The 68123-nt window shown below is 48.5% G+C and overlaps 1 protein-coding gene across 1 annotated transcript; it reads left to right on the top strand.

Annotated features, from left to right (window-relative positions):
- The first annotated feature begins 7819 nt into the window (after positions 1–7819).
- Positions 7820–47600, top strand: LOC132210073 (utrophin-like). The gene is made up of 4 exons (XM_059649386.1): positions 7820–7923; positions 34393–34531; positions 43013–43281; positions 47396–47600. The coding sequence occupies exons 2-4, from the start codon at positions 34459–34461 to the stop codon at positions 47540–47542; spliced, it is 489 nt and encodes a 162-aa protein (XP_059505369.1). The 5' UTR covers positions 7820–7923; positions 34393–34458; the 3' UTR covers positions 47543–47600.
- Positions 47601–68123: the final 20523 nt, after the last annotated feature.

The raw sequence follows: 68123 nt of genomic DNA, 5'->3' as shown, positions 1-68123 counted from the left end.
AGAAAACAAGATAGGTATTGAGGAGAGTATCGGTGAGGTCGGGTGAGGATAGGTCAGTCCAGGGAAGATGGATAGGTCAAGGAGGCAGGATGAGGTAGAGGTAGGAAATGGAGGTGTGGCTTGAGGTGGGACAGAGGAAAGGGTGAGAGGAAGAAGAGGTTTGGGATGCAGTGGGGGGAGGGGACGAGCTGAGCTGGTTTTGGGATGCAGTGGGGGGAGGGGACGAGGTGAGCTGGTTTTGGGATGCAGTGGGGTAAGGGGAGATTTTGAAGCTTGTTTTCTCTCATCTTCGGTCCGCCTCCCCCCTCTCCCTATTTATTCCAGTTCCCCCACCCCATCCCCGTCTGTGATAGAGGGTCTGGGCCCGAAACGTCAGCTTTTGTGCTCCTGAGATGCTGCTTGGCCTATTGTGTTCATCCAGCTCCACACTTTGGTTAACGTGGATTCTCCAGCATCTGCAGTTCCCATTATCTCTCCCCCCCCTCCTCCTCCCCCCGACCACCCTCCTCCTCATCCTCCTCCTTACCCTCTCCCTCTCCCTCGTCCTCCTCCTCGACTCCTCCACTCCCCTCACCCTCCTCCTCCTCCTCCTCCTCCTCCAATCCCCCCCACCCTCCTCCTCCTCCTCCTCTTCCTCCACTTCCTCTTCCTCCTCCTCCTCCTCCTCCTCCTCCACTCCCCACATCCTCCTCCTCCTCCTCCACTCCCCCACTCTCCTCCTCCTCCTCCTCCACTCCACCCACCCTCCTCCTCCTCCACTCCACCCACCATCCTCCTCCTCCTCCACTCCCCCCATCCTCCTCCTCCTCCTCCTCCTCCACTCCCCCCACTCTCCTCCTCCTCCTCCTCCACTCCACCCACCCTCCCTCCTCCTCCTCCTCCTCCACTCCCCCCACTCTCCTCCTCCTCCTCCTCCTCCACTCCACCCACCCTCCTCCTCCTCCTCCTCCTCCACTCCACCCACCCTCCTCCTCCTCCGCCTCCTCCCCCCACCCTCCTCCTCCTCCTTCTCCACTCCACCCACCCTCCTCCACTCCCCCCACCCTCTGCCTCCTCCCCTCGCCACCATCCTCCCCTCTCACCCCCACCCTCTTCCACCCCCTCCTTCCCCCCCACCCTCTTCCTCCTTCTTCCTGCCCCACCCTCTTGCTCCTTCTTCCCGCCCCACCCCCCTCCTCCTTCTTCCCGCCCCACCCTCCTCCTTCCCCCCCCAACCCCCCTCCTTTGACCATACCCTTCCTACTCCTTCCCCCCCACCCTTCCTCCTACTCCTCGTTTCCCCCACCCTCCTGCTCCACCTCCTATTCCCCCCACCCTCCGCCACCCCGTCCTCCTCACAGCCACTTGCCCCTTCCGTCCTCACCCGCACACAGCCACTTGCCCCTTCCGCCCTCACCGCACACAGCCACTTGCCCCTGCAGTACTTCGCAACTGACAGCGACTTGCCTCCTCTGTCATTACCCGTCCCCAGCTGTCCTGACCCATCTCCCAGCCTCTTGCCCCTGCAGTCTTCACCCGTCCACGGCGACTTGCCCTTTCCATCCTGACTCGCTCACGGCGACTTGCGCCCTCTCTCCTGACGCACTCAGAGCCAGTTGCCCCTGCAGCCCTGACCCGCTCACAGGAACTGACCCCCCCAGCCCTGACCCGCTCACAGGGACTGGCCCCCCCAGCCCTGACCCGCTCACAGGGACTGGCCCCCCCAGCCCTGTCCCGCTCACAGGGACGGTCCCCCGCACCCCTGACCTGCTGACAGCTATTTGCCACCGCAGCCCTGAACCGCTCACAGGGTCTTGCCCCCGTACCCTGACCCGCTGACAGGGACTGTCCCCAGCAGCCCTGACCCGCTGACAGGGACTTGCCCTCACAGCCCTGACCCGCTCCCAGGGACTTGCCCCCACAGCTCTGACCCGCTGACAGCGACTAGCCCCCGCAGCCCTGTCCCGCTGACAGCGACTTGCCTCTGCAGCCCTCTCCCGCTGACAGCGATTTGCCCCCTCAGTCCTGACCGGCTCACAGGTATCGGCCCCGCAGCCCTGTCCCGCTGACAGTGATTTGCCACCTGCAGTCCTGTCCCGCTGACAGGGACTGGCCCCCGCAGCCCTGACCCGCTCACAGGGAATGGCCCCCTGCAGTCCAGACCTGCTAACAGTGACTCCCCCCCGCATCCCTGACCCGCTAACAGTGACTCCCCCCCGCATCCCTGACCCGCTCACACGGACTGGCCCCCTGCAGTCCTGTCCTGCTCACAGCGATTTGCCCCTGCAGCCCTGACCCGCTCACAGGGACTGGCCCCCTGCAGTCCTGACCCGCTCACAGGCACTCCCCCCCGCAGCCTTGACCCGCTCACAGGGACTGGCCCCCTGCAGCCCTGACCCGCTCACAGCGATTTGCCCCGACAGCCCTGACCCGCTCACAGCGATTTGCCCCCTGCAGCCCTGTCCCGCTCACAGCGATTTGCCCCCTGCAGACCTGTCCCGCTCACAGCGATTTGCCCCCCCAGCCCTGACCCGCTCACAGGCACTCTCCCCCCCCCCCCGCAGCCCTGACCTGCTTACAGCAATTTGCCCCCCCCAGCCCTGACCCGCTCACAGCGATTTGCCCCCGCAGCCCTGACCCTCTGACAGGGACCTTCCCCCGCAGCCCTGTCCCGCTGACAGCGACTTGCCCCCTCAGTCCTGATCCGCTCTCAGCGACTGGCCCCTGCCGCCCTATCCTGCTGACAGCGACTTGCCCCCTCAGCTCTGTCCCGCTGACAGCGACTTGCCCCCTCAGTCCTGATCCGCTCTCAGCGACTGGCCCCTGCCGCCCTGTCCTGCTGACAGCGACTTGCCCCCGCAGCCCTGTCCCGCTGACAGTGACTTGCCCCTTCGGTCCTGTCCCACTCTCAGGTTCTGGGCCCCGCACCCCTGTCCCGCTCACAGCGATTTACCCCCGCATCCATGACCCGCTCACAGCGACTTGACCCCTCAGCCCTTTCCCGCTGACAGCAACTTGCCCCCGCAGCCCTGTCCCGCTGACAGCGACTTGCCTCCGCAGCCCTGACCCGCTCACAGCAACTTGCCCCCTCAGTCCTGACCGGCTCACAGGGACTGGCCCCCGCAGCCCGGTCCCGCTGACAGCGATTTGCCCCAGCAGCCCTGTCCCGCTGACAGCGATGTGCCCCCTCAGTCCTGACCGGCTCACAGGTACCGGCCCACGCAGCCCTGTCCCGCTGACAGGGACTGGCCCCCGCAGCCCTGTCCTGCTCACGGGGACTTGCCCCTTCAGTCCTGACCCGCTCACGGGGACTGGCCCTCACAGCCCTGTCCCGCTCACAGCGATTTGCCCCCTGCAGTCCTGTCGCGCTCACAGGGACTGGCCCCCGCTGCCCTGACCCTCTCACAGGGACTGGCCCCCGCAGCCCTGACCTGCTCACAGGGACTGGCCCCCGCAGCCCTGACCCTCTCACAGGGTCTGGCCCCGGCAGCCCTGACCTGCACACAGGGACTGGCCCCCGCAGCCCTGACCCGCTCACAAGGACTGCCCCCCGTAGCCCTGACCTGCACACGGACTGGCCCCCGCAGCCCTGACCCGCTCACATCGACTTGCCCCCTCAGCCCTGCCCCGTTGACAGCGACTTGCCCCCTCAGTCCTGATCCGCTCTCAGCGACTGGCCCCTGCCGCCCTGTCCTGCTGACAGTGACTTGCCCCCGCAGCCCTGTCCCGCTGACTGCGACTTGCCCCTTCAGTCCTGTCCCACTCACAAGGACTGGGCCCCGCACCCCTGACCCGCTCACAGCGACTTGCCCCCGCAGCCCTGTCCCGCTGACAGCGACTTGCCCCCGCTGACAGTGATTTGCCCCTGCAGCCCTGTCCTGCTGACAGCTATTTGCCCCCTCAGTCCTGACCGGCTCACAGGTACTGGCCCCCGCAGCCCTGTCCCACTGACAGCGATTTGCCCCCTCAGTCCTGACCGGCTCACAGGTACTGGCCCCCACAGCCCTGTCCCACTGACAGCGATTTGCCCCCTCAGTCCTGACCAGCTTACAGGTACTGGCCCCCACAGCCCTGTCCCGCTGACAGCGATTTTCCCCCGCAGCCCTGTCCCGCCGACAGCGATGTGCCCCCTTCGTCCTGACCGGCTCACAGGTACCGGCCCCCGCAGCCCTGTCCCGCTCACGTGGACTTGCCCCCTCAGTCCTGACCCGCTCACGGGGACTGGCCCCCACAGCCCTGTCCCGCTCACTGCGATTTGCCCCCTGCAGTCCTGTCGCCCTCACAGCGACTTGGCCCCCGCGGCCCTGTCCCGCTCACGGGGACTTGCCCCCTCAGTCCTGACCCGCTCACGGGGACTGGCCCCCACAGCCCTGTCCCGCTCACAGCGATTTGCCCCCTGCAGTCCTGTCGCGCTCACAGCGACTTGGCCCCCGCAGCCCTGACCTGCTCGCAGCGACTTGTCCCCTGCAGTCCTGTCGCGCTCGCTGCGGCTGGTCCCCCGCAGCCCAGTCCCGCTGACAGCGACTTGCCCCTCCTTCCTGATCTGCTCACAGGCACTTGTCCCCTCCGTCGTTACCCACTCACAACGACTTGACCCCTCTGTCCTGTCCCGCTCACAGCGTCTTGCCTCCCATCCCTCTTGCACAGGTCACCCCTTGCTCAGAAACCGTCCCAATTATCCATGAGCCGGAAACCCTGCCCCCTGTGCCAGCTCCTTAACCATGCATTCATCTCACCTATCTTTCTATGACAACTCTCTAACATGTGGCACTCGTGGCAACCCATAAATTATTACCCTCTGGGTCCTGCCTTTCAGCCTCTTTGCTAACTCCTTGTCCATAGTCCGCAGAATGTCTTCCCTCTTTCTGCCTATGTCATTGGTACCAATGTGCACGGTGGCCTTTGGCTGCTCACCCTCCACCTTAAGAATTTGTTGCAACCACTCAGAGATGTCCTTGACCTTGGCACCAGGGAAGCAACACACAGCCCTGGTGTCTCAAATGTGGCGACAGAATCTATGCCCCCAATGAATGAGTCTCCAACCACGCTCGCTCACTTGGATTTGCCTGACCCTGTCCCACAGCAGGGTGGTTTGTACCATGGACCTGGCTACTGCTGGTTATATAACTGACCCAGTTTAGTTTTAGATCAGTGTTAACCTTGGTTTAGTGGATAGCCAAGCACCTCAGTAGTTTACAATACAGGAGAAATACATTCTTAAGCTCACGGATTCTGTGACAGTCAAGGACAAGCACTGAATTGTTCTAACCTGATTTCCAACACCTGGCCCGTAGCCTTGCATGGCTTGCATAGCACTTGCACATTTAAAAAAAAATAAATGTAAGGATGATGTGAGTGTAAGGACATGGAATCTTTTTGATATGGTCATATTCTCTCTTGTTGGAGCTGATTGCTGCTTAGCACTTGTATGGTGCAAATGTAACTTATCCTTTATCAGGCCAAGCCTGATCGTTGTCCAAGTCTCACTGTATTTTCTCATCGTTGACTTCACTGTTGGGTCTAACCAACATTTTGTACATACCCTGCCTATTCTGAAACTCTGTCACTTAATATTAAGTCTGATAAAGACAAGTATCCAATCTGCCTTCCAAACCACTTCAATGACCTCGTCCATTACATTGGGGGATCAACAGGCATACACATCAAGATCCTGAGATCCCTCTGATCATTAGTGCTTGTGAGGTCCCTATGATTCATCATGGGCTCCAAAATCTGTTTGTGCTGTGTCACCTAATCCTTATCCCGTTTGTCCTTACATGAAATAATGTTCTCAAACGCTTCTCAAAAATTCTTCCCAATCCTACTTTTTGTAATCATGATACAAGTGAGCATAAAACTTGGAACACTACAGCAACAGGAATGTGCCCTTTGGCCCACCGTGTTGGGCCAAACATGACAAGAAATGAAATAATCCCTTCTGCCTGTCCTTGATCCATAGTCCTCCATTCCTTGCATATTCGTGCACTTAACTAAAAGACCCTTTTAAATGCTTTCATCGTATCTGCATCCACTACCACCCCGGGCAATGTATTCCACACTTTTAACATGCTCAGTGTGAAATATTTGCCCCTCACATCTCTTTTGAACTTCCCCCCCCGCCCTCAGCTTAAATGCATGCCCCCGAATAGTGGACACTTCAACTCCGGGGGAGAAATTTTCTGACCGTTAGCTGTATTTATGTATCTCCTAATTTTATAGACTTCTATCAAGCCTGCCCTCAGCTTCTACTGCCCCAGAGAAAACGAAGAGTTTTTCCAGCTCCTCCTTCTCGTTCATACCCTCTATTCCAGTCAGCATGCTGGTAAATCTCTTCTGCACCCTGTCCAAAGCCTGCACATCCTTAGTGTAATGTGGCGGCCAGAATTGAATGCAATACTCTGTGTGGTCTCAACAAAGTCTTGTAAAGCTGCAATGTGACATCCTGTCTCTTGCACTGAGTTTCCCTCAGCATAAAGGCAAGCATGCGATATGCCTTCTTGACCACCCTATCTACTTGTGTGGCTACTGTCAGGGAGTTATGGTCTAGGACCCCAAGATCCCTCTGGACTTCACTGCTGTTTGGGGTCCTGCCATTAACTGTGTATCCCTTTCCTTCACACTTGGTCTCCTAAAATGCAACACCTCATGCCTGCCCAGATTAAATTCCATCGGCCATTTCTCCGCTCGAGTTTGCAATTGGTCTGTATCTTGCTGTGTCCTTTGACAGCCTTCCATGCTGTCCACAAGTCCATTGGTCCTTATATCATCTGCAAACTTACTAATCCCCCGTCTACATTTGCCACCAAGTCATTTACATATATCACAAACAGCAGAAGTCACATCGATGCGGAACACCACTGGTCACTGAGCTGCAGCCAGAAAAACAGCTTTCCACCACTGAGACAGCAAGAACTGTAGATGCTGGAATCAGAGTTAACCAAGTGTGGAGCTGGAGGAACGCAGCAGGTCAGGCAGCATCAGAGGAACAGGAAAGCTGACATTGTTGATGCTGCCTGGCCTGCTGTGTTCCTCCAGCCCTACACTGTGTTATCTTTGTTAGCCTTCCACCGCTACCGTCTGCCTTCTATGGGCAGGCCAAGTCACCATGGATCTCATGGATCCTAATCTTCTGGATGAGCATACCATGAGGAACCTTGTTGAAAACGTTCGTAAAATCGATGTATATGTTATCAACTGTTCTACCCGAATTGATCACCCTTGTCACCTCCGTGAAAACTTCAACTGACTTGGTAAGACATAACCTGCCCCGCATAATGCCATGCTGGCTGTCCCTTATTAGCCCATACTTTTGAGACATGAGACACTCACCAGTCTGTAGTTTCCTGGAAAGGCCCTGTTTTCCTGCTTGAACAGAGGAACGACTTTATCCACTCACCAGTCTCCGCAACCCCTCCAGTGCCTGGCAAGGATATCAGATCCTATTGAAAGTAGTGTGTTGATGCATTTGTGTCATGATTGTGTTTTGTTTGAGCCCTAACATTCAAAGCAGTGTAAGAATGTCTTTGCGCAGCAGGCGAGGTGTGATGAGACTGAGCCTTCATACAATTGCAAGATGTTGAAAATTTGCCATTATTTATGAAAACAGTGATAAATTTCCATGATCAACATTTCTGTTACACTGCAATGATTATCCCATGGCGTGTAAAATCAGAAAGATACGATAAAATGAGACTGGGTCATATGCAGGGAGAATGTTTGCCTTTCATGTCTATAGAAGTAGTGAAATATTTCCATGAATCTAAAAGTCACTTTTCCGTTCATTGAAGGACACAATCATCACCTTGGAAGCTTCATCACGATACTACTTTGCACTTCTGAAGAGGGAAGAAGAATGTGCAAATTCAATTCCAAGGTTTTGGAAGTCCCATTGAGAACACGATTCATTTGCGCCGGCATAATGCTCTGACCGAGAAAGAATTGAAGGTGAGTTTGTAGTTTAGAAGATCGCAGCAATTTATGCATCAACTTCTTCATCGATAACGTTCCATTGCTTTCAAACTGCATTTTCCACTCTGCAAGATAATAACTGTTAGAACAAGCAACAGCATCGGTAGATGGTCTTTGGGGAATGCAATGTTACAAAACCCAATCCATTCGACCACATATTTCAGATATGTCAACAAATTAAATATTCCAGCACAGGATAAAACAAGGAAGATGAGAGTGAGGAGGCAATAGTTCTGCTGACAAAAGAACAGAAATTTACCTTTCTCCATTCGAGCAAAAAAGCAGGCACACAAATAAATAATCATCTAACAATGCATGTGTGCAACGGAGGCTACAGGGGGACTAAAAATGCCGATTTGTTGTCATGCGTATTGCTGAAAGGGTGAGTGAAACCGATTCTGTGGTAAATTCGAAGAAATACGGATAATGCATCTCAGGATGTTGGAGAAAGAACATTTATGGACTGAGGCAAATCGTATTGCCCTTTTCAGGAGTTAAGAGGTTCATATTGAATTGAAACACTTCCTCGTGTGCTGAAAGCTTTAGTTTAGTTGCAGCTGGATCGCAATTTCTGTTCCTGGTAGTATTTAGCAAACTGTTAACAGTGAATGTCACTGCACAGAATTCCAAACATAACTCCAATCAGTACAGAAAATATCCAAGGGGTATGATGAGTTGTATCCTCTCATGTTGAACAACGCAGCTACAGATACAATGGAGGCACTGATGATAATCTTCCAAGAATCCTTAGATTGTGGAAAATTCTCAGAGGATTGAAAAATTGTGAACATAACACCATTATTACAAAGATACTTGGACAAAATAGTAAGCAAGTATTGCCAATTTAGGTCAACCTGGGTAGATGTTCATGCCGGCAATGAAAGATGAAATAACAGGGTACTGAGTGTGCTATAACATCCTACAGAGTTAACATCCTTTCATAAAGGGGAAATAATACTTGACAAACTTGCTACGGTGCTTTGAGAAGGAAACAAACATTACTGACGAAGGACCACCAGTTGATGTAGTACATTGAGATTTCAACAAAGCATTTGATAAGGTACAGCTCATAAGGTGTCTCAAAAGAAAAGAGCCCGTGTGTTCAAGGGTAGTATGTTCGGATGGACGGAGGACTGCATCGTAAATAGAAGTAGAGTCGTAGCAGCAGGATGGTAACTTACAAGTCATGTACGGCCACAGAGCGAGTGCTGCGGAGGCCGAACACCTCATGTTGACTGGGTTGATTTCGGAAATGGCAGAGGGGATTGCTATGCTTAGGAAAGTTGGGCTACATTCATTGGAGTTTATAAGATTGAAAAAAAACTTATTTTTTCGACATTTAAGATTCTTAAGAGGCTTGATAGTGTATATCCGTAGAGATTACTCCCATTTGTGAAAGATTTTATGACCAGAGGCCACATTTTCAAATTGGTTGCCTATTAATTCAGGGAAGAATTACTTCTTTCAGGTTGTAGCAATTTATTGAACACTTCAACCAAGAGTTCAGGCAGACCCTCTAATAAGAGACACTTCCTCTGTATTAATTCTCTAGATTTGACAGAAGATCGGCCCTGTGAGAGGGTCAGTACTGAGGTCTTGAAGCTTTGTCAGAAGGCGAATAATGAGTGCAGGCACTGAAGAAGTGCCTCATTGACAGGGGTTCAGTCCTGACCCCTGTGAGAGTTCATCATTGTCAGATGGTCAAAACTGAGACAATGCTTCCTTGTAAAAGGATCAGCACTAAAGATCTGCCACACATTTTTAGTGTCAGTATTGAGGAAATGCAGCAATATGAGTGGGTCCGAACTGTGGGAGTGCATTATTGTCAGAAGGTCAAGACTGAGGCAGCACCTCATTCTAAGGTGAGGCAATGCCATACAAATAGAATGTCAGTCCTGAGATATTGCTACTGTGAGAGGGTCAGAAATAAAGGTGCCTCCTTGTCAGATGGTCAGAACTGAGGGATTGAAGCATTGTCAGAGCTTCAATACTGAGGCCTTGCTTCGTTGTCAAAGGGTCAAATCTGTGGGAGTGCGATATTGTCAGAGGATCAATGCTGAGGCAGTGCCTCATAATAATGGTGTGTTTTTGATGACAGCGTGCATCGAAGTGGTTCTTTTGTGATTCTATCAAGTGCAGTTAAAGGAATGCTTGCCAATTTTCTGAAAGATGAACATTTATTGAGGAAATAAAAGATGGAGAAAGAGTAATTAAAAAGAATAACAAGTAGAGAGTAAAAAAGAATAAGCCTCATGTTCTTGTGGCCGTGAGGGACCCCTCGATCAATGGCTGGCCTGGAGGCTGAGGTTGTTCCTGGCACCGTTCGCGGTCTCATTCCGAGATGACGTCCAGTGCCGAGGAACAAAATGCTCCCTCTGCTCCGGTGTAACAAACGACTTGGCAAAGAAAAAAACCAGTTACAGAAATAAAATTAACTGTAAAACAGGAATGCTGACAGGACTCATTCAAAGTCAACCATTTCTCAAATATCAAGAAATGTTACCCTTCAGCCCATCCTATTCATGGGGTTGGAACTGCTAGTACCACACGAATGCAGCATCACGACTGAGGCAATGCAGCACTGTGCGAGGGTCAGTATTAAGGCTCAGTTTTGAGGCAGTGCCTTGATGTTATGGAGTCAGAACATTATTGCCACATGTTCAATACAGACAGTGTGTTGACCCTCTGTCAATGCTTCAATGCCTCAGTGCCTACCCTCTGATAATGAATCACTCCAACAGTTCTGACCCTATCTTGCAAGACCTCAGTATGACCTTTCTGACCCTATTACACTGGGCCACTGCTGCAGTACTGACCGTCTGATAATGATGCAATACCTCAGTTCTGACCCTCTGACAGTTGTGCAACACCTCAGTCCGCACCCTTTCATCATTCGGCACTTCCTCAATTATGAGCCCTTTGTGAGTTAGTTGTGAGGCAAGACTTCATTGCTGCAGTGTCAGTGCTGAGAGCGGGCCTTTTTATTAGCTCATCAGTACCTAAGGTACTGGCTAATTGTCAGCAGGTCAGTTCTGAGGCAGCGTCTCTTTGCCCGAACCCTGATTCTAAACCCAGCCTCAGCCCTAAACCCATACAAACGCTCGCCTCAGGCTAGCCCTCACCTCAGCATTAACCCTAACCCTAACCCTATCCTCAGCGTAAACCCTCCCTACCCTCAGCCCTAATGCTGATCCTCAGACCGAACATCTAGTCTCAGCCCTAAAGTGAGCCTCAGTCCTACCACTAGCTATGGCCTCAGCCCTAAAATGAACCGTAACACACAGCCCCAATTAACGCTTAGCCTCAACCCCAACCCTCGCCTAAGCTCCAAGTCTAACCTCAGCCCTAACCTAACCCCCAATACTTGCCTGCCAGAGAGTTAGTACTGAGGAAGTGCTTTAGTTTCAGAGATTTAGTCCTGAGAATGCGCTTCGTTTTCAGAGTGACCATCTGAAACAGCGTCTCATTGAAATGGGGTCAGAATTGCTGGAATGCTACATGGAATGGTGACAGATTGTAGGACTGTCGGTGGGTCAGATCTGAGGTAGTGCATCAACGGTGGATGGTCAGTCTTGAGGGAGTTCAGAGGATCAACGAAGAGGGAATGCCTCAATGCAATGGCGACAGAACTGAGAGAGGGCCACAGGATTAGAGATATGCCACATGATTCGAGATGGTAGGAAGTGCCTCATTGTCAGCAGGTCCGTTTTGTGGCCGGTCGCCACAGCTGGAGAGTCAGTTCTGAGGCAGTGCGTCTTTGTCAGAGGGTCTGTACTGAAGCAGTGCCTCATTATTCGAGAGGGTTTGGTGTGAGGCAGTATCTGATTGGTGCAAGGTCAGCCCTAAGGGAGTGCCTCTTTGTCAGAGGGTCAATACTGAGTTAGCGACTCATTGTGAGGAGTTCAGAATTGAGGGACTGCCACGTGATGAGAGGGTCAAAACGGAGGTAGTGTGGCTGTATCTGACAGTCCGAAGGGAGTACCATTGTTAGAAGGTCAGTTCTGAGAAACTGCCTCCGTGTAATGGCATCAGCATTGAAGCTAACCACGTGACGAGCCGATAAAAACTAAGTTATTGCGGTAGCATCAGAGGGCCAGATCTGTAGGAGTGCATTATTTTCAGAGGTGAATACTGAGGCACAGCCTCAGTGTAAGGGGGTCAAAATTAAGGGAGTGCCACACAATTACAGGGCAGTACGGAAGTATTACAGCACTGTGTGCGGCGCAGAATCGATGGAGTGCATCATTGTTATACAGCCACAAGTGAGGCAGCGCCTCATTGTAATGGATCAGAATAGGGTCAGTACTGAGAGTCAGTACAGAGGTAGTACAGAACTGTGGAGGTGTCAGAACTGAGGGAGAGCACCATTGTCAGCTGGTCAAAAGTGCCCCATTGTCGTAAGATCAGAACTGAGGGTGTGCCGCACAATGAGAGGGTCAAAATAGAGGAAGTGACTCTTTGTCAGTGTTAATACTGAAGTATGACCTCATCTTGAGGGGATCAGGCTTCAGAGAATGCATTGTTGTCAGAGGGTCGGCACTGCAGCAGGGCTATGTTGTAAGGGGGTCAGAATTGAAGGAGTGCCACCCGTTTTAGAAGGTCAGTACAGAGGTAATCTAGCACTGTCAGAGGTAAGTCCTGATGGAGTGCCTCATTGTCATTGGATCAGTTTTCAGGCAGTACCTCTTTGGCAGAGCGTCAGTACTGACGCAGTGCCTGATTGTAATGGGATCAGAATTCAAGTAGTGCCACTGCCTCACTGAGGTACTGCAGCTCTATCAGAGGGTCAGTGGCCTATTGTCAGAGGGTCTGTTTGAGCCAGTGCCTACTTGGCAGAGTGTCAGCAATTAGGGAGTTTGCCTTTATCAGAGGGTCAGAACTAGAGAGTGCATTTGTAGCAGAGTGTCAATACTCAGCCTTGTCCGCCCAAGTCCAACGCCAGCACCTCCACATCATCCGCCCACCCTGAGGACTGACCCTCCACCAATGAGCTACTGCCTCACACTGGACTGACCAACAATGAGACACTATCCCTCCAGACCCCCTGACAAAGAAGCAGTGCCTCAGTACTGACCGTCAGGCAAGGAAGGCTCTCTGTCAGTACTGACCCTCTCACAAGGAGACACTGCCTCAGATCATGACCCTCTGACAATAATGCACGCCCACAGTTCAGATTCTATGACACTGTTGCAGTACCTCAGCACTGAGTCTCTGTTAGTGTGGCACTGCTTCAATTCTGACCCTTCTATAATGAGACACTGCCTCAGTATCGACAGTCTGATAATAGTTCACTCCCACTATTCTGATGCTCTGACAGTGCTGCTATACCTCAGTACTCACTAATTAACAATGAGGGTTAGCGTGAGAGGGTGGCGAGGGTTAGGGTTTGGGTTAGGACCAAGGCTAGGGGTTAGGTGTGAGGATTGGACGAGGTTTTGGATGAGGGTAGAGTTAGGGTGAGGGATGAGACTTGTGTTAGGGTGACTAATGAGGTTAAGTTTGGAGTTCGGGGTAGGGCTCGGGAGAGGTTTTGGGTTAAGGCTGAGGTTAGGCTTAGGGCTGAGTCTATGGTTAGGGTTAGAGCTCAGACCACATTTAGGTTTGGGGCTGAGGCTTCTGCTTAGGTTGAGGGTGAGTGTTAGGCCTGAGGCTAGGCTTAGGCCTGAAGCCGCGGTTAGGTTTGGGGTTGGACTGATTAGACCCACTCTGACCCATTACAATGAGGTACTACCACAGAACTGACTCTCTGTCGATAAAGAGCATGAGATGCTGTCAGCTTGTCCAATCAGAGGCCCAATATTAAGGAAATAGTGCACTGTTGGAGGGGTTGATAAATATAATATAAAGGGAGTGCTGCACTGTCAGAGGGTTAATGACGTGGGAGTGCTGAAATAGCGCAGAATCAGACCTGAGAGAGTGCTGCACGTTCAGAGAGTTAGTACTGAGGGAGTGCTATAATGTCAGAGGATTGATATCAAGAGGCACCGCCGAAGGATCAGTAGCGCAGTACTGTCCGAAGGCCAATATTGAGAGAGTTCTGCTGCATCAGTGGCGGTCGACATTACAGAATTGCGACACTATCAGTGTATGGATGTCAGACGGTCAGTTCTGAGGGAGGGCTACGCTGTTGGAGGGTCAATATTGAGTGTGTGCGCGACACTCAGATGATCACTTTGTTGGAGTTCTGCACTGTAACGGAGTGCCACACTGGCAGCGGGTTAATATTAAGGGAGTGCTGCACTGTCAGAGGGTTAAAGATGACGGAGGGCTTCTCTTTGTGGGGGTGGGTATGAAAGAGAACCTCCCGTTCGGGGATCAATATTAATGTTGTAGAGTCAGTAGAGAGGCAGTGCTGCACTGTGGAGGGTCAATAAGAAGCATGTAGCTCCACTGGCAAGGTGCCAGTGATGACAGAATGCTGCACTGCCAGAGGATCAGCAATGAGGGAAAACTGTATTGTCAGAGTGTCTTCGTCAAGAAAGTGCCACTCTGTCGGAAGGTCAATATTAAGGGAGTGCTGCACTGTCACAGGATCAATATTAGGGGTGTGCTGCACTAACAGAGGGTCAGTGTTGATTGAATGCTTGACTGTTGCAGAGCCAGGACTGAGGGAATCCTGCATCGTTACGGTGTCATCATTGAGGGAGTGCTGCACTGTTGAAGGGCCGATAGTAAGGGAGTGTGACACTGTCAGAGTGTCATTACCAAAGGTGGGCTACAGTATCAAAGGGTGAGTAATGAGGGAATGCTGCGCTGTCGGAGGGTCAGCACTGAGGTGGGCTGTGCTGTCAGATCGTCAATATAAATAATAATGTCAGGGGAGTGCTGCATTGTGAGTTGGTCCATATGAAGGGAACGCTGAAACTGTCAGTGATGCTCAGGGTGTGCAACACTGTCAGAGGGAGTGATGTACTCCGAGTGTCAGCACGGAGGCTGACCTTCACTGTAATTGTGTCAGAATTAAAAGACCGGTCAGAGGATCTAAACTGAGGCATTTCAGAGCCATCAGAAGGTCGAAACTGAGGTGTTTCAGATCAGTTTGAGGGTGCCTCATTTTAATGTGGTCAGACTTGAGCAAGTGCTTCATTGTCAGAGGCTCAGAACCAAGTGAGTGCCTCGTTATCAGACACTGTCCTAAAGAGGCCCTTGTTGTTCGTGGCTGTATTGTAAGGCAATTCCTCATTGCTGCAGGATCAGCCTTGAGAGTGTGCCAGTCTGGAAGGAGTGCCTAAAAACTGAGGGAGTGCTACACAATTAGAGATTCAGCGCTGAGTAAGTGCCTCATTGTCACAGAGTTAGTTCTGAGGCAGGGTCACATTGCCTTAGGGTCAATTCTGAGGGTGTATTAGGAGCAGACTGTAAATACTGAGTCAGTACCTCAGTGCATTGGATTCAGAGTTGATGGAGTACAAGATGATTAGAAGTTCAGTCCTGAAGTATTGCAGCTCTGTCAGAGGGTCAGAACTGAGGGGGCAGTGCTTTACTGTCAGCGGATCAGTTCTGAGGCAGTACCTCATTGCTGGAGGGTCAGATGTGGACGAGTGTCACATTGTCAGAAGGCCAGTTCTGAATAAGTGACTTTTTGTCAGAAGGCCAATACTCAGTCAGTGGCTCATTTTGAGCAGATCAGAATTGAGGGTTTGCAACACTTGTCGAGATTCAGTCTGGAGACATTACTGCTACACGCCTGAATTGAGGGAGTGCTGCAAGATTGGAGGGTGAAAATAAACCCGAAAACAGTGACCCCTTTCAATAACCTGTAAAACACAGGGATGACTGTAAATAATCCCTAAAACGCAGAGGCCTTTGTAGGAGTGCCTCAGTGTAATGTTTTCAGAATTGAGGGAGTGCCACGTGATTACAGATTCACTGCTGATGGAGTAGCTCATTGTCACAGGGTCAGTTCTGAGGCAGGGCTGCTTTGCTGGAGGGTCACTTCTGAGTGAGTGTATTAGTATCAGCCCCATGTTGTAGGGACTGTACTTTTCCAGGAAGACAGTTAGAATAATCTTTAATTATAAACTAATCTGAAATACTGTTTGACTTGTTAAGGTTACAATACATCCTGAGTCACCTACAGAATACGCACTTGCTCTCCCTGTCTCTCTGGGTAAGCAAAGGTAGTTTCTTTCAGACTACTCTCAGAAATAAAGTGCTGCGCTGCTGGTCAGTATTGAAGGAATGCTCCATTGTTGGAGGATCAGTACTGAGGGAGTGCTGGACTGTCACAGGGCCAAGATTATGGGTGTGCTGTGCTTTCAGAAGGTCACAAGCAAACAAGCACTGCCAGACATAAAAAACAAAAGAACTGCGGATGCTGTAAGTCGGGAACAAAAAGAAAGTTGCCGGAAAATCTCAGCAGGCCTGGCAGCATCTGTGCAGGAGAAAACAGATTCAACGTTTCGAGTCCATTGAACCTTCCTCAGAACTGGGGATCTTCCTCAGAACAGTTCTGAGGAAGGGTCACTGGACCCGAAATGTTAGCTCTGTTTTTGCCTCCATGGATGCTGCCAGACCTGCTGAGCTTTTCCAGCACTGCCAGACAACTGCCGCTCTGATTGTGAAACACTCCCTCAGTACTGACCCTCCAACACTGCGTACTCTCTGATGACTGATTCTCTGACGGTGCATCTCTGCCACAGAATTAACCCGCCGTCATACTGGTGTTCTCTCAGCAATAACACTCTGAGAATGCCATGCTCCCTTACCATTGACACTCTGGCCGTGGGACACCACTTCAAATTTAACCCTTCAGCAGTGCAGCACACACTCATCATTGCCTCTCTGATATTGCAGTGCTGCCTTCATACTGACCCTTTCACAGTGCAGGACACACTAATATTGAACATCTTCAAGTGCCGCTCTCCCTCAGTGCTGACCCCCCTCTCATTTCTGACCCATTCAGTGTAGCATACCCTTTATTCTGAACCCCTCAGTGCAGCACTCCCTCAACGCTGACCTGCTTCAGTGCTGACCCCCTTCAGTCCTGATCCCCCTCAGAACAGCACTCCCGCAGTGCTGACCCCACACTGTGCTGCACTCCCTCAGAGCTCACCCACTTATCGCTGATGACCCCCTCACTTCAGCACTCCCTGATGACCTGGTCGTGCATCGCTCCCTTTCTCCGACCCCTCGGACGGTGCAGCACTACGTCAGCGCTGACCCGCCAACAAGATAATGTCAGAGAGATGTTTTCCCATCACATTGACCCTCTGAGACTGGAGCATTTACTAATGTTGGCCCTCTCACAGTGAAGCTCTCCGTTTAGTCCCTCTGACAGGCCGCATGCCTTTTATTACAGGTCTTTTCACAACGCACTGCCCCGTCATCATTGATTCTCTGACAGTGCAGCCCTCTGTTAATATTGAATTTGTGACAGTGCACAACTCCATTAATATTTGCCCTCTGATAGTGCAGCTCTTCCTCAGTCCTGACTCTCTGACAATGCAGCAGTCCCCTAATTACTGTCAGAGGGTCGATGCTGAGAGAATGCTGCACTGTCAGAGTCAGCTGCCCGCAGTCCTATCAGACATTCAGTATTGAAGGTATGGGAGAGGGTGAGTGTCAGTGAATTCTGCACTGCAACAGGGCCAACAGTGGTGTCCCATGGCCAGAGTGTCCATGGTAAGGAAGAACTGCAATGTCAATGTAACAGGGTCAGGACTGAGGTCAGAATTGAGACAGCACTGCAGGATTAGAGAGTCAGTGTTGTGGCTGAGGAGCACTCTGAGGTCCAGTACTGAGGGAAAGCTTCATGATCAATGGGTCAGTTCTAAAGCTGTGCTACTTTGTCAGAGGGCCATACTAATGCAGTGCCTCATTGTAATGGGATAAGAATTGAGGGAATGTCGCACATGCATCACTAGCTCATCATTGACTGTCTAACAGTGCAGCACACTCTTAGTATTGACCTTCCAACAGTGTAGAGCAGTGTGACACATTCAGTATTAAGAGAGTACTGCACTGTCAGAGGGTCAATGATGGGAGAGTGCTGTGCTGTTGGAAGGTGTGTACTGAAAGGGAGCCGCCCTGCCAGAGGGCCTATATTAAGGCAGTGCAGCATTGTGAGAGGGTCGATATTGAGTGCATGCTCCTGTCTCAGAGGGTCAATTTGATGGGACAACATGCCTCTGAAACTAACTTGTTGGAGTGCTGCACCGCCTGAGGGTTCGTCTGAAGGGAGTGATGCCCTGTCAGATGATGAGCTTTCCCTCATCTTTAACCGTCTGACAGTGCAGCACTCCCATAATATTAACCCGCTACCAGTGTGGCACTTGCTTACAATTGAACTTCTGACAGTGCACAAGTCCAACAAAATGATCCTCTTGAGTGTCGCACACACTCAATATTGGCCCTCCAACAGTGCAGCACTCCCTCAGGACTGACTGTCTGACATTGTTACGTGGATCGTGTAGCAATCCTGTAATATTGACCCACTGACACAGCAGAACTCCCTCAATATTGTTTTTCTGACAGTATTGCACTACTGATCCTTCGGCAGTGCCCCTTGATATCAATCTTTTCACATTAGACCACTCCCTCAGCACTAACTCTCTGAATGTGCAGCACTTCTCAGGACTGATTCTGTGATATTTCAGCACTCCCACATCATTAACCCTCTGACAGTGCAGCCCTCCCTTTATATCAACCCTCCAACAGTGCAGTGTTTCCTTAATATTGGACCTCTGATTGTGTGATACTCCCTCAGTGCGAAACTCTGACAATACAGCGCTCTCTCTGAAATAACTCTCTGATTAAGCACTTCCTCTGTGCTAACCCTCTGAAAATGGAGCTTTCTCTCATTACTGATCCTTTGCAGTGCTGCACTGCCTCAGTACTCACTCACCACAAGTGCAGCACTCCATTAAGAGTGATCCTCTGACAGTGTGGCACTCCCCTAATATTGGCCCACTGACTGTGTGGCACTCCCTTAATACTGACCTGCTCGCGGTGCATCACTGCTCTAATATCAAACCTGCAGCTCTATCAGAGGGTCTGTCCTGAGCAAGTGCCCCATCGTCAGCATGTCAATTCTGAGGCAGTGCCTCGATATCAGTGAGTCAACATTGAGGTAGCTCCTGACGGTCAGAATTACGGGAGTGCCTCATATTTAGAGGGTCATTAACTGAGGGACAGCCTCACGATCAGCGGGTCAGTCTTTACGGACTGCCTTATAGCCAGTGTGTCAGTTCTGAGGCAGTGCCCTCAATGTAACAGATTTAGAAATGGGGTAGGGGGCACATGATTAGAAGGTCAGTAGTAAGCTATTGGAACTTTGTCAGAGGGTCAGTACTCAGCGAGTGCCTCATTGACATCGGGTCCATACAGAGGGTTTGCACTGAGGGAATGCTTCCTTGTCAGAGATTCAGAACTGAGAAAGTGCCTCATTGTCAGAGGCTCATTCCTGAGGCAGTGCCTCATTGTCAGAGTGACATAATCAGATAGCACTCCCTCAATTCTAAACCTTAATACTGACCCTCTGACAATGAAGCACTGCCTCAGGACTGACCCTATGATAATGAAGTGTTCCTCAGGATTGAACCATTGACGATGTGACTCTCCATTCGTGTTGACCTTCTGATAATGGGGTCCTCCTTAAGTATTGACCCTCTGACGGTTGTGCACTGCCTCAGTACTGACCCTCTAAATATCTGCCACTCCGTCAATTCTGACCTCCTTACGATGAGGCATTACCTCAATACTGACTGGGGTGCAGGTCTCTGGCACAGAGTCTGTCGCTCTTGCAACGAAGGGAAGGGGTTATAGGAGGAGAGTGTTAGTCATTGGGGACTGAATAGTTAGAGGGACAGATAGAAGGCTTGTTTGGAACCGAAGAGATTCACGATTGGTGCGTTGCCTCCAGGTGCTAGGGTCCGTGTTGTCTCGGATAGTGTCTTTGGGGTCCTGAAGGGAGACGGTGACCAGCCCCAAGCCATGGTCCACATAGGTACCAACGACATAGGTAGAAAGAGGGATAGGGATGTCAGGCAGGATTTCAGGGAGCTCCGCTGGAAGCTGAGAGCTCAAACAAACGGAGTGGTTATCTCTGGTTTGTTACCCGTGCCAAGTGATAGCGAGGCAAAGAACAGGGAGAGATTTCAGCTGAACACATGGCTGCAGGGATGCTGCAGGTGGGAGGGCTTCAGGTACATGGACAATTGGGGCTCATTCTGGGGAAGGTGGGACCTCTACAAACAGGACGGTATCCACTTGAACCAGAGGGGCACTAATATCCTGGGCGGGAAATTTGCTAGTGCTGTTCGGGTGGGTTTAAACTAGCTTAGCAAGGGGATGGGAAACTGTGGTGTAGTTTCAGTACACAGGAGAAAGAGAATAGAGAGGACATGGACAGGATCTCAGTGTCACAGGAGTGTGCTGGCAAACAGCAAGCTGAATTCAAGTGTGTCTACTTCACTGCCAGGAGTATCCGGAATAAGCGAGGTGAGCTTGCAGCATGGATAGGTACCTGGGGCTTCGATGTTGTGGCCATTACGGAGACATGGATAGAGCAGGGTCAGGAATGGATGTTGCAGGTTCCAGGGTTCAGATCTTTGAGTAAGATCAGGTAAGGTGGGAAAAGAGGGGGAGGTGTGGCTTTGTTTGTCGAGGACAGTATAACGGAGGCTGAAAAAACTTTTGAGGAGGACTGGTCTACTGAGGTGGGATGGGCTGATGTCAGAAACAGGAGAGGAGAGGCCACACTGCTGGGAGTTTTTTAATAGGCCTCTGCAAAGTTCCAGGGATCTGAAGGAAAGGATTGGCAAAACGATTCTGGGCAGGAGTGAAAGGAACAGGGTGGTCATTATGGGAGACTTTAACTTGCTAAACATTGACTGGAAATGCTGTAACTCTCGTACGTCGGATGGGTGAGTTTTCGTCCAATGCACGCAGGAGCGTTTCCCGACACGGTACGTCGAAGGGCCGACAAGAGGGGAGGCCACACTGGATCTGGTACTTGACAGTGAACCAGGCCAGGTGTTTGATTTAGTGGTAGATGAGCACTTTGGAGAGAGTGACCATAATTCGGTTACGTTTAGTTTAGTGATGGAGTGGGAGAGGAACATGCCACAGGGCAAGACTTACAGATGGGGGAAGGCAATTATAATTGGGCAAGACTTAGGAGGCAAAGAATGGGGTAGCAAAATGCAGGGGATGGGGACAATCGAAATGGGGAGCTGGTTTAAGTAACAGATATTGCGTGTCCTTGATAGGTACGTCCCTGTCAGGCAGGGGTCAGTGATAAGGTAGGGGAACCGTGGTTTACTAAAGAATTTGTATCTCGCGTTAAGCAGAAGAGCGAGGTTTATGTGATGTTGAGATGAGATGGATCAGTTGATGCGATGGAGAGTTACAGATGAGCAAGTAAGGATTTAAAGAGAGAGTTAAGAAGAGCAAGGAGGGGTCCTGAGCAGTCATTCGCAGGTAGAATAAAGGAGATCCGTAAAGTTTTCTCAAGGTATGTGAGGAATATAAGGATGACTGGGGTAGGAATGGGGCCAATCAAAGACAGAAGTGGGAAGTTGTGTGTGGACCGGGTAGAGATCGGAGAGGTGCTAAATGAATATTTCTCATCTGTTTTCACTGAGGAAGAGGAGAATATCATCGAGGAGACGACTGAGATACGTGCTATTAGACTTGAAAGGATTCAGGTTAGTAAGGAGGAGATGTTATCAATTCTAGAAGGTGTGAAGCTAGATAAATCCCTGGGCCTGAGAGGATTTTTCCGAGAATTCTCTGGAAAGCTAAGATCAGAACTGAGGGTGTGCCGCACAATGAGAGGGTCAAAATAGAGGAAGTGACTCTTTGTCAGTGTTAATACTGAAGTATGACCTCATCTTGAGGGGATCAGGCTTCAGAGAATGCATTGTTGTCAGAGGGTCGGCACTGCAGCAGGGCTATGTTGTAAGGGGGTCAGAATTGAAGGAGTGCCACCCGTTTTAGAAGGTCAGTACAGAGGTAATCTAGCACTGTCAGAGGTAAGTCCTGATGGAGTGCCTCATTGTCATTGGATCAGTTTTCAGGCAGTACCTCTTTGGCAGAGCGTCAGTACTGACGCAGTGCCTGATTGTAATGGGATCAGAATTCAAGTAGTGCCACTGCCTCACTGAGGTACTGCAGCTCTATCAGAGGGTCAGTGGCCTATTGTCAGAGGGTCTGTTTGAGCCAGTGCCTACTTGGCAGAGTGTCAGCAATTAGGGAGTTTGCCTTTATCAGAGGGTCAGAACTAGAGAGTGCATTTGTAGCAGAGTGTCAATACTCAGCCTTGTCCGCCCAAGTCCAACGCCAGCACCTCCACATCATCCGCCCACCCTGAGGACTGACCCTCCACCAATGAGCTACTGCCTCACACTGGACTGACCAACAATGAGACACTATCCCTCCAGACCCCCTGACAAAGAAGCAGTGCCTCAGTACTGACCGTCAGGCAAGGAAGGCTCTCTGTCAGTACTGACCCTCTCACAAGGAGACACTGCCTCAGATCATGACCCTCTGACAATAATGCACGCCCACAGTTCAGATTCTATGACACTGTTGCAGTACCTCAGCACTGAGTCTCTGTTAGTGTGGCACTGCTTCAATTCTGACCCTTCTATAATGAGACACTGCCTCAGTATCGACAGTCTGATAATAGTTCACTCCCACTATTCTGATGCTCTGACAGTGCTGCTATACCTCAGTACTCACTAATTAACAATGAGGGTTAGCGTGAGAGGGTGGCGAGGGTTAGGGTTTGGGTTAGGACCAAGGCTAGGGGTTAGGTGTGAGGATTGGACGAGGTTTTGGATGAGGGTAGAGTTAGGGTGAGGGATGAGACTTGTGTTAGGGTGACTAATGAGGTTAAGTTTGGAGTTCGGGGTAGGGCTCGGGAGAGGTTTTGGGTTAAGGCTGAGGTTAGGCTTAGGGCTGAGTCTATGGTTAGGGTTAGAGCTCAGACCACATTTAGGTTTGGGGCTGAGGCTTCTGCTTAGGTTGAGGGTGAGTGTTAGGCCTGAGGCTAGGCTTAGGCCTGAAGCCGCGGTTAGGTTTGGGGTTGGACTGATTAGACCCACTCTGACCCATTACAATGAGGTACTACCACAGAACTGACTCTCTGTCGATAAAGAGCATGAGATGCTGTCAGCTTGTCCAATCAGAGGCCCAATATTAAGGAAATAGTGCACTGTTGGAGGGGTTGATAAATATAATATAAAGGGAGTGCTGCACTGTCAGAGGGTTAATGACGTGGGAGTGCTGAAATAGCGCAGAATCAGACCTGAGAGAGTGCTGCACGTTCAGAGAGTTAGTACTGAGGGAGTGCTATAATGTCAGAGGATTGATATCAAGAGGCACCGCCGAAGGATCAGTAGCGCAGTACTGTCCGAAGGCCAATATTGAGAGAGTTCTGCTGCATCAGTGGCGGTCGACATTACAGAATTGCGACACTATCAGTGTATGGATGTCAGACGGTCAGTTCTGAGGGAGGGCTACGCTGTTGGAGGGTCAATATTGAGTGTGTGCGCGACACTCAGATGATCACTTTGTTGGAGTTCTGCACTGTAACGGAGTGCCACACTGGCAGCGGGTTAATATTAAGGGAGTGCTGCACTGTCAGAGGGTTAAAGATGACGGAGGGCTTCTCTTTGTGGGGGTGGGTATGAAAGAGAACCTCCCGTTCGGGGATCAATATTAATGTTGTAGAGTCAGTAGAGAGGCAGTGCTGCACTGTGGAGGGTCAATAAGAAGCATGTAGCTCCACTGGCAAGGTGCCAGTGATGACAGAATGCTGCACTGCCAGAGGATCAGCAATGAGGGAAAACTGTATTGTCAGAGTGTCTTCGTCAAGAAAGTGCCACTCTGTCGGAAGGTCAATATTAAGGGAGTGCTGCACTGTCACAGGATCAATATTAGGGGTGTGCTGCACTAACAGAGGGTCAGTGTTGATTGAATGCTTGACTGTTGCAGAGCCAGGACTGAGGGAATCCTGCATCGTTACGGTGTCATCATTGAGGGAGTGCTGCACTGTTGAAGGGCCGATAGTAAGGGAGTGTGACACTGTCAGAGTGTCATTACCAAAGGTGGGCTACAGTATCAAAGGGTGAGTAATGAGGGAATGCTGCGCTGTCGGAGGGTCAGCACTGAGGTGGGCTGTGCTGTCAGATCGTCAATATAAATAATAATGTCAGGGGAGTGCTGCATTGTGAGTTGGTCCATATGAAGGGAACGCTGAAACTGTCAGTGATGCTCAGGGTGTGCAACACTGTCAGAGGGAGTGATGTACTCCGAGTGTCAGCACGGAGGCTGACCTTCACTGTAATTGTGTCAGAATTAAAAGACCGGTCAGAGGATCTAAACTGAGGCATTTCAGAGCCATCAGAAGGTCGAAACTGAGGTGTTTCAGATCAGTTTGAGGGTGCCTCATTTTAATGTGGTCAGACTTGAGCAAGTGCTTCATTGTCAGAGGCTCAGAACCAAGTGAGTGCCTCGTTATCAGACACTGTCCTAAAGAGGCCCTTGTTGTTCGTGGCTGTATTGTAAGGCAATTCCTCATTGCTGCAGGATCAGCCTTGAGAGTGTGCCAGTCTGGAAGGAGTGCCTAAAAACTGAGGGAGTGCTACACAATTAGAGATTCAGCGCTGAGTAAGTGCCTCATTGTCACAGAGTTAGTTCTGAGGCAGGGTCACATTGCCTTAGGGTCAATTCTGAGGGTGTATTAGGAGCAGACTGTAAATACTGAGTCAGTACCTCAGTGCATTGGATTCAGAGTTGATGGAGTACAAGATGATTAGAAGTTCAGTCCTGAAGTATTGCAGCTCTGTCAGAGGGTCAGAACTGAGGGGGCAGTGCTTTACTGTCAGCGGATCAGTTCTGAGGCAGTACCTCATTGCTGGAGGGTCAGATGTGGACGAGTGTCACATTGTCAGAAGGCCAGTTCTGAATAAGTGACTTTTTGTCAGAAGGCCAATACTCAGTCAGTGGCTCATTTTGAGCAGATCAGAATTGAGGGTTTGCAACACTTGTCGAGATTCAGTCTGGAGACATTACTGCTACACGCCTGAATTGAGGGAGTGCTGCAAGATTGGAGGGTGAAAATAAACCCGAAAACAGTGACCCCTTTCAATAACCTGTAAAACACAGGGATGACTGTAAATAATCCCTAAAACGCAGAGGCCTTTGTAGGAGTGCCTCAGTGTAATGTTTTCAGAATTGAGGGAGTGCCACGTGATTACAGATTCACTGCTGATGGAGTAGCTCATTGTCACAGGGTCAGTTCTGAGGCAGGGCTGCTTTGCTGGAGGGTCACTTCTGAGTGAGTGTATTAGTATCAGCCCCATGTTGTAGGGACTGTACTTTTCCAGGAAGACAGTTAGAATAATCTTTAATTATAAACTAATCTGAAATACTGTTTGACTTGTTAAGGTTACAATACATCCTGAGTCACCTACAGAATACGCACTTGCTCTCCCTGTCTCTCTGGGTAAGCAAAGGTAGTTTCTTTCAGACTACTCTCAGAAATAAAGTGCTGCGCTGCTGGTCAGTATTGAAGGAATGCTCCATTGTTGGAGGATCAGTACTGAGGGAGTGCTGGACTGTCACAGGGCCAAGATTATGGGTGTGCTGTGCTTTCAGAAGGTCACAAGCAAACAAGCACTGCCAGACATAAAAAACAAAAGAACTGCGGATGCTGTAAGTCGGGAACAAAAAGAAAGTTGCCGGAAAATCTCAGCAGGCCTGGCAGCATCTGTGCAGGAGAAAACAGATTCAACGTTTCGAGTCCATTGAACCTTCCTCAGAACTGGGGATCTTCCTCAGAACAGTTCTGAGGAAGGGTCACTGGACCCGAAATGTTAGCTCTGTTTTTGCCTCCATGGATGCTGCCAGACCTGCTGAGCTTTTCCAGCACTGCCAGACAACTGCCGCTCTGATTGTGAAACACTCCCTCAGTACTGACCCTCCAACACTGCGTACTCTCTGATGACTGATTCTCTGACGGTGCATCTCTGCCACAGAATTAACCCGCCGTCATACTGGTGTTCTCTCAGCAATAACACTCTGAGAATGCCATGCTCCCTTACCATTGACACTCTGGCCGTGGGACACCACTTCAAATTTAACCCTTCAGCAGTGCAGCACACACTCATCATTGCCTCTCTGATATTGCAGTGCTGCCTTCATACTGACCCTTTCACAGTGCAGGACACACTAATATTGAACATCTTCAAGTGCCGCTCTCCCTCAGTGCTGACCCCCCTCTCATTTCTGACCCATTCAGTGTAGCATACCCTTTATTCTGAACCCCTCAGTGCAGCACTCCCTCAACGCTGACCTGCTTCAGTGCTGACCCCCTTCAGTCCTGATCCCCCTCAGAACAGCACTCCCGCAGTGCTGACCCCACACTGTGCTGCACTCCCTCAGAGCTCACCCACTTATCGCTGATGACCCCCTCACTTCAGCACTCCCTGATGACCTGGTCGTGCATCGCTCCCTTTCTCCGACCCCTCGGACGGTGCAGCACTACGTCAGCGCTGACCCGCCAACAAGATAATGTCAGAGAGATGTTTTCCCATCACATTGACCCTCTGAGACTGGAGCATTTACTAATGTTGGCCCTCTCACAGTGAAGCTCTCCGTTTAGTCCCTCTGACAGGCCGCATGCCTTTTATTACAGGTCTTTTCACAACGCACTGCCCCGTCATCATTGATTCTCTGACAGTGCAGCCCTCTGTTAATATTGAATTTGTGACAGTGCACAACTCCATTAATATTTGCCCTCTGATAGTGCAGCTCTTCCTCAGTCCTGACTCTCTGACAATGCAGCAGTCCCCTAATTACTGTCAGAGGGTCGATGCTGAGAGAATGCTGCACTGTCAGAGTCAGCTGCCCGCAGTCCTATCAGACATTCAGTATTGAAGGTATGGGAGAGGGTGAGTGTCAGTGAATTCTGCACTGCAACAGGGCCAACAGTGGTGTCCCATGGCCAGAGTGTCCATGGTAAGGAAGAACTGCAATGTCAATGTAACAGGGTCAGGACTGAGGTCAGAATTGAGACAGCACTGCAGGATTAGAGAGTCAGTGTTGTGGCTGAGGAGCACTCTGAGGTCCAGTACTGAGGGAAAGCTTCATGATCAATGGGTCAGTTCTAAAGCTGTGCTACTTTGTCAGAGGGCCATACTAATGCAGTGCCTCATTGTAATGGGATAAGAATTGAGGGAATGTCGCACATGCATCACTAGCTCATCATTGACTGTCTAACAGTGCAGCACACTCTTAGTATTGACCTTCCAACAGTGTAGAGCAGTGTGACACATTCAGTATTAAGAGAGTACTGCACTGTCAGAGGGTCAATGATGGGAGAGTGCTGTGCTGTTGGAAGGTGTGTACTGAAAGGGAGCCGCCCTGCCAGAGGGCCTATATTAAGGCAGTGCAGCATTGTGAGAGGGTCGATATTGAGTGCATGCTCCTGTCTCAGAGGGTCAATTTGATGGGACAACATGCCTCTGAAACTAACTTGTTGGAGTGCTGCACCGCCTGAGGGTTCGTCTGAAGGGAGTGATGCCCTGTCAGATGATGAGCTTTCCCTCATCTTTAACCGTCTGACAGTGCAGCACTCCCATAATATTAACCCGCTACCAGTGTGGCACTTGCTTACAATTGAACTTCTGACAGTGCACAAGTCCAACAAAATGATCCTCTTGAGTGTCGCACACACTCAATATTGGCCCTCCAACAGTGCAGCACTCCCTCAGGACTGACTGTCTGACATTGTTACGTGGATCGTGTAGCAATCCTGTAATATTGACCCACTGACACAGCAGAACTCCCTCAATATTGTTTTTCTGACAGTATTGCACTACTGATCCTTCGGCAGTGCCCCTTGATATCAATCTTTTCACATTAGACCACTCCCTCAGCACTAACTCTCTGAATGTGCAGCACTTCTCAGGACTGATTCTGTGATATTTCAGCACTCCCACATCATTAACCCTCTGACAGTGCAGCCCTCCCTTTATATCAACCCTCCAACAGTGCAGTGTTTCCTTAATATTGGACCTCTGATTGTGTGATACTCCCTCAGTGCGAAACTCTGACAATACAGCGCTCTCTCTGAAATAACTCTCTGATTAAGCACTTCCTCTGTGCTAACCCTCTGAAAATGGAGCTTTCTCTCATTACTGATCCTTTGCAGTGCTGCACTGCCTCAGTACTCACTCACCACAAGTGCAGCACTCCATTAAGAGTGATCCTCTGACAGTGTGGCACTCCCCTAATATTGGCCCACTGACTGTGTGGCACTCCCTTAATACTGACCTGCTCGCGGTGCATCACTGCTCTAATATCAAACCTGCAGCTCTATCAGAGGGTCTGTCCTGAGCAAGTGCCCCATCGTCAGCATGTCAATTCTGAGGCAGTGCCTCGATATCAGTGAGTCAACATTGAGGTAGCTCCTGACGGTCAGAATTACGGGAGTGCCTCATATTTAGAGGGTCATTAACTGAGGGACAGCCTCACGATCAGCGGGTCAGTCTTTACGGACTGCCTTATAGCCAGTGTGTCAGTTCTGAGGCAGTGCCCTCAATGTAACAGATTTAGAAATGGGGTAGGGGGCACATGATTAGAAGGTCAGTAGTAAGCTATTGGAACTTTGTCAGAGGGTCAGTACTCAGCGAGTGCCTCATTGACATCGGGTCCATACAGAGGGTTTGCACTGAGGGAATGCTTCCTTGTCAGAGATTCAGAACTGAGAAAGTGCCTCATTGTCAGAGGCTCATTCCTGAGGCAGTGCCTCATTGTCAGAGTGACATAATCAGATAGCACTCCCTCAATTCTAAACCTTAATACTGACCCTCTGACAATGAAGCACTGCCTCAGGACTGACCCTATGATAATGAAGTGTTCCTCAGGATTGAACCATTGACGATGTGACTCTCCATTCGTGTTGACCTTCTGATAATGGGGTCCTCCTTAAGTATTGACCCTCTGACGGTTGTGCACTGCCTCAGTACTGACCCTCTAAATATCTGCCACTCCGTCAATTCTGACCTCCTTACGATGAGGCATTACCTCAATACTGACTGGGGTGCAGGTCTCTGGCACAGAGTCTGTCGCTCTTGCAACGAAGGGAAGGGGTTATAGGAGGAGAGTGTTAGTCATTGGGGACTGAATAGTTAGAGGGACAGATAGAAGGCTTGTTTGGAACCGAAGAGATTCACGATTGGTGCGTTGCCTCCAGGTGCTAGGGTCCGTGTTGTCTCGGATAGTGTCTTTGGGGTCCTGAAGGGAGACGGTGACCAGCCCCAAGCCATGGTCCACATAGGTACCAACGACATAGGTAGAAAGAGGGATAGGGATGTCAGGCAGGATTTCAGGGAGCTCCGCTGGAAGCTGAGAGCTCAAACAAACGGAGTGGTTATCTCTGGTTTGTTACCCGTGCCAAGTGATAGCGAGGCAAAGAACAGGGAGAGATTTCAGCTGAACACATGGCTGCAGGGATGCTGCAGGTGGGAGGGCTTCAGGTACATGGACAATTGGGGCTCATTCTGGGGAAGGTGGGACCTCTACAAACAGGACGGTATCCACTTGAACCAGAGGGGCACTAATATCCTGGGCGGGAAATTTGCTAGTGCTGTTCGGGTGGGTTTAAACTAGCTTAGCAAGGGGATGGGAAACTGTGGTGTAGTTTCAGTACACAGGAGAAAGAGAATAGAGAGGACATGGACAGGATCTCAGTGTCACAGGAGTGTGCTGGCAAACAGCAAGCTGAATTCAAGTGTGTCTACTTCACTGCCAGGAGTATCCGGAATAAGCGAGGTGAGCTTGCAGCATGGATAGGTACCTGGGGCTTCGATGTTGTGGCCATTACGGAGACATGGATAGAGCAGGGTCAGGAATGGATGTTGCAGGTTCCAGGGTTCAGATCTTTGAGTAAGATCAGGTAAGGTGGGAAAAGAGGGGGAGGTGTGGCTTTGTTTGTCGAGGACAGTATAACGGAGGCTGAAAAAACTTTTGAGGAGGACTGGTCTACTGAGGTGGGATGGGCTGATGTCAGAAACAGGAGAGGAGAGGCCACACTGCTGGGAGTTTTTTAATAGGCCTCTGCAAAGTTCCAGGGATCTGAAGGAAAGGATTGGCAAAACGATTCTGGGCAGGAGTGAAAGGAACAGGGTGGTCATTATGGGAGACTTTAACTTGCTAAACATTGACTGGAAATGCTGTAACTCTCGTACGTCGGATGGGTGAGTTTTCGTCCAATGCACGCAGGAGCGTTTCCCGACACGGTACGTCGAAGGGCCGACAAGAGGGGAGGCCACACTGGATCTGGTACTTGACAGTGAACCAGGCCAGGTGTTTGATTTAGTGGTAGATGAGCACTTTGGAGAGAGTGACCATAATTCGGTTACGTTTAGTTTAGTGATGGAGTGGGAGAGGAACATGCCACAGGGCAAGACTTACAGATGGGGGAAGGCAATTATAATTGGGCAAGACTTAGGAGGCAAAGAATGGGGTAGCAAAATGCAGGGGATGGGGACAATCGAAATGGGGAGCTGGTTTAAGTAACAGATATTGCGTGTCCTTGATAGGTACGTCCCTGTCAGGCAGGGGTCAGTGATAAGGTAGGGGAACCGTGGTTTACTAAAGAATTTGTATCTCGCGTTAAGCAGAAGAGCGAGGTTTATGTGATGTTGAGATGAGATGGATCAGTTGATGCGATGGAGAGTTACAGATGAGCAAGTAAGGATTTAAAGAGAGAGTTAAGAAGAGCAAGGAGGGGTCCTGAGCAGTCATTCGCAGGTAGAATAAAGGAGATCCGTAAAGTTTTCTCAAGGTATGTGAGGAATATAAGGATGACTGGGGTAGGAATGGGGCCAATCAAAGACAGAAGTGGGAAGTTGTGTGTGGACCGGGTAGAGATCGGAGAGGTGCTAAATGAATATTTCTCATCTGTTTTCACTGAGGAAGAGGAGAATATCATCGAGGAGACGACTGAGATACGTGCTATTAGACTTGAAAGGATTCAGGTTAGTAAGGAGGAGATGTTATCAATTCTAGAAGGTGTGAAGCTAGATAAATCCCTGGGCCTGAGAGGATTTTTCCGAGAATTCTCTGGAAAGCTTGGGAGGAGGTGGCGGAGCCCTTGGCTTTGATCTTTGAGTCTTTATTGTCTGCAGGTTTAACACCAGAGGACTGGAGGATTGCAAATGTTGTGCCCTTGTTCAAGAAGGGCAGTAGAGATGAGCCAGGCAATTACAGCCAGTGAGCCTTACGTCTGTTGCAGGAAAAGTTTTGGAAAGGGTTATAAGACTTAGGGTTTATAATCATCTCGGAAGCAACAATTTGATTGGAGATAGTCAACATGGATTTGTCAAGGGCAGGTCGTGTCTCACAAACCTCATGGAGATTTTGAGGAGGTGACCAAGCATGTGGATGAGAGAAGGCCAGTTGACGTAGTGTACATGGACTTCAGTAAAGCCTTTGATAAGGTTCCACATGGTAGGCTATTGGAGAAAATACGGAGCCATGTGATTGAGGGAGATTTAGCAGTTTGGATTAGAAACTGGCTTTCGGTAAAAAGGCAACCAGTGGTGTTTGATGGAAAATATTCAGCCTGGAGTCCGGTTACTAGTGGTGTGCCTCAAGGATCTGTTTTTGGCCCACTGCTGTTTGTCATTTTTATAAATGACTTGGACGCAGGCATAGGTGGATGGGTTAGTAAGTTTGCAAATGACACTAAAGTCGGTGGATTGGTGGACAATGTGGAAGAATGTCGCATGTTGCAGGGAGACTTGGATAAAGTGCAAAATTGGGCGGAAAGGTGGCAAATGGAGTTCAATGTGAGGTGATTCGCTTTGGGAGGAATAATAGGAAGGTACAATACTGGGCCAATGGAAAGATTCTTGGTAGTGCGGATGTGCAGAGGGACCTTGGCGTCCATGTACATAGATCTCTGAAAGTTGCCACCCATGTTGATAGTGCTGTGAAGAAGGCATACGGTGTGTTAGACTTTATTGGTAGAGGGATTGAGTTCCAGAGCCGTGATGTCATGCTGCAACTGCAGAAAACGCTCGTGCGACCTGTTCTGGTCGCTCCATTGCGGGACGAATTCGGAAGCATTGGAAAAGGAGCAGAGGAGATTTACCAGGATGTTGCCTGGTCTGGAGTGAAGGTCTTATGAGAGAAGGCTGAGCGACTCGAGTCTGTCCTCATTGGAGAGAAGAAGGCTAAGAGGGCCTTTAATAGAAACAGACAAGACGATCAGAGAAAGATGAGTCGGGGTGGACGGTGAGAGTCTTTTTCCTAGGATGATGATGTTGGCTTGTACGAGGGGGCTCAGCTACAAATTGAGGGGTGATGGATTGAAGACAGATGTCAGAGGCAGGTTCTTTACCCAGAGAGTGGTAAGGGCGTGGAATGCCCTAGCTGCCAATGCAGTTAACTCAGCCACATTCAGGGCATTTAAACAGTCCTTGGATAAGCATATAGATGATGATGGGATAGTGTGAGGGAATGGGCTTAGATTAGTTCACAGGTTGGCGCAACATCGAGGGCCGAAGGACCTGTTCTGCACTGTATTTTTCTATGTTCACAGATGACACTAAAATGAGTGAGAGAGTAAAGTCTGAAGAGGACAATGAAAATCTACGGGAGGATGCAGAAAGTTTAAGTGAATGGACAAGGGTCTAGCAGATGGAGTCCAATGATGGTAGATGTGAGGGTATCCATTTTGGTAGCAATTATGGAAAAATGGAGTCTTGCTTAAATGGTGAAAAATTGTAGCATGCTGCTCCGCAGAGGAAGCTGGGCAGCCTTGTGTCTGAATCAGGTAGTTTGCAGATGCGGCTGGTAATTGAGACAGCAAATGGAATAGTGTCCTTCATTGCGAGAGTGATGCAGTTTAAAAATCGGGAGGGTATGCTACAGTTGTATAGGGTGCTGGTGTGGAGTAGTTTGTATAGTTTTAGTCTCCTCACTTGAGAAAGGATGTACTGGCACTGGAGGGGGTGCAAAGGAGGTTCACGAGGTTGATTCCAGAATTAAAAATGTTGCTGTATGGGGAGAGATTGAGTAGACTAGGATTGCAGTCACTGGAATTTAGAAGAATGAGGGGTGATCTAATAGAAACTTTTAAAATTATGAAACAAATGGATCGGAAATTGTTTCCACTGATGGGCGAAATTCAAACTCGGGGGCACAGCCTCAAAATAAGTGTGAACAGATATAAAACTGAGTTGAGGATGAGCTTCTTCATCCAAAGGGTTGTGAATCTGTGGAATTCTCTGCCCACTGAAACAGTTGAGGTTCCCTTGTTGAATGTTTTGAAAGCCAAAACAGATAGATCTTTGAACAGGAAAGGAATTGAGAGTTATGGTGAATGGGAGGGTAAGTGGAGCTGAGTCCGCAAAAAAGATCAGCGGAACGAGCTGGAAGAGACAGATGGCCTACTCCTGTTTTATTTCTTATGTCCGTATGTCCTTAGATTGCCATCCTTGTCATTCCTCCTTCCCTGGAATAGGCCAGTTCTGAACTGAAGAGTAGGTCTTTAAATAACTCCCACGTATCAAATGTTGACTTGTTCAATAAAAGCTCCTCCCAATTAATACTGCTCAGCTCCTACCTAACACTGATGTAATTTTCTCTCCTCCAATTTCGTCCCTTCCCACAAGGTCCTGATTATCCATGGCTGTCTTAAAATGTAAGGAGATGCGATCGCCCATTTAAGAAGCTCCTGGTTCACTGTTTTTCCCAAGTGGGAATCAGCTACAGGCTTTCTTGTTCCACGATGGGGGAGGAAATGGCCTAGTGGTATTATTGCTGGACTGTTAATTCAGAGACTGAGATAACATTCTGGGGACCTGTGTTCAAATTCCAGCACAGCAGATGGTGGAATTTGAATTCAATATGAAAGAAAATCATGAATTAAGAATATAATGATGACCATGAATTCATTGCCAAATGTCAGAAAAACTCACCTGGTTCACTGATGTGCTTTAGGGAAGGAAACTGCCACCCTTACATGATCTGGCCTATATGTGACTGCAGACCCACAGCAATATGATTGACTTTGAACTGCCCCCTAGGCAATTAGGGATGGACAATAAACACTGCGTAGCTAGGGATGTCCTCCTCCCATTAACAAATAAATAAAATTGGATTCTAGATCTTCCGATCCAAGATTGTTTCTTGCTCTCATACTAATTTCTTTGCTTACAGTCACTTTCCCTCCTGCCTGTCTTTTTGGAATGTCGTATAGCCCTGCGCACTTACCTCCAGTGTTGATCTCCTTGTAACCATGTCTTTGTAATAGCTATAAAATCATGCCCGTCAACCTAGAAATGTGCTATTAATTTGTTGATTTTGTTCTGAATACAATGAGCACGCAAGCAAAGAGCCATGAATTTAGCTTTATCACTTGATTTCACCTCTTGACACTATTTACAGCTGTTTTCTGTTTGTACATGCTGTCTTTTCCAGTACCACGCTGAGTATTGTTATCCCGATAGTTCTTTCGTATCAGTCCGTGTGTATCAGTCTGCGCGAATGTGCTCGTGTGGTCTCAAAAGTTGCGGAGGTCACGGCTCTGGGACAGCCGTTTCATCGCCCTATGCTGCAGGTAAGAAGAAAAGAAAATCTCTTGCTCTGAGCTCTGAAAACCTGGGCAATGTCAAAAGGGAAACAAGGTCAAAAGAATTTCAACAAGAATCTCAAAATTAACTGCTGAATTCATATCAACGTTACGGGGATTGCCCAACTTAGTGGCCACAACATCCCACTTTCTATTCTTCACAAACAATCCAAAGGCTGAAGTATCCGTATCCCTCTTAACTTTTATGGTTTTTGAGCTAATTTCTTGTTTCGAACTTGTGCATATTTGTGGTGCCTTATGACTTCTTGCATTTAGCAATTGATAAACTCACTCTCTCACGAGTTCAGGAGAAGCTAGTTTTATAGAATCCCCAGTGTGGAAACAGGCCACTCAGTTCAACAAGCCCACAGCAACCCTCCAAAGAGCATCCAACCTAGACCCATCCCCATTCCCCTACTCTATCCCTGTCAGCCTGCATTTCCCATGGCTAATGTACCTAACCTAGACATCCGTGGGCACTGTGGGTAATTCAGCATTGCCAATCCACCTAACCTGCACATCTCTGGACTGTGGGAGGAAACCAGAGCACCCAGCAGAAACCCACACAGACAAGGGGAGAATGTGCAAACTCCACACAGACAGTCATCCGAGGCTGGAATGGAACTCAGGTCCCTGGTGCTGTGAGGTAGCAGAACTAACTACTGAGTCACCGTGTCACCCTGAGTTATCTTGAATCCTTGTAAAACATAGGAAGGTATCCACAAGACAAAGATCCTTTTTAATCAGCTTAATTCGTACCAACTGAGGTAGATCTAGTTGGGTGTGTAAAGAAGGGGAGTCTTTCACGAGGGAACTTAACAATTTGGGAGACTCAGTCACCGAGGGAGCCTGACCCGAAGACTGGTCAAAACAATAATGATTCGATATGAATTAGTTAGAATGCAGCTGTTAACAGTAATCCTCCATCCCTATGTGGGAGCGAGATTTAACATTCAAAATCAAAACTGAAACTCTTGAACAAGGTAGTTCAAAACAGCCAGTTCTCTGACTGAGGTTGTGAACTTGCTCGCCGAGCTGGCTTCTTCTCATTCAGACGTTTCGTCACCATGATCGGTGACATCATCGGTACAGCCTCCAATGAAACGATGTTATTCTACTCTGTCTGGAATTGACACTGTCCAGTCTGTTAACATGAGTACTGTCATTTCCGGTTTTGATCTGTATGGGTTTGTGTGTGGGGGTCCAATTGTATCTCTTTGTTGGTTGCATTATGGGTGGAGAATCACGCCTCTCAGAGGACACTGCGACAAGGTAACCGTAGTAGCCCAAGCCAAGCATAGACACGCACAGGAATTCCGAGAGGCATGGTTCTGCACCCATTCTCCAGCCTCACATTCTTGGTCTCTTCAGTCTGAATATGATCACTCAACCATATCCTTGATGACAAACAATAGAGTCTTACTTCCCAAAATCTACAAACAGGACTGTCCAGACAGATCCATTTGTTCTAATGATATCATCTTCTGCTGGAGGGATTCCGAAATGTCTGCATTCTTCCTCAACTGAGCATTCCTTGCATTCGTGGTTGACAGAGCTGTCAGCCATGTCCATTGTGCTGCAGGGTTCCCAAGCGGAATATGAGTTGCTGTTCCTGCAACTTTGGGGTGGCATCATTTGTGGCACTGCAGGAGGCCCATGTTCAGTTTGGTTATGACTTTAGAGGAATGGATGGTCCCTTGGAGATTGAAATTGGAGAAAGATTTCAGGATTTTTTCATGTTCTTGTCTTTCTGTTATGCCCCTAGGAAAAAAGCAATGAAAGTGCCGTTAATTTTTTGCATGGCGAGCTGCTGCATACTAACCGGTCTCACACCATTACCATCACCTTGCCCTTGTGAAGGCAGATATGGATAAGGTTCTCAAAGCTGATAGAAGATTGAAACCACTCTAATCCTGTGACGATGGTAAGTTTCCCTTCTTTAAAAAAAATGCTTGCAGCTGAATTCGCATAATATAGAGCACAGTGGCTCTGGTTAACACCACTGTCTCAATTCCACCCTTTGGTGACTTTCTGTGTGGAGTTTGCACATTCTCCATGTGCCCGCGTGGGTTTTCTCCGGGTGCTCGAGTTTGCTCCCACAGTCAAAAGATGTGCAAGGTCAGTGGATTGGCCATGCTAAATTTCCCAAGGTGTTCAGTGATGTGTAGGTTAGGTGAGTTATAGGTGGATGGGTCTGGGTGGGATGCTGTGAGGGGCAGTGTGGACATGTTGGGCTGACCGACCTGTTTCCACACTGTAAGGGTTCTCTGATTCATGATTCCATGATTTTACTGAGCGCAAAGGTACAATATTGACTCGTCATATTTGTCTCACCTCTTTACACATTGACAAGAAAGCTGTAATGTCAGTCTCTATGCATTTGCAACTTGTCTGCTGTCTCTGACAAGGCTGACTATATCTCCTTCTCTAATGCACATCTCCTGTCCCCTAACACTGAGAGGTGACACTTGCTTTTCATTTAGTACAATCAATAAAACAATAGCCTCCATATTACATCCAGCGGCTTCTCTTAACACTCACACACTGTTCTTTTTTTCCTCCAGGTATTGACCACTCATCATTTCTAATTCCTCATCTCATCTCTCTCTCTCTCTCTCTCTCTCTCTGTCTCTCTCTCTCTGTCTCTCTCTCTCAGTCTCTCTCTCTCTCAGTCTTTATCTCTCCTCTCCCTGTTCTCCCCCATCACTTCACTCACAGGCACCAACAGAGGCTCACAGTCACACTATGTTGCACATGCACATTCTGTCCCTCATGCACAAACACACTACACATACACAAAAAAAAGTCAGGAACACAGTCTCTCACGAACACACTCTGTCACATTCTCACTCATTCATACTCCATACCGTCACACAGTCGTACACGGTCTTGCACACATTCTGTGGCACGCTTGCATGCACTGTCGCAGGATCTTTTGCCAATGCTCTTACTCTCAAGTACACACACACTACCACAAATCTCTCCCTCACACACTTAGGTTTGCAAATTCACTTGCTGTCAAGCTCACTCACACTGACAGACACACTCACTCCCTCATGCATGCTGTAACACTCCCTTCTTGTGCTAACTCCCTTTCACACACTCTCAAGCACAGTCACTGGCGCACACATTCTGTCGTGCGCACACACACACTTTCATGCACTGTCTTTGCACTCTTGAGCACAATCATATGCTCACCTCTCTCTTGCACACAGTCAATTTGATTTGAGTCAGAGATAATGGGAGCTGCAGATGCTGGAGAATCCAAGATAATAAAATGTGAGGCTGGATGAACACAGCAGGCCAAGCAGCATCTCTGATGAAGGGTCTTGGCCCGAAACATCAGCTTTTGTGCTCCTGAGATGCTGCTTGGCCTGCTGTGTTCATCCAGCCTCACATTTTATTATCTTGATTTGAGTCATAATTGTCACATGTGCCCAGGTACAGTGAAAAGTTTTCTTCTGCATGCAGTATAGACAGGTGATATCAAACAAGGCGCATTAGTGAAACGGAACATAGTGACAGCTGCAGAGAAGATGCACAGAGAGCAAGATCAAAATTAGATTTAAGGTTTTCAGTGTCCTATTCAGATGTCCAATAACAGTGGTGAAGAAGCTGTTCTTGAATCTTTTCACGCATGCATACAAACTTTTTTTACATCTTCCCTTCAGAAAAAGGGAGAAGAGAGTGTAATTGTGGGGTGAGAAGGGCCTTTGATTATGTCAGTTTCTTTCCCGAGGCAGCGGGAAGTAGAGGTGGAATCAACGAATGGAAGGCTGGTTTGCATGATGGACTATGCTGTGTTCATGACTCTGCAGTTTCTTGTGGTCTTAGGAAGAGCTGTTGCCAAACCATGCTGTGACATGCATCCAGGTAGGATGCTTTCTCTGGTACATGAATGAAAGTTGACCTTGCGGACACTCCAAATTACCTTAGCCTGCTGGGGAAATAGAGACATTTGGTGTGCTTTTTTGCCCATTGTGACGATCTGGGTGGACCAGGAGAGATTGTTGGTGATCGACACTCTCAACTATCTCCACCTCAGCAACATCTCTCTCACTGTCTGATGCAGGCGCTCACACACTCACATTCTGTCACCTATTCTGTCTGTCTGTCTCTCTCTCCCTCATCGCCCATCTCTCTCTCTCTCTCTCTCGCGCTCTCTCTCTCTCGCGCTCTCTCTCTCTCGCGCTTTCTCTCTCTCGCGCTCTCTCTCTCTGGCGCTCTCTCTCTCTGGCGCTCTCTCTCTCTCGTGCTCTCTCTCTCTGGCGCTCTCTCTCTCTGGCGCTCTCTCTCTCTCTGGCGTTCTCTCTCTCTGGCGCTCTCTCTCTCTCGCGCTCGCTCTCTCTCGCGCTCTCTCTCTCTCGCGCTCTCTCTCTCTCTCGCGCTCTCTCTCTCTCCCTCGCGCTCTCTCTCTCTCGCGCTCGCTCTCTCTCACGCTCGCTCTCTCTCGCGCTCTCTCTCTCTCTCTCTCTCTCTCTTTTTCTCGCACACCAACTCATTGCTCAGTATTCCATGGTATCTGAATTGTTGGAAGAATTAACTTAGACTGAGCGTGGATTTTCTCCCAAATTAGTTATGACAAAGCAGAACCAATTCTGCCTGGAAGAAGAAAGGCAGGAGCCATAATAATTAGGGATTGTTTTGCTAGAGGAACCGTGCTGTGATATGCATCCAGATAGGATGCTTTCTGTGGTACATCAATGAAAGTTGCCCTTGTGGGCACACGGAATTGCCTTAGCCTCCTGGGAAGTAGAGACAACGGTGTGCTTTTTTGCTCATTGCGATGATGTGGATGGACCAGTGAACTAATCTAAGCCCATCCCCCTACACGATCCCATTATCATCCATATGCTTATCCAAGGACTGTTGAAATGCCCCTAATGTGGCTGAGCTAACTGCATTGGCAGGCAGGGGGTTCCACATCCTTACCACTCTCTGAGTAAAGAACCTGCCTCTGATATCTATCTCAAATCTATTATCCCTCACTGTTTAGCTGTGCCCCCTCATACAAGCTGACGTCATCATCCTCGGAAAAAGACCCACACTGTCCACCCTGTCTCATCCACTGATCATCTTGTATGTCTCTATTAAATCCCCTCTGAACCACCTTCTCTCCAATGAGTACAGACCCAAGTCCCTCAGCCTTTCTTCAGAAGACCTTCGCTCCGGACCAGGCAACATCTCCTCTGCACCTTTTCCAATGCTTCCATATCCTTCCTGTAATGGGGCGACCAGAACTGAACGCAATATTCCAAATGAGACCGCACCAGCTTTTTGGACAGTTGCTCTGGATCTCAATCCCACTGCCAATAAAACCTAAAACACCGTAAGCCTTCTTCACAGCACTATCAACCTGGATGGCAATTTTCAGGGATCGACATAGATGGACACCCTCTGCACAGCAACACTACCAAGAATCTTTCCATTGACCCAATATTCTGCCTTCTTATTATTCATCCCAAAGTGAATCACCTCACATTCATCCGCATTGAACTCCATCTGCCACCTTTCCGCCCAATTCTGCAGTTCATCCAAGTCTACCTGTCACCTGCAACATTCTTCCACATTGTCCACCACTCCACCGACTTGAGTGTCATCTGCAAACTTACTAACCGATCTACCAATGCCTCCGTCCAAGTCATTTATAAAAATGACAAACAGCAGTGGTCCCAAAACAGATCCTTGAGATAAACCAGTAGTAACCAGACTCCAGGCTGAATATTTTCTATCAACCACCACTGGTTGCCTCCTTAGCCAAAGCCAGTTTCTAATCCAACCTGCTAAATCTCCCTCAATCCCATGTCTCCATGTTTTCTCCAATAGCCTACCATGTGGAACCTTATCGAAGGCTTTACTGAAGTCCATGTCCGCCACGTCAACTGCCCGACCCTCATCCACGTGCTTGGTCACCTTCCAAAATTACTCAATGAGGCTTGTGAGACACGACCTGCCCTTGACAAATCCATGTTGACTATCTCCCATCAAATTGGTGCTTGTTCGATGATTATAAATCCTATCTCTTATAATCCTTTCCAAAACTTTTCCTGCAACAGACGGAAGGCTCACTGGGTTTATAATTACCTGGGTCATCTCCACTGCCCTCTTTGAACAAGGGCACAATATTTGCAACCCTCCAGCCTTCTGGTACTAAACCTGTAGACAATGAGGATTCAAAGATCAAGGCCAAAGGCTCCGCCACCACCTCCGTAGCCCCCCAGAGAATCTGAAAGTTTCGAAGGATGATGCGTTGTATCCGGAGGTTGGTGGGGTGGTACGTTAGGACGAGGGAGACTTTGTTTTGGTTGTTGTTGCGGGGTGGGGTGAGAGGGATTTGTTGCAGGAAATGCTGGAGACACGGTCGAGGGCGTTATCAACCACAGAGCGGGGCAAGTTGTGGTCCTTGAAAAATGAGGACATCTGAGATATACAGGAATAGAATACCTCATCCTGGGAGTGCAGATGCAGAGGCAAAGGAATGTGGAATAGGGGATGAATTGTTGCAGGAATATGGTGGGAGGAGGTGTAATCTTGGTAGCTGTGGGAATTGGTGGAGTTGAAATGGATATTTGTTTCTCAGTGGTTGGAAATAGAGTGGTCCAGGTAGGAGAGAGAGGTATCAGAGATTGTCCAGGTTAACTTCAAGTTCGGGAGGAAGGTGTTGGTGAAGCGGATGAACTGTTAGAGCCCCTTGTGGGAACACGAGGCGGTGCCGATACAGTCATCAATGTGACGGAGGAAGAGGTGGGGTTGAGGGCCAGTGTAGGTACGGAAGAGGGAGCGTTCCATGTAACCTACAAAGAGGCAGGCATAGCTTGGGCCCATTTGGCTACCCTGGCCACCCTCTTTGTCTGTAGGAAGTGGGAGGAATTGAAAGAGAAACTGTTGAGGGTTGTTCAAGGACCGGAACTTCCCCCTCCTCAGTGGCCAAAAACACCCTCGACCGTGTCACCCGCGTTTCCCACAACTCATCCCTCACACCCGCACCCCATAATAACTACCAAAACAGTGTCCTCGTCGCCCTCACGTACCACCCCACCAACATTCGGATTCAATGCGTCGTCCTCCGACCCTTCTGCCATCCGCACTCCGACCCCACCACCAAAGACATTTTTCCCACCACCCTTAGGTGACCCCCTTATCCGCTCCACACTCCCCTCTAGCACTCCCTACACCCAGCACTTTTCCCTGCATATCCATAAATGTTGTCATCACAACGTTTAAAATTCACTGGTCCCGATACCTCACCCCCATCCCAGGCCCCAGGAAGAATTTCCTCATCAAACAGATGTTTACCTGCACATCTGCTAATGTGGTAGACTGCATCCACTGTTGCCATTGTGGCCCCCTCTACATCGGGGAAACCAAACAGAGGTTTGGGGACCGCTTCACCTGTGCTCAGTTTGCACTAAAGAACTGCACCTCCCAGTCGCGAACTGTTTCGACTCTCCCTACCAATCCTCAGGTAACATGTCCATCCTGGGCCTCCTGCAGTGCCACAACGATGCCACCTGAAGGTTGCAGGAGCAGCACCTCATATTGCGCTTGGGAACCCTGCACTCCATGGTATCAATGTGGACTTCACAAGCTTCAAAATCACCCCTCCCCCTCCCGCATCCCAAAACCAGCCCACCTATCCCATCCTGCCACCTCAAACCCCACCCCCATTTCCTACCTCCTAACCTCTTCCCGCCCCGGAGACCTGTTGGTCCTCCCCGGACTGGCCTATCCCCTCCCTACCTCCCCACCTACACTCACCTCTGCTGGCTCCATCCCCACCTCTTTAACTTGTCTGTCTCCTCTCCACCTATCTTCTCCTCTATGCATCTTTGATCTGCCTTCCCCTCTCTCACTATTTATTTCAGAACTCTCTCCCCCTCCCCCTTTTCTGATGAAAGGTCTCGGCCCAACGTGTCAGCTTTTGTGCTCCTCAGATGCTGCTTGGCCTGCTGTGTTCATCCAGCTGCACACTTTGTTATCTCTACATCTCTTAACAACCTCTTTAAGTGAGTTCTAGAGCGAACTATGCAGGGTAGACTTTGGGTTTATCATTCTAACTTGCCAGTCCTGAAAGATGAAAGTTGGTTTGTGTTGGATGTTTGTCTCATAGCTATGAAAGATATCCTGAAAGGATTTTTCAAATCTTTTGTTGAGAATTGTACCCATTTAGTCACTAATCCTTTTCCTTCTTTAAAGTTTCCTTGGTGGTGACAAATTTCAAATATCTGCAGAATTTTATTTGGCTTTGTATTGGTTCTCTGTGATTCTCTGTTAATGGCTCCGTGACCTGCCAGCTAATTACAGAATTTATCATTGATGTGCCTGTACCAAAATCTTTCGTCTTATACTATATATCCCAATTTCAGGAGAAAGTCCATAGAGACCTTTTAAAGGAAAGGGGATTAGAAAGAAAATCTATCGATCAAAATCATGAATAGTTGATAAATTATTTGCATTCCATATTTCCAGAACCTGCCCCGGAAGAGAGAGCCCAGAGAATTGCCAAAGCTGTCCGCAAACAGTCAATAGAAGTGAAGGAAAATTGGGAACAACTGAAAATCCGTGCGAGCAACTGGCAGAAACAGGTGGAAAAGGCGTTGGAGAAACTTCAAGAACTGCAGAAAGTTCTGGATGATCTTGAGGCTCATGTGATAACAGCTGAGGGGGTCCACACTGATTGGCAACCTGTGGGTGACCTGCTTATTGACTCATTGCAGGATCACATTGATAAAACCACAGTAAGTGCAATTATATTACACTTCACTTATGAACAGATGTAACCACAATGTTGTATCGAGACGATCAGTAATATGAGTACTTCAGTAATATTGATTGAATGGTTGTTAACTTAAGTTGCAAATTAAAACTTAGTTGAGCATGCCTTCTGATGATATCACATGGTTAATATTAGTATAGTTGAGGATTCTATTAGTCAGTGACATCAGCTGAGTTATCTGCTTGTTGCCATGTTATCAGGGTTAAAGGTAAAGTCTTAGCACGCCATTTGGCGACTCCTTAGAGAGAGACAACTGGTTATGATTTAACCTGAAGATCACCATGCCTCAGGGAAGTAGAGGGGTTGAGGCGAAGACCCTTTGTGGTAAGCTCACTGGTATGGCAATTGAGCCCTCTCTGCAGGGCATCAGTCTGCATCACAAACCAACTGAATTTGAATAGAGTTTAGGATTGGAGAGCCATCCATGCAATTATTTTTTTTTAATGAATGTTTCTCACTGGGACTCTCTCACCGGCAAACTTTTTAAAAGCCAGCTCAGCCATACAGGCGAGATCAGTTCCTGATCTCAGCTGAATTTTTTGACCTGGGGTGGGTCAGCGTTAGGAGTTCATTGATTGGAATGAATTCTCATTAAGTTAGCGAGAGGGATACTACACGTGAATAGATCGATGTTTTGAAAAGAGGATGAGATATGAGCAAAAGTTGAATTGATGTGGAAGACCAGCCACAATCATCATCGACGGTGGAGCAAGCTTGAGCGGCTATGCAACATTGTGCTGCCGCTATTTGACTTGTTCTGTGGAAAGGAAGGAAAATGGTCCAAGTGTCAAAAATGCCGAAGGCCGCATCATTCTACAACCTCAAAATTTGATTGTGTTCAGCATATTATCACTCCTGGTACCCCTAAATCCTGATCTATCATCTCAGCAGCTCGACCCTGCCCAAAAGCTGGTTACTTGGGACATTTTTGAGGGATCTTCCCAAGTCTGAAAATCATTTTTGTTTTTGTACAATCAGAGTTGGCCAGTGTGGAAGGAGGTTGTTTGACATATCGTAGCTCTTTGAAATAACTCCCCAATTCGTCCCCCTCTGCTTGGCAATGACTTCAACCACTTATAAAATCTCTTTAATGGAGGGAGGCTTTGAAGGCATCTGATTGGAGTATTAACGATCCCAGAATACAACTGAGCCTTATTAAGTTGTTAGTTCTGATGATCAAGAGCTTGATGAAAGAGGATTGTTTGAAAAAGTGCCTTAAAAGAGGAAATGTACAGAGGCTAAGAGGTGTAGGAAGTTAGCGAGGTTTGAGAAGATTTGTTGCTTGGGTTGAGGTTCTGGATGTGAGTTTGCTCGCTGAAGGTGTAGGAAGTCTCTTCTTGGGTTTGAAGCCGACACAATTAAATGTTTGGCAACTAGTAGTGGGCTGTTTAAAATCAAGAGTGGGCAAGCGGACATAATTAGACGATTGCAGATGTCCTGAAGTATGGTTGGACTGATGGAGATTACGAAAATAGCGATAGGCACAGCCAAGTAACGATTTGTGAACAAAAATGAGAATTTAATAAAATTACTGTTAATAGTATCAGTCAGGTAGAAAGTACAGAGAATAGGAATTGGTTCAAGTTGAGACTCAGGCAGTGGAGTTTTAGACGACCTCAAGTGTTCAATGGACAAATGTGGGTCTCCATCAGGGAATGCATTGGAATTGTCAGGTCCAGAAGTGAAGTAGTTCCAGGTGAAGGTTTCACTGCTAATGAGCCAAGACAAAAGACAGGTAGGCAGGATTGAAAAGATGTAAAGAGACAGCTTTAGGGATTGCATGAATGTGTGGTCGGACGTTCATCATGGGATAAACAAGATGCCAAGGTTGTGCTGAGACAAGTGTAATATTACATTGTTGCCAAGGCGGAGTAATGCAATCAGTAGGTCGTGAATAGAGATTGGTGTGGGGACCACAAAGTGGTCTTCCCAGTTTTAAATTGTTATCTCTACATAGTTGCGCAACTTTATGTTCTGTTCAAAAGGCATTACTGACAAGGAAACAGAAGTTAGCCATTTGTTTACTTGTCAATATATCTTGATTTTTCCACCATGTTCTCCAATTATTGACACAACATGTGCAGTGTACGAAGTGAACCGTTCAAACCTTAAAAGGAGATGTTAAAATTGTGGAATACAAAGTTACATTTATTTTATTGAAAATTTAAATAAATTACATGAAGGTTTGACCAAGACTGCAAGGAATTAGATGGAACACCAGATGAATAAAACAAGCAGTAGTAAGGTGGTATTAGCTGGATGTTCCTGAAGAAACAGAACGCAGCCAACCTTTCTTCCATCAGGGGGATTAATTGTGTGGTGTCAGACACAGTCGATGAAATCATTCCTTCTGTCTTTACTGTCTGACTAGACTATGGTTGTAATATTTCCTTTTTTAAGCGCTCAAGGTTAGACATAGTTCACTTGACATTCTCATTTTATAAATTTTAAGAAGTTGACTTATTGTCAAGTCACGATAGGATTGAAAACACATTCTATAACTGTTTGAAGTCAGAAGTCACATGACACCAGCTTGTCGTCCAACAGGTTCATTTGAAATCACACAAGCTTTTGGAGTGCAGCCCCTTCATCAGGTGCAGTTAGTGAGGTGACCACAGAGAGACACAGCTTATCAGCAGAGAGATCAAAAGATCATAGAATTGGCGTGAGTGGAGTGTCAGATAATAACTCGATACAGGTGACCAAGAGTGTTAGAGGCAAGTAAAGCGTTTATAAAGCCAATGTCAGTGCTGTGTTGTCATGATAATCAGGCAGCGCAACAGGAATGTACAAAAGGTGACATCTCAGGTCAGACTCTGACTTGTAGTTTAGAGGCTTGTGTTCAGAATCTGTCTTAGAGTTTTAACCTTTATTTCAAAAGCAAGAATTTATAAGATACCACACTGACTGTAACTACAAGTTGTGTGTTTCTTCAACAAAATATCTGCAAACAAACATCCTGGATGAAGACTTATTATCTGACACTCCACTCACACCAGTTGTATGATGTTTTGATCTGTCTGCTTATCAATTGTGTGTCTGTGTGTTTTCCTCCCTGACCGCACCTGATGAAGGGACTGCACTCCCAAAGCTTGTGTGATTTCAAATAAACGTGTCAGATTATAACCTGATGTCATGTGACTTCTGACTTTGTCTATCTAGTCCAACACCAGCACCTCCACATTATAACTGTTTGGAACCAAGTCAGTGCAACAGGTACATATCGAACATTTGACTTCGGAAGAATGCCGAGTGCTGAAAAGTTCATTAATAACAAAGGATTTCTTCATTATGCCATCTATCGTAACATGCTGCGTCTCACAGTCACAATGAAAGGATGGCCACTTCAATTTAGCAGGGCCAAGAACAGTTATGGACATTTTTAGCATGGGAGGAGGCCATTCAACCTATTTTAACTGTCCCAGCTCTCTCCCAGCGCAACAAAATTAATCCTTCTCTCGAACTCATTCCACATATTTCACAGAATTGAAATATATAGGTACATACTTAAGAGATTTTAACATCAAGTGAGCAGTTCTCGCACTTCACCTTGTCACTAAAAATGGAAAACGTGACTTACAAGGAGTGGGTCTTTATTTTGTTCTGTTTTGATGATGAAGCAGATGCAAGTCAAAGTGCTGGAACTGGCGTCTTGAACTTAGCAACTGTTCAACGTGTAAAAATGAATTCTGTGCACATCTACTAAAAGCAGTTTTATGGAAGGAAAAGGTATCAAAGAAGATTTGGTGTATTGTGCTTGATGCTATTATACTCCAACCTGTGAAAACAGAACTCTACGACTGTGAGTGTTGAGTTCTGAGAGGGGGCTATCTCGTTTGAATTTACATTGCTAAGCCTAGGCCTATTTTCCCAACAGCAAAATTGGTAATCCAGCAAGAAATGGCTATTTCTCACATTTGTTGGCTGTAAATGTCTGTTTAAAGTTTGAGTACAGTTTCCTCATATACAGGTGCTTAACCTGCTTTTACAATTGGAACATTTGTTGTGCCAATGAAAATTTTTTGAATGGTTTCACCTCCAGTTTTCCTATTTATACATATTTGGTATTTTTTCAGGGTAAGGACTATCTTCAAAATCTGAGATTGGGTTTTGAAAGACAGCAGCCTTTGTTTTGGAGAGATAATGGGAACTGCAGATGCTGGAGAATGCGAGATAACAACGTGTGGAGCTGGATGAAGACAGCAGGCCAAGCAGCATCTTAGGAGCACAAAAGCTGACGTTTCGGGCCGAGAACCACCTTCAGAAAATGGGGAGGGGGTGCGGGTTCTGAAATAAATAGGGAGAGAGGGGGAGGCGGATGGAGGATGGATGGAGGAGAAGATAGATGGAGAGGGGAGTATGGGTACGGAGGCAGGGAGGGGATAGGTCAGTCTGGGGAGGCCGGACAGGTCAAGGGAGCGGGATGAGGGGAAATAGGGGTGCGGTATGAGGTGGGAGGGGGGATGGGTGAGAGGAAGAATAGGTTAGGGAGGCGGGGACGAGCTGGGCTGGTTTTGGGATGCAGTGGCAGGACAGGAGATTTGGAAGCTTGTGAAATCCACATTGATACCATTGGGCTGCAGGGTTCCCAAGCAGAATATGAGTTGCTGTTCCTGCAACCTTCGGGTGGCGTCATTATGGCACTGCAGGAGGCCCAGGTTGGACATGTCCTCTCGGGAATGGGAGGGGGAGTTGAAATGGTTCGTGACTGGGAAGTGCAGTTGTTGATTGCAAACTGAGAGTAGGTGTTCTGAAAAGCGGTCCCCAAGCCTCTGCATCGTTTCCCCAATGTGGAGGAAGCCACAACGGGGACAGCGGATGTTTTGGATATTTCTTAAGCATTGATTTTCATTCAGAGTTGGTTGGATTTTGCTGAAGCAATAGACATAACTCACTATGACGTAGACAATGTCAGAGTTAATGTTTCGCGTCCTGTGACCCTTCCTCAGATCTCACTCTTCACTGATGCTGCCAGACCTGCTGAGCTTTTCCAGCAACTTCTGCTTTTGTTGCTGATTTACAGTGCCCACAGTTTTTTTGTTTTTTACGACACAGACAAAACTTGATCTCTGCAGGAAGCATGATGCTGCATTCTCCAACTTCCCTGCCTTTTTGTAATATAATATTGTCTTTTGAGGACAGAGGTGGCTTTTTTTTTGTTTGTTTTAACTTCCGCACATACTTTCTATGCAGGTTAAAAGTCTACACCTTTTCAGTTCTCTGCTGCATAATGAAGACTTGGAACAATGTTTTTTATAAAGTAGAAAATCAGTGTGGTTTGTTTTCCAAAATGTGATGTGTAAGTGCAACACTTAACAGTGTGTTCATCAAACTATTGTTTCCTTTGATCTTTGTGTTGCAGAAATTTCTAGAATCATTTCATATATTTTTTTTTGATATATTTTAGCAGCTTTCCTGGAGCAAGTCTGTTTTCCTTCGGATGAGACGACTTTCAGACATACTCCCTTTATTATGAGATTTAATTGCGGTAAAATGAGGAGGATTTTTATTCACTGAGACACACATGACTATATGTTTAAAGCATTGGAAAATGCGTTCTGTTCGGACTGTCATGTTATCTGGTGTTTGTACCAGGCTTTCCGATTAAATGCAAGTGATTAAGGATGCTAATGATGCCACATGTTATTACAAGAGGAAATGAACATACAAGTAAGGATTTTATGCCACATTTATACATAGCATGGACCATGCAGCATGGATGCAGTGACTGAGTGAAATGGGATGCAGTGACTGAGTGAAATGGGATGCAGTGACTGAGTGAAATGGGATGCAGTGACCGAGTGAAATGGGATGCAGTGACTGAGGGTAATAGGATGCAGTGACTGATGGAAATGGGATGCAGTGACTGAGGGAAATGGGATGCAGTGACTGAGGGAAATGGGATGCAGTGACTGAGGGTAATGGGATGCAGTGACTGAGGGTAATGGGAAGCAGTGACTGAGGGAAATGGGATGCAGTGACTGAGTGAAATGGGATGCAGTGACTGAGGGAAATGGGATGCAGTGACTGAGGGAAATGGGATGCAGTGACTGAGTGAAATGGGATGCAGTGACTGAGGGAAATGGGATGCAGTGACTGAGTGAAATGGGATGCAGTGACTGAGGGAAATGGGATGCAGTGACTGAGGGAAATGGGATGCAGTGACTGAGCGAAATGCTCACAGCGAATTGCCCCCTCCATCCTGACCCGCTCACAGCGACTTGCCCCTCCAGTCCAGACCCGCTCACAGCGACTAGCCCCTGCAGTCCTGACCTGCTCACAGCGACTTTCCCCCTCACTCCTGACCCGCTCACAGTGACTAGACCCTGCAGTCCTCACCTGCTCACAGCGACTTCTCTCTGCAGACCTGACCCACTCACAGCGAATTACCCCTGCAGTCCTCACCCACACGTTGCGACTTGCCCCTGCAGTCCTGACCCCCTCACAGCGACTCGCCCCTTCAGTCCTGTCCCAATCACAAGGACTTGCCCTCTCCGTCCTTACCCGCTCACAGTGACTTGCCCCTGCAGTCCTGACCCCCTCACAGTGACCTGCCCCCTCACTCCTGACCCGCTCTACATTGAGGAAACCAAGCAGAGGCTTGGGGACCGCTTTGCAGAACACCTCCACTCGGTTCGCAACAAACAACTGCACTTCCCAGTCGCGAACCATTTTAACTCCCCCTCCCATTCCTTAGACGACATGTCCATCATGGGCCTCCTACAGTGCCACAATAATGCCACCCGAAGGTTGCAAGAACAACAACTCATAATCCGCTTGGGAACCCTGCAACCCAATGGTATCAATGTGGACTTCACCAGCTTCAAAATCTCCCCTTCCCCAACTGCATCCCAAAACCAGCCCAGTTCTTCCCCTCCCCCTACTGCATCACAAAACCAGCCCAGCTGTTCCCTTCCCCCGACTGCATCCCAAAACCAGCCCAGCCTGTCTCCGCCTCCCTAACATGTTGTTCCTCTCACCCATCCCTTCCTCCCACCTCAAGCCACACCTCCATTTCCTACCTACCACCTCATCCTGCCTCCTTGACCTGTCCGTCTTCCCTGGACTGACCTATCCCCTCCCTACCTCCTCATCTGTACTCTCCTCTCTACCTATCTTGTTTTCTCTCCATCTTCGGTCCGCATCCCCCCCTCCCTATTTATTCCAGTTCCCTCTCCCATCCCCCTCTCTGATGAAGGGTCTAGGCCCGAAATGTCAGCTTTTGTGCTCCTGAGATGCTGCTTGGCCTGCTGTGTGCATCCAGCTCCACACTTTGTTATCTTGGATTCTCCAGCATCTGCAGTTCCCATTATCAGTGGCATTTTCCTCTTCATCAAAGTTTGTGCAAAAGTAACACGATATGGGGCGGCACGGTGGCTCAGCGGTTAGCAGTGCAGCCTCACAGCACTGGGGACCCAGGTTCAATTCCAGCCTCAGTCTGTGTGGAATTTGCACCTTGTCCCTGTGTCTGTGTGGGTTTCCTCCAGGTGCTCCGGTCTCCTTCCACAGTCCAAAGATGTGCACGCTCGGTGGATTGGCCATGCTAAATTGCCCATAGTGTTCAGGGGGTGGGTCTGGGTGGGATGCTCCAAGGTTTGGTGTGCACTTGTTGGGCCAAAGGGCTTGTTTCCACACTGTAGGGAATCTAAACAATCCTGTTCCCACATCTCCATGTACCCTGCTGATCACTGCACACAGAGATGTTTGATAACAAAAGGATAACAATAATATTCAAACCCAGTGCTGGAGATGTATTTTAAATACACTGAGGCCAGTGTCGATCTCCAATTCAACTTTTATTTACAAATGAACTGTCTTCAACTTTAGCACTGCCTCATTCAGAGATAGTTGCCAGGGTGTCAGCATCTCTGACCCTCACACTTCTTATCTGTCAGCCAGGGCTCCCTGATTTGGGCTGTTAATATGGAACAATCAGGCAACTCATATTCTGTGAGGTTCAACTGGCTGACCTGGTCACAAACCAGTGCGGTGTGTTCATCGAAAATCAAACGTACTCGAAAGATACCATTCCATACCAGTGTAAAGGAAGGCATGAGGCTAAACTGGGCAGGGAAGGGAACTGCTTATTGGGGGTGGCCCAGAGAGTGGAAGAAAATCGAATGGGAAGAAGACCATTTGAGACTGAGGGAGAGAGATGTAATTGCCTGAATGAGGCATTCCAATTGCGAAATGGATTTTTGTGTGTACACCATGTTCAGTTTCCCCGATCTTAATCTGTACTCCTCTTTAAATCATTAGTATCTGAAATTTCTGTATCATTTCCAAATGTTCTGTCTCTAATGTTATGCTGTTGGAATTGAGATATTATTTATTTGCACAAATGTGTTCAGTGAAATGAGTTGCATGCTATATATGTATTATTCTTCCTGATTCTATTGTATGCATACAAATTAAAGTTAGTTCCACTTTTGAAGAACAAACTGCTTTTAGATGTCTGATGTATCTCATTTGCCTGCCACTTAGTCTTGTTGATGAGTTGTGTTTCTGTTTTGTGAAGAAATATGAATGAGCTGGAGCACTAATGGCAATGCCCAATGTGGTGATCTTCCAACATTGCAGCTGGAAGGTGGGGCAGGGAGGGGGATGGGTTTCACAAGAACTATTACAGAGGGAAATGGAGAGACAGGTGATGTATGTGGCAGCACCGAGACAGTGAGGAGAATGAAATGCAGCCTGAAGGGGAATCTGGCTGTAGTCGCAAAGGCACGGGCTGAATGGAAGAGGACAGAAAGGATTCACTCAGAGGAAGAGAAGATCAGACTAGACTGACTGTGAAACAGGCAGTAATCATTGGCAAGTTACTGATAGGAGGGTGAATCAATCGGGCTCACTTTAAGACTGTTTACAGTTACCATATAGTTCCTGGGAGATGTGTAGATCAGGCCAGGCTCATAGAGAAACGCTTCCCGGAGTAATTAACATGGAGACCCCACTGGGAAAGAGTGAGGGGTTGGCCGTCCTGCTTCCACTGCTGCTGGTGATGTCCAGGCCAGTCATTCTGGCCAGAGACTGTAGCTGCATCATCGGCACGAATGAACAATATGGAGGGTATGACAGTGAACTGGACTCGACGTCCAGATTTCTGATGGAAACGGTTAAAGTTGCCAAGCTGCATAACATGTTCAGCACCCCTGCAGACTGAGCATAGAGTAGAAACGCCTGGTCATAGCCAGACGGGTCTATACACCCATTGGATAGATTTCCTGTTTGCGCCCACACGTCCTCGATCATATCCATTGAAGTCAAGCCGGTGTTCTTCTCTGACTACTGCCTCCTGCTGGCTGACTGTCACCTACAGGATGACCAGCGGGCTGGCAAGGGAACATGGAAGCTGAATGTGAAACTGTTGACCCCAGAAAAATCATTAAGAAGCTCAAAAGAGAGCACACAGGTTGGAGAACGATGAAGACCCTTTTTGCACTTGGTGGGAGGCAGTCAAAGGGAACACCAAGAAGTTCTTTGTCCTGAAAAGTGTTCAGAAGGTGAGAGAGAGTTGGGCAAAACTGTTCAAACTCCAGAAACCCGTGCAACACCTACTCTTACTACAGACAATCGGGTCAATGTTGCCGAGGAGCCCCAGGAGGTGTCGAGGCAGCAAGCCCCACTCTCTGCCTTGGAGGCCTCCAAGATAATCTTGCGGTTCAGGGTCTGCACTGTGGAGCAAGAGAGAGTAACAGTCAGAGACAGACAGCACTGAAACAGACCGTTTGGTCCAACTTGTTCATGCTGACTCGATATCCTAAATAAATGTAGTCCCATTTGCCAGCATTTGGCCCATATCCCTCTGAACTCTTCCTATTCATTTTCCCATTCAGATGGCTTTTAAATGTTGAAATTGTACCAGCTTCCAGTCCTCTCTCTAGCAGCTCATTTCATACATACACCACCCTCTGCATGAAAATAATGTACCTTAAATCCCTTTTAGATCTTTCCCCTGTTACTTTAAACCTCTGCCCTCCAGTTATGGACTCTCCCACCCCAGGGAACAGACAATGTCTATAAACCCTATCCATGCCTCTCATGCTGTTACTAATCTCTATCAGGTCATCCCTCAGCCTTTGATGCTCCAGGGAAAATAGACCCAGTCTATTCAGCCTCGTCCTTTAGCTTTAACCCTCCAACCCAGTCACCATCCTTGTAAATCTTTTCTGAACCCTTTCCGGTTTCACAACATCCTTCCTGCAGCAGGGAGACTGGAATTAGATACAGTATTCCAATGGAGGCCAAATCAGTGTCCTTTAAAGCTGCATGTGACCTCATGAGATGTGTTCACATTCCTTCTTGAAGATGCTAAAGGAGAGCTCTGTGCTCAGCAGCCTGAAGGATGAACATAGCTCGATAAGTTTGTCTCAATCTGACATCCTGAAGCTCAGCAAATCCTTTTAAGACAGTCCGTATGACACTCTGGCCACAGCCAGCGCAATGACACCCAGACATTCCTGTCCTCGATCCTGGGGGTCTTAGACAACACCAAGCAGGGGAGCCTGGACCGACCATTATCTCTGGATGAGCTGGAGAAGGCCTTCGAGTCCTTAGAAAAGAATAAAACTCTGGGAAGTGATGCCTTTCCAGCCGAGTTGTATTCAGCTCTTTGGGAGTTGATTGGCCAGGGCCTGCTGGAGCTGTACGACAGTACTATGAGCGAATCCATGAGGAATGGTATCATCACCCTGACCTGCAAGTGGAAGGGATTGAGGGAGGAAGTTAGAAAACAGCGACCAATATAATTGGCGAATGGAGCCTACAAAATCCTGTCTCAGTCATTTGTAACTGGGTCAGGTCTGCTCTGCGATTGGTGATTGACCCTGACCAAACCTGTGCTGCAGCGGACAGGATGATTTCTGAGAGCCTCGCGCTCCTAGGGATACGATCACCGGCAGGCAGAACAGAGGGGTGGATACCTGCCTCATCAGCCTGGACCAAGAGAAGGCGTTTGGCAGGATATTGCATACCAACATGGGCTTTGGGGAGAGAATCTGCAATTGGGCCCGACAGATCTACACCGACATCATTAGCGCAGTCTCAATCTGCGTATGGGAATCACAGAGCTTACCCATCAGATCCAGGGTCTGGCAGGGCTGCCCACTCTCTCGTGCCTTTTTGTGTGCTCTATCGAGCCCTTTGCTGAGTCCATCAGTAAGGATGTGAGCCTGAGAAGTGTGATTATTCCAGGTAGAGCGGGCCTGCAGGTCAAAGCGTCCCTGTAAGATAACGATGTCACCAATCTCTGCTCAGCCCCAGTGTCAGTGCGCAGGTTCATGAGCATCTGTGACCCTTTCAAACTGGCCTCGGGAGCCACGGTAAATCGAGACAAGAGTGAGGCCATGTCCTTTGGGATCTGGCCTGAATGATCCTTCATTCCCTTCACCGTCAGGACAGATTACCCAAAAGTGCTGGGCACACAGTTCAGAGAGCCTGGGGCGTGCAGAAAGCCTTGGGAGGTGCACATTGTGGGTAAAATCCTGGTCATCAGGTGTGAGGCACTCTCTCTGTTGTTGTGCATGGCACAGTTCTGGCCCATCACCCACACTGCACTGTTTCCCTCATCCGAGCCATCTTCCATTCCTACTGGAAGCCTAAGATAGACCGTGTCTGCAACAACTCCATGTACGAAGCTCTGGCTAAGTGGAGGAAGAACGTACCCAATGTCACCCTCATCCTGATGTCCACCTTGTTGTGCATTAAGCTGTGTGTAGACTCTCAGTACGCAAAGACCAAGTGTCACTATGTACTGAGGTACGACCTGATCCCAGTGTTGCGAACGAAGGGACTGGCCTCTCTGCCACGGAAAGCTCCAAGTAGTTGGACCGTTCTATAACATATGTCCTTTGTTGTGAAATTTGCAAAGAAACAAACGTCTGACCGCCGGTCCATCAGGTAGTGGTGAGCACGCAGCATGCTCGAGACCCTGTGGGAAAAGGAGAGGCTGGATCCTGTCGTGTAGTTCCCAGAGCAGACTGACAAAGTCATTTGGTACAATGTCTCATCATCAGAACTTTCCAACAAACAACAAAACATAGATTGGCGGGTGGTGAGAAGGGCACGACCTGTCAGATTGTTTATGTACACCTTGTTGGCCTGTGCCACAGTACACTGCCCTGGAAGTGGCTGTGGGTGAAACCGAAACATCAGCTTTCCTGCTGCTCTGATGCTGCCTGTCGTGCTGTGTTCATCCAGCCCACACCGAGTTATCGCAGACTCCAGCATTAGCAGTTCCTACTCTCTCTCGGCTCAGTGTGAGACCTTTTACAGTTACCGTATAGCTACAGGGAGTGTGTGGATGAGGCCAGGCTCAATGTTTACCTTCAGCATATAGTTATTGGGAGGTGCACAGATGAGGACAGACTTGCTGTGAGACTGTTCACAGACACCGTGTAGTAAGTCGGAAGCATGGAGATGAGGCCAGGCACACTGTGGCACTGTTTACAATCACTGTTTAGTTTCTGGGAGGAGTGTAAATAAGGCCATGCTCGGTGTGAGACTGTTTTGTGTCCCTGTATAATTACTGGAGGTGTGTCAATGAGGTGAGGGCAATTGTCAGACCGTTTACAGTCAAGTAGGACTTCCTGTGAGTTGTGCGAATGAGGCCAGGGCCACTGTGAGACCATTTACAGTCACCGCATCATGACGCGGAAGCGTGTAGATGCTGCCAGGCTCCCTGTCAGTAACCAGGTGGTGTGTCCATTAGGCATAACTGGGATGCACTAAAAGCTTGGGGCATAACTGGGACGATGGGGCTGCTGCTGCCGAGGCACAGTCGGGAAGGACCACTGTCTGAGGTTTTCCTGCTGAAGGTAAATGAGGGTCCATTCAGTTATCGGACCCTCCCCGTGTCTCACATGTATGTAAATATTTTTGTTGTATGTCTAAGAGAGGTCTTTGGTTCATTGGGTGGAGCCAAAGTCCAATGCTTTATTTGTTTATTTGATATGCAGCTGGACAGAACGCAACTGCAGTTGTGACATTGCACATATACAAAGAGATTTCTTGTGAAAAAGGTGTATTTTTCAAATCAGAAATGTGACTGGGAGGAGTGTGGATGAGCCCAGGCTCACTGTGGGTCTGGTTACGGTCACCACATTGTCACTAAGATGTGTGTATATGAGGCATGGCTGGCTGTGAGACTGTGAAAAATCACTGTAATTAATAAGAGTTTGTTTCTTCAATTATTTGTTGGATGTGTGTGTCACTGACTGGTCCAGCATTTATTGCCCATCCCTAATTGCCCTGGAGATGTTGGTGGTGAGCTGCCTTCTCGAACCGCTGCAGTTCGCCTGCTGTGGGTTGCCCCCACAGTGCCATGAGGGAGGGAATTCCCATCTTTTGAACAGTCGCAGTGAAGGATTCCGGATATATTTCTAAATCAGAATCACGAGTGGCTTGGAGTGGGATTGAAGGAGGTGTTCCCGTGTACTTGATGCCCTTGTCCTTCGAGATGGAAGCTGTCATGGGTTTGGAAGGTACTGCATGAGGAGCTTTGGCGAATTTCTGCCATGCATCTTGTAGATCATACACAGTGCTGCTGAGGCCGCTCATCATTGGTGGTGGAGGGAGTGGATGATTGTCGATATCGTGTCAATCAACTGGGCTGCTTTGTCCTGGATGGAGTCAAGCTTCTTGCATGTTGTTACAGATGCAGCCATCCTGGTAAATGGGGAGCGTTCCATCACAGTCCTGACTTATGCCTTGTAGACAGTGGACACGTTCTGGGGAATCAGGAGGTGGGTTAGTCGCCGCAGCATTCCTCACCTCTGACCTGCTCTTGTAGTCACTGTGTTTATGTGGTGCGTCTGGTTCAGTTTTTGTTCAAAGCTCACCCCCATTACGGTGACAGTGTGGGATGCAGTGAATGTAACAAATTGTTTGTCGGGGCGGGGGGGGAGGTTGTCTCTTGCTGGTGATGGTCATTGCCTGGTATTTCTGTGGTGTGAATGTAACTTCCACTTGTCTGAGCAAGCCTGGGTATTGCCCAGATCTAGTTGCATTTGGACAAGGACTGCTTTAGGATCTGAGGAATCATGAATGATGCTGAACATTGTGCAATCATCAGGAACATCCCAACTTCTGGCCTTATGATAAACGCAAGTTCATTGATGAAGCAGCTGAAGATGGTTATATCTCAGACACTGCCACCAGAAACTCCTGCAGGGATCCCCTGGAGCTAAGATATCTGACCTCCAATAAGATCATTCATTTTCCTGCGTGCCAGGTATGACTCCAGCAAGTGGAGAATTTGTACCCTTCTACCCATTGAGTCCAGTTTTGCTCGGGCTTCTTGATGCCACACTTGGTCAAATGTAGTCTTGTTGTAAAGGGCTGGAGCTCTCACTTCCTGACGTAACCCAAACTTGCCGTCGCTGAGCAGGTGCTGCTTGATAACAATGTTACTGACACCTTCACTTTCCTGATGATTGAGCACAGCCTGATGGGGCAGTATATGACCAGGTTGGATTTGTCCTATGTTTGCAATACAGCACATACGTGGGCAATTTTCCACATTGTCGGGTAGATACCAGTGTTGAAACTGCACTGCAACAGCTTGGCACGGGGAGCGGCACATCCTGGAGCACAAGTCTTCAGTATTATTGCCAGAATATTGTCAGGGCCTGTGACCTTTGCAATATCCAGTGTCTCCAAGTGTTTCCTGACATCACGTGGGGTGAATTGAATTTACTGAAGACCGGTATCTGTGATGCTGGCGGAGCCCGAGATGAATCATCCACTTGGTCCTTCTGGCTGAAGATTGCTATGAATACTTCAGCCTTATCTTTTGCACTGATGTGCTGGGCTCTTCCATCATTGAGGATGGGGATATGTGTGGAGTCTTCACGTCCAATCAGTTGTTTAATTGTGCACCACAGTAAATGACGAGATGTGGCAGGACTGCAGAGCTCAGATTTGATCCAGTGATGGTGGGATCACTTTGCTGTGTCTATCACTTGCTGGCTATGCTGTTTGGCGGCTTCACCAGGTTTCTTTATTTATTCATTCACAGGACAAGGGCATCATAGAATAGAATCAGAGAATCCCTACAGTGTTTTGGTATTTCCAGGCGGTCCCGGGAGGGGTGGTGTGTCGGTATTTCCAGGGGGTCTCAGGGAGTATGTCAAGATTCACAGTGGGTCGCAGGGAGTTTGTCTGTACAGGGGTCTGGGGCTGTGTGTCAGTATTTGGAGGAGCTCCTGGGGAATGTGTCAGTGTTTAGAGGGGACCCTGGGAAATGTGTCATTATATACAGGGAGTCCCAGGGAGTTTCTCAGTACTTATAGCGGGGACAGGGAATGTGTCAATATTTGCAGCTGGTCCCGGGGAATATATCAGTATTTACAAAGGGTCCTGGGGAGTGTGGCAGTATTTTCAGGGGTTCTCTGGGACTTTGCCAGTATTTAAAGGGTGTCTAGGGAATATGTCAGTATTTAGAGGGCTTCCCGAGGAGTGTGACAGAATTTACAGGGGTCCCGGTGATTGCATCAGTATTTGCAGGGTGTCCCAGGGAGAGAATCGGTATCCGGGGGTGGAATGTGTCAGTGTTTACGGGAGTTCCGGCGTGTGTATCGGTATTTACAGGGGGAATGGGGAATGTGTAATTATTTCCAGGGGGTCCTGGGAGTTTATCAGTGTTTACGGGGGTTCCGTGGAATGTGTCAGTGTTTAGGTGAAGTCCCAGGGAATGTGTTCGTGTTTAGAGGGGTCCCTGGGAAATGTGTCCGTATTTACATGCAGCCCCAGGGAGTTTCTCAGTATTTACAGCGGATTCCAGGGAATGTGACAGTAGTTACAGTGTGTCGTGAGGTGTGTGTCGGTATTTACGGGATATCCCAGTATTTGTGGTTAGTTGTGTAGAGTGTGTCTATATGTACAAGGGTCCGGGGATGTGTGTCAGTATACAGAGGAGGCCGAGGGAATTTTTCAGTGTATAAAGCGGGCCCTGGGAAATGTGTCAGCGTTTACAGAGGGTCCCTGGGAGTGTGGTGGCATTTTCAGGGATTCTCAGGTACTATGTCAGTATTTACAGGGAGTCCTGCGGAGCGTGTCAGAATTTATAGGGGCTCGGTGCATACTGACACACACCCCTGGAATCCCTGTAAACACTGGCACACTCCCTGGGACCACCTTGAAATACTGTAGCTCTCCCTAACACCCGCTGAAAAAACAAAGTCCACGGGCCCCCCTGTAACTACTGACGCTCTCCCCAAGTCTCCCTGTCAATCCTGACACAATCCCTGAGACGCCCTGTAAATACTGACCCTCCATGCGACCGCCTGTAACTACTGACACACTCCCGGGAGCACCTGTAAATAATTACAAATTCCCCGGAACACCCTGTAAATACTGACACTCTCACCAAGAGCCCCTGTCAATACTGACACAGTCCCTGAACCCCTGCAGATCGCGGGAATTTTTCAATATTTAAAGGGGGCCCCGGGAAATGCGTCAGTCTTTGCAGAGGGTCCCAGGGACTGTCAGTATTTTCAGGATTTGCTGGGACTGTGTCAATATTTACAGGGGGTCCCACGGAGTGTGTCAGTTTTACAGGTGATTTCAGGGGCTTTGTCAGTATTTCCAGGGGGTCACACAGATGTGGCAATATTTACAGTGTGTCCCCGGGGACTCTGTTGGTCTTGACAGGGGATTACCAGGTCGTGTGTCAATATTTACAGGGTGTCACAGGTTGTGTGTGTGTGTCAATATTTACAGGGTGTCCCTGTGTGTGTGTGTGTGTGTATTTACAAAGAGTCCCTGGGGAGTGTGTCAGTGTTCATTGTGAGTCCAGGAGAGACTGTCAGTATTTATCGGACGTCCAGGGAGACTGTCAGTCTTTACAGGGGGTCGTCAGGAGTTTGTCAGAGGGTGAACGCTGAGGCAGTGCCTCATTATGCAGGTGTCAGAATTCAGATAGTGTCCCTTGATGAGAGGGTCAGTACTGAGGTATTGCAGCTCTGTGAGCAGGTCAGTTCTTAACCAGTGTCTCATTGTCAAGTGGTCAGTGCTGAGGCAGTGACTCCATGCTGGATGGTCAGTCTTGAGGAAGTGCCTCATTGTTAGAGGAACATTACTGAGGGTAAGTCTCAAGGTAATGGTGACAGAGCTGAGACAGAGCCACATGATCAGAGATTCAGGGCTAAGGGATTGACTCAATCACAGCATTGTCTTGAGGCAGTCCCTCTTTGTGAGAGGTTTCGTTCTGATGGAGCGCATTTGTCAGAGGCGGTCCACACTGATCCAGTGCCTCATTGTAGTGGGGTCAGACTGAGAGGCTGCTAAACAATTATCAGGTCAGTTGTGACATATTACAGTTCTATCCTGGGGTCAGTCCTGACAGAGTGCCTCATTGCCAGAGTATCAGTACGGAGGTATTGAAGCGCTGTCTGAGCATCAGGGTCAGAAATGTGGGAGTGCGTTATTGTTAAAGGGTCAATGCTGAGGGAGTGCTGCCATTGAAGGGGGACAGAATTAAGGAAGTTGCTCACATTTCAAGGGCCAGTACTGAAATAGTTTTGCACTGGGATGTCAGTGTGGAGGGAGGGCCTCAGAAGCAGTGGGTCAGTATGACGGGTTCCCTTATTGTCAGGGGGGCAGTTCTGAGGAACTGACTCATTGTCAGAGGGTCAGTACTGAGGTATTGAATCACTGTCAGCGTATCAGAACTGAGGGACTGTTTTATTGTCACAGCGTCAAAACTGACGCAGTGCCTCATGAAAAATGGGTTAGAATTGCGAGAGACCCACACATTACACAATCAGTAATGACGTATTGCAGCATTGTGAGATGGTCAGAATGAGAGAGGTCCGCATTGTCGCAGGGTCTGTGCTGAGCGATGTCATCATTTTCAGACACTCCGTACCGAGGCAGAGCCTCATTGTGATCCGGTCAGAATTGAGGGAGTGCCACTTGATTACAGGGGCAATACTGAGGTATTGCAGTTCTGTCAGGTGGTCAAATCTGATGGAGCTCCTCATTGTCAGGAGATCAGCACTGAGGTATTGAAACACTGTCAGAGCATAAGGGCTGAGGTGTTACAGGTCTGTCAGAGGTCAGTACTACGGGAGTGCCGCATTATCAGAGGTCCAGTACTGAGGGAGTGCACAATCGTCAGACTGTCAGTACTGAGGGAATGCCTGATTGTTCAAAGGGTCAGTACACAAGGAATGTCTCAATGTAATGTATGATTAGAGATGCAGTGCTGAAGGAGTGCCTCATTCTCAGTGTCAGTTCTGAGGCAGGGTCACATTGCTGGAGATAATGGGAACTGCAGATGCTGGAGAATCCAAGATAATAAAATGTGAGGCTGGATGAACACAGCAGGCCAAAGCAGCATCTCAGGAGCACAAAAGCTGACGTTTCGGGCCTAGACCCTTCATCAGAGAGGGGGATGGGGAGAGGGAACTGGAATAAATAGGGAGAGAGGGGGAGGCGGACCGAAGATGGAGAGTAAAGAAGATAGGTGGAGAGAGTGTAGGTGGGGAGGTAGGGAGGGGATAGGTCAGTCCAGGGAAGACGGACAGGTCAAGGAGGTGGGATGAGGTTAATAGGTAGCTGGGGGTGCGGCTTGGGGTGGGAGGAAGGGATGGGTGAGAGGAAGAACCGGTTAGGGAGGCAGAGACAGGTTGGACTGGTTTTGGGATGCAGTGGGTGGGGGGGAAGAGCTGGGCTGGTTGTGTGGTGCAGTGTGGGGAGGGGACGAACTGGGCTGGTTTAGGGATGCAGTAGGGGAAGGGGAGATTTTGAAACTGGTGAAGTCCACATTGATACCATTAGGCTGCAGGGTTCCCAGGCGGAATATGAGTTGCTGTTCCTGCAACCTTCGGGTGGCATCATTGTGGCAGTGCAGGAGGCCCATGATGGACATGTCATCTAGAGAATGGGAGGGGGAGTGGAAATGGTTTGCGACTGGGAGGTGCAGTTGTTTATTGCGAACTGAGCGGAGGTGTTCTGCAAAGCGGTCCCCAAGCCTCCGCTTGGTTTCCCCAATGTAGAGGAAGCCGCACCGGGTACAGTGGATGCAGTATACCACATTGGCAGATGTGCATCACATTGCTGGAGGGTTGTTCTGACTTGGTGCATTAGTAACAGAGGGTCAATACTGAGGCAGTATCTCATTTTAGGGGCTTAGAATTCATGGGTGCTGCATAATTAGGAGGTTAGCCCCGAGGTATTGCAGCTCAGGTGCGGTCATTAGTGAGGGGGGAGTGCAACATTGTCAGGGGTCAATTCTGAGGTGTCAGAAAAAGTCCTCCCAGAAACTTCAGCAGGACTTGACAAAATCTGTACAAGTGAAGCAATGCCTGGCCCGTTAAATAAGAGCAGGTTTGTTGGAGCCTATATAAACGATAGACCTCAGTGTAATGGAGGAAGCATTGAGGGAGTCCTGTACTGATAATACAAGATAATAATTCATACATAATTGCAGCAATGTCAGAGGATCAGTACAGCCAGAGTGCATTATTATGAGAGACTGAACACAGAGGAGGAGCTTCATTGGAACGGGTTCAGAATTAATGGTGAGCAACCCACGGAAGTACTGCATTTCTATTGGAGGCTCAATACTGAGGAATTACCTCTGTCAGAAGTTCGTACTTTGTCAGTCGTGAGGAATTGTGGCATTGTCACTGTGTTGGTCTGAGAAAGTGCCTCTTTATCAGAGGGTCAGAATTGATGGGAGTGCTACATGATTAGATGCTCAGGACTAACAGATTGCAGGACTGTCGGCGGGTCAGATCTGTGGGAGTGATCATTGTGAGATGGTCGCTGATGTCCAACCCTAAAACATAGAGCGCCCTGTAAATAACTCCTTAAAAAAAAGGCCCCTTTAACGGAACCCGAAAACAGAGCCCCCGTATCTAAGTCCGAACACACAGAGCCCACGAAATAACCCCTAAAACACGAAGCTCACTGTGAATAAACACCAAACACAGATGGCCCTGTAAATGAACACTAAAGAATAGAGCCTCCTAAAACAAACAGCACCCGTGAAATAAAGCCTAAAACACAGGAACCCCAGTGTATAAACCCTGACATTCAGAGCCCCCTGTAGATAAACACTAAAAAAAAGTAAAAACTAAAAGGAACTGTGGACACAGTAAATTAAGGAACAAAAACAAAATTGCTGGAAAAGCTCAGACCTCACGCTCGCCCAATCCGGCACTCACCAGAGCCTCAGGCCCAAACTAAACCAAGCTTCAGCCGCACTCCTCGCCCTCACACACGGAGCCGCCTGCACAGAGGCCCTCAAACACCTTTCTATAATCCGTAAAAAGCGGGCTTCACTGTAAATAACCCCTAAAACACAGAGTCCTGTTTAAACAAACTTCTACAATATCAACTTCACCCCCTGTAATTATACGCTTAAATACAGAGACCCCTTTAAACGAACACGAACACATATCCCCCAGGAAGTAAAAGGTGAAATACCGGGCTCCTTCTAAACAAAGCCGAAGGCACAGAGCACCTGTCAATACACCCCAACATCGAGCTGACCTGTATACTATCCGTAAAACAGGGCCCCTTACAAATAAACCCTAAAAGACAGAGCTGGCTGTAAGTAAAGAGCCCCTTGTAAATAAATACCAAAACACACAGTAAAAACCGGAAGAACTGCGGATGCTGCAAATCAGGGAAAATATCCAAAGTTGCTGGAAAAGCTCAGCAAGTCTGACAGCATCTGTGAGGGAAAAGAAAGAGTTAACGTTTTGGGTCAGGTGATCCTTCCTCAGAACGTCTGGCTGGCGCATCTTCAGTAATGCAGGGTCAATTGCTTTAAAATATCCTTTTTCTGTGAGGCTCTATAACATTATAATAGAAAAACATCAGAACTAAGCAGGAGTAGGCCATCCGGCCCCTCGAGACTGCCCCGCTGTTCAATAAGATCCTGGCTGACCTTTTTGAGACTCAGCTCCACTCACCCACTCGCTCACCATAAACCTAAATTCCTTTCATGTTCATAACGTGATCTGGTCTTGCCTTAAACACATTCAGCGAGGTAGTTTCAACTGCTTCACTGGGCAGGGTATTCCACAGATTGACAACCCTTTGGGTGAAGAAGTTCCTCCTGTTCTCAGTCTGACATCTGCTTCCTTTTATTTTGAGCTGTACCCGCCTCGTCCTCGTTTCACCTGCCAGTGGAAACAACCTCCCTGTCTCCACCTTATCTATTCCCTTCATAATCTTGTATGTTTCTATAAGCTCTCCCCTCATTCTTCTGAATTCCAATGAGTATCATCCCAGCCAACTCAGTCTCTCCTCATATTCCAACCCTCTCAACTCTAGAATCAACCAAGTCAATCTCCTCTGTGCCCCCTCCAGTGAGAGTATATCCCTTCTCAAGTCAGGAGACCAAAACTGCACACAGTAGTCCAGGTGGAGCTTCATCAGGACCCTGTACAGCTGCAGCATAGCCTCCCTGTTTTTAAACTCCATCCTTCTCGCAATGACAGACAAAATTCTATTTGCCTTTATAATTACCTGCTACAATATTACTTTTAGCGATTCCTGCACAACGACACCCAACACAGCACAGTAACATGCTGCAATTTTTTTACCATTTGAACCATAGCTTACTTTGTTGTTATTCCTATCAAAATGGATGACCTCACATTTATTGACATTGAACTCCATCTGCCAGACCATTGCCCACTCACTTAGACTGTATAACCATCTGCAGGCCTTCAGTTCTTCTGCACACTTTGCTCTACCGCTCATCTTAGTGTCATCTGCCATTGTTGACACACCACACTTCATCGCCGACTATAAATCATCTGTATCAATTGTGAACAATTGCAGTCCCAACACTGATCCCTGAGACACACTACTAGCCACTGACCGCCAACCAGATAAACACCCATTTACCCCTACTCTTTGTTTTCTGCTAGTCACTCAATCCTCTGTCCATGCCAATACATTACCTGTAATGTCATGCAACTTTATCTCATGTTGCAGCCTTGGCATCTAGTCAAATGCCTTCTTGAAATCCAGATACATGATATCCACAGGTTCCCCATTGTCCACCATGCAAGTATGTCCTCAAAGAATTCCACCACAATAAGTTAAACATGACCTCCCCTTCATGAACCCATGCTGGCTGTTCCCAATGAGACAATTTATATCCAGTTGTCTTGCTATTATCTTCCTTAATGATGGATTCACGCATTCTCCCAACAACCGAAATTAAGCTAACTGGCCTATAGTTACGTGCTTTTTGGAAAACAGCCAATGTGACACCAGTGTTTAAAAAGGAAGTTTACAATCTGTGGGAACCAGCCCAGATTCCAGTGAATTTTGGTAAATAATTACTGGTGCAAGCCTCTTGACGATACTGTTGTACAAAAGGTCCTCTTTACCAATGCACCCACAAGCACTACATATTAGCGCTCTCACGCTCTCATTCATTCATAACTTTACTGACCTCTTACTGGCATAGCTTGTTTAATATTACCGCATTTCATTCAAAAAATTGCCAGCTAGTCATACCTTTCACTTTGAAAGGGAGACTGAATTAAAATGCTCCTTCCACCCCATTTACAGCCGTTTCACAGTTTTAATCCTCACGGCTTTATTTTGCTGACAGCTGCAAAACGTGTGTCTACATCAGTGTCTATCCCTGAGTACATGTTAATTTTCTAACCTATTCAGAACAATACCATCGTGTCATCGTTTGAAGAAGCATAATATTAATCAGCCCTCAGCATCCGTCTCCCAGGACTTGAATAGCTTGCAGGATATCAAACAAGTTTTCTGCATTAGCAGAGATAGTAGGAACAGCAGATGCTGGAGAATCTGAGATAACAAGGTGTTGAGGTGGATGAACACAGCAGATCAAGCATCAGAGGAGCAGGAAGATTGATGTTTCAGGCCTAGATGCTTCTTCAGAAATTGGGAAGGGGAAGGAGGTTCTGAGATAACGAGAGAGAGAGGGGGAGACGGATAGAAGATGCATAGAGGAGAAGGTAGGTGGAGAGGAGACAGACAGGTCAAAGAGGTGGGGATGGAGCCAGTAAAGGTGAGTGTAGATGGGGATGTAGGAAGGAGCTGGGTCAGTCCAGGGAGGATGGACAGGTCAAGGGAGCGGGATGAGGTTAGTAGGTAGGAGACGGAGGTTGGGGCTTGAGGTAGGAGGAAGGACAAGGGTAGGGAGGCAAGGGCGAGCTGGGCTGGTTTTGGGATGCGGTGGGGGAGGAGAGATTTTGAAGCTTATGAAGCCCACATTGACACCATTGGGCCGCAGGGTTCCCAAGTGGAATATGAGATGCTGTTCCTGCAACCTTCGGGTGACATCGTTGTGGCACTGCAGGAGGCTCAAGATGGACATGTCGTCTGAGGAATGGGAGGGGGTGTTGAAACAGTTCGCGACTGGGAGGAGCAGTTGTTCAGTGCGAACTAAGTGTAGGTATTCTGCAAAGCGGTCCCCAAGCCTCCACTTGGTTTCCCCAATGTAGAGGATGCCACAACGCGAGCAGTGGATGCAGGAGACCACATTGGCAGATGTGCAAGTGAACATCTGCTTGAGGTGGAAAGTGTTCTTGGGGCCTGGGATGGGGAGTGAGGGGAGTGGTGTAGGGGCAGGTGTAGCACTTCTTGCAGTTGCAGGGAAAAATGTGCCAGGTGTATTGGGGCTGGAGGGGAGTGTGGAGCAGACAAGGCAGTCACAGAGACAGTGGTCCCTACAGAAAGCAGATAAGGGTGGGGAGGGAGATATGTCTTTGGTGGAGTCGGATTGCAGATGATGGTTGGAGGATGATACGTTAGATCCAGAGGTTGGTGGCGTGGTACGTGAGGATGAGGGGGATTGTGTTTTGGTTGTTATTGCGGAGAGGGGGCACGAATTACGGGAAATGTGGGAGACGCGGTCAAGGGCGTTCTCGACCACTGTGGGGATCGGGGGGAGGATTTGCGGTCCTTGAAATATGAGGAAACCTGAGATGTATTGGAGTGGAATGCCTCATCCTGGGAGCAGGTGTGGCGGAGGTGAAGGAATTGAGAACAGGGGATTTTTTTTGCAAGAAGGTGGGTGGGAGGAGATGTATTCTAGGTAGCTGTGGGAGTCGGTGAAATAGATATCAGTTTCTAGGTGGTTGCCGGAGATGGAAACAGAGAGATCCAGGAAGGTGAGACAGGTATTAGAAATAGTCCAGATGAACAAGTATTAGAAATAGTCCAGGTGAACTTATGGTTGGAGTGGAAGGTGTTGGTGAAGTGGATGAAATGTTCAAGCTCCTGGTGGGAGCACGAGGCGGCGCCGATACAGTCGTTAATGTTATGGAGGAAGAGGTGGGTTTCGGGCCAGTGTAACTTCGGAAGAGGGACTGTTCCATGCAACCCACAAAAAGGCAGGCATAATTTGGGCCCATGCGATGTTTCTTGTGACTGCAGCCCCCTGGCGGCCCGCCCGTGGTGGTGCTCATCTTTGCTGCGATCTGCCGGCTCGGTCCCCGAAAGGCAGCATCGGTTCCCCATCCCCGCCCTCCCTACAAACCAACCCTTTCAAGGCGGAAGGCACCCACCCCCTTATCATTAAGGTCAGGTTGTGGGGTGGGGGGGCACGGCGAGAGGGTGCCAGAGGCTGCTTTTATTTTGGCGCAACCCTAATCTGGGGGTTATCTAGCACGCCCGCGCCCCCAGAAATAGGGATTATGGGTGCACACCGCTAATTTTGGATTCCTCTTTAGAATAAAAAGTAGAGGGGGAGTGTGAATAGGGTTTTGGGATGGGGGATGGGATAGGGTGTGGGTGTGGGGGTGGGGGTGTAGGTCGGGTTGGGGGAGAGGGGGAAGAAGGTGCCCCTCTCCT

Source organism: Stegostoma tigrinum, chromosome 10, assembly GCF_030684315.1.
Source record: "Stegostoma tigrinum isolate sSteTig4 chromosome 10, sSteTig4.hap1, whole genome shotgun sequence".
In the NCBI taxonomy this organism is placed as follows: domain Eukaryota; kingdom Metazoa; phylum Chordata; class Chondrichthyes; order Orectolobiformes; family Stegostomatidae; genus Stegostoma; species Stegostoma tigrinum.
This window is presented reverse-complemented; position numbering and strand designations above follow the sequence as displayed.

What these genes read in the sequence shown, in the direction of transcription:
- LOC132210073 (XM_059649386.1), top strand. Translation starts at nt 34,459, where the DNA reads ATGTGCTCGTGTGGTCTCAAAAGTTGCGGAGGTCACGGCTCTGGGACA. An exon ending in TTCATCGCCCTATGCTGCAG is followed by an intron (nt 34,532 to 43,012) that starts GTAAGAAGAAAA and finishes CCATATTTCCAG; the next exon opens with AACCTGCCCCGGAAGAGAGA. An exon ending in ATCACATTGATAAAACCACA is followed by an intron (nt 43,282 to 47,395) that starts GTAAGTGCAATT and finishes GTATTTTTTCAG; the next exon opens with GGTAAGGACTATCTTCAAAA.